The sequence below is a fragment of the Pelmatolapia mariae genome, linkage group LG10_11, assembly GCF_036321145.2.
Source record: "Pelmatolapia mariae isolate MD_Pm_ZW linkage group LG10_11, Pm_UMD_F_2, whole genome shotgun sequence".
NCBI classification, from domain to species: Eukaryota; Metazoa; Chordata; class Actinopteri; order Cichliformes; family Cichlidae; genus Pelmatolapia; species Pelmatolapia mariae.
In genome coordinates, this window is record NC_086236.1 from 69,006,058 (window position 1) to 69,077,966 (window position 71,909).

At 39.7% G+C, this 71,909-nt stretch overlaps 3 protein-coding genes across 3 annotated transcripts; 1 reads left to right on the plus strand and 2 right to left on the minus strand.

The window, feature by feature from the left end:
• Positions 1–1,378: 1,378 nt before the first annotated feature.
• Positions 1,379–29,266, plus strand: vwde (von Willebrand factor D and EGF domains). The gene is made up of 29 exons (XM_063487345.1): positions 1,379–1,454; positions 6,562–6,791; positions 7,394–7,483; positions 8,618–8,759; positions 9,613–9,827; positions 9,922–9,995; positions 10,139–10,412; positions 10,531–10,727; positions 11,214–11,449; positions 11,513–12,040; positions 12,310–12,446; positions 13,823–13,987; positions 15,286–15,390; positions 19,443–19,557; positions 20,949–21,205; positions 22,391–22,610; positions 23,421–23,558; positions 23,669–23,848; positions 24,114–24,506; positions 24,851–24,946; positions 25,056–25,151; positions 25,259–25,354; positions 25,489–25,584; positions 25,813–25,908; positions 26,581–26,676; positions 26,763–26,858; positions 27,514–27,609; positions 28,256–28,353; positions 29,049–29,266. Exons 1-29 carry the CDS (start codon positions 1,379–1,381, stop codon positions 29,061–29,063), a joined length of 4,653 nt encoding a protein of 1,550 aa, XP_063343415.1. The 3' UTR covers positions 29,064–29,266.
• A 756-nt stretch (positions 29,267–30,022) lies between these two features.
• seraf (Schwann cell-specific EGF-like repeat autocrine factor) lies at positions 30,023–33,276 on the minus strand. Its single transcript, XM_063484921.1, has 5 exons — positions 33,069–33,276; positions 32,736–32,831; positions 32,125–32,229; positions 30,912–31,007; positions 30,023–30,480 (listed from the first exon to the last, which is right to left on the minus strand). Exons 1-5 carry the CDS (start codon positions 33,274–33,276, stop codon positions 30,368–30,370), a joined length of 618 nt encoding a protein of 205 aa, XP_063340991.1. The 3' UTR covers positions 30,023–30,367.
• A 3,486-nt stretch (positions 33,277–36,762) lies between these two features.
• Positions 36,763–50,480, minus strand: tmem106ba (transmembrane protein 106Ba). Its single transcript, XM_063487048.1, has 8 exons — positions 50,352–50,480; positions 44,798–44,999; positions 43,980–44,043; positions 43,676–43,835; positions 43,276–43,416; positions 42,086–42,135; positions 41,947–42,000; positions 36,763–37,971 (listed from the first exon to the last, which is right to left on the minus strand). The coding sequence occupies exons 2-8, from the start codon at positions 44,985–44,987 to the stop codon at positions 37,851–37,853; spliced, it is 780 nt and encodes a 259-aa protein (XP_063343118.1). The 5' UTR covers positions 44,988–44,999; positions 50,352–50,480; the 3' UTR covers positions 36,763–37,850.
• Between the last annotated feature and the right edge of the window lie 21,429 nt (positions 50,481–71,909).

A 71,909-nucleotide genomic window follows, 5' to 3' on the forward strand; every position in this document is an offset into this window, starting at 1 on the left:
TAATGTGATATCTGGTTTATACAAAATCCCACTATTTGGCGAGGATCAGTTCCCTGAAAATTCGAGCACGGAGGCCATCTGTTTTAGCAGTTTGGAGTTGTGACTAATGAAATACCACTGACTGGCCAGTAATAAACCTCTCGTGATTAGTCCTTTGGCCCTTTTCTCCCCATTTAGAAAGACAAGAAAAAAATGTGGTGCAGACAGTTTTACAAGCTTGAGCTGACTGAGATTACTGATTTTTAACATGCATTTCCCTTCAAATAAAAATATGAAAGAAGCAAAAACAAGTTGCATTTCATTTGCTGTCTTTGTTAATTTTCCATCGTAAATTGTTGCAGAAAAAAATGCAAAAGTTTCTGACCCTCAAAACATCCTGGGGAAGGATTCCATCTCTGAATAACAGCAGTTAGACTGATGAAGGTTTGCCTTTAAAACTTACCCAAGGAAATATATATATTGTTGGATTTTCCTAACATTTGTTAGTTAAAATAAGTTAATATCTAGTTAGTTAGTTGAAATAATTCAGACTTGTGACATTTTAAATTTAAAGGTAGGTAAAATTAGTATAAAAATTACTTTTAGCTGAAATTCTCAGTGGATAGTCTGATGAATTCTTGATAACTTGTTATACTTTGATAGCTTTTCTCTTGGCCTTCATTAAGCTCAATGAGAAAACTGTATTGTTAGATTTTATTTGAACCGCCTTATTGTCTACAACCCTTTCTTATCTCTGAATCACTTAGAAACATTGATAGGTTTTGCTCCTCTGGATTTATCCACTTGAGGGTGCCCAGGGTTTTTCCAGAACCTGGTGGAACAGTGTCCTCCTGTTTTGTGCCTTGGTCATTGAATGATGTTCAAACCAGAGATAAATATTTTTGTGTTGTTTGTCTTCTGTACAGTATTCACTGCTGTTCCCGAGCTGCACTTCATCAGCTCAATTATTGGAAATAATCAATTGTTTTGGTTTTGAAGAAAACCATTATGTGACAATGCATCAGTTTTGAGTTGCAGCACGATTCCGATTAATTTGGATCTTTCAGCATCTGAAACAACTCTTTTCCCATTCGTGCGGATATGTGCAGAGGTTTGGGTTGTCAGTAGGTTTGCTCCTCCTAACACACTGTAGCAGTGCAGCGTGCAGCAGTTTGAGGTCAGCCGCTGCAGTCCAGCATCTCGATCAGCTTCTTCTTCTTTCAGCCTGAAGCACCTCCGGATTTCCTGCTGGTCCGTTCGTTTTTGGCCTGAAAGCCGAGAGAGAGAGAGAGAGAGAGGGGGGAAAGAGAGAGAGTTCTTTTGGCACAACAACGGGGCCAATCGCGCTGAGCGCTCGCGCTGTTTGGTGGCAGAGTCGCGTGCTGGACACTGAGGGACGATGAGACCTGAAACTCTTTCCAAACTTCTTCTCTGTGTTGCATTTTCACTGCCCAACGCAGTGCACATTCAAACAGGTAAGCTCACAGCTTACAAAGACAGGATTTAAAGTATTTAAATGTCATTTTGTCATTTCATATTTCCACATGCAAATAACTTTTAAGACTATTCTCGGTTTAGGGGGATGCAGGAGGGTTTCAGGAGGGTTAATATAAAGACAGCTAGCTTTAGTGTTGCTGCAGGACTTCTTTAGCAGTGTCAAAAATAAGCTGACGCCTTTCCATCTATCATGAAGGTATCCAAGGCCACATAACCTCCAAATGTCCCACATATTCTGCTCTCAGGCTTCCCCTCAAACAGACAAACAGGATGTGGATTCTCTAAGTTCCTGTTCAGCTGACGAGGAGTGTAGTGACCAGGTGTTGATTAGAAAGGATGCTTGCTTTGAAAGCTGCTGTCCTGGCTTTCAGCGGCTTGTCTGCCTGTCACTGCTGTGCAGGCTCTTTGAGGATATTACCTTTCACTTTGACCTCTCAGGTCAGGAAACTTTACGGTGCCAAAAACAAGCTAGCTCTTCTTGGTTACAGCCCCCCCCCCAAGCTTTGTCTGTTTGCTCTATTTTGCCTCCCAATAAAGACATGAAAGAAGTCAGAACACCAGTACATGCTGAATTTCACCTGGTGTCTCTGTTTGTGTCTCACAACAGCTGTTGGCTAAAGGTGCTTTAGATTGTAAGGTGATATGAATAATTACACAAATTGATTGAATTAAAATCCAGTGTGGTGAAGTCAAAATTACAAAAAATGTAATTGTCCAAAAACCTATAGACACAGCTATATATATTTAAAGGCAAATGTCTTTATTATCATTTGAAATGTTTTGCTTGGGAAAGAGTTAAATATTTACAATTGCCATTAGGTGTTTGCAGTAACATTCAAGTCTAATGGTAGCTGACATATACCCCAGTGACTTTTGAACAGGCCTATAGAAGTACCCATCTTTGAAAGTAGAGAGAGGCCAATCATCAGCTTAAAGTATGACCTCACTTGAATTAAAACAAAAAGAAAATTGGTTTTGGAGATTCTGCATTCACAGATGTTTACTGCAGCTGTCCTTGTGTGTGTTGAGGTCAGCAATCCACCAGTGCACCTTGGGAAAATATCTCTCCAAAACTGGACACTATGTCATTTAAACTAGCTACGTTTGCAAAGTGGACTTTGCACATACATAATTGTAACCATGCATAACAGTTTATGATTACCTCTGTTTTGTGGGCATCTGGTCTAAACTTCATGAGACAGCAATGCACTGGCTTCTCATCCTACTTTGGCTCAAGATGTCCATAGAGTTTAGTGAGTGTGTTATCACCTTTCAAATTCACTTTGAAATGTTTCTGTTGAACACAGGCCAGCTGGAGAGTTGATGTCCACAATGCAACATTTGGCCAGCAGAAAGCTTTCCGTATACAGTATTTGAACATTGCTACTGACAGTCTTGGTGAGAATCCAGTCCTTATGTTGTCTCTCTGGCTGTGCCTTCAGTGCTTCCTCCAGAGTGTGCGCCAGGAGGCCACTCGGTCCTCCAGAACCCCTACCGTAGCACCACCTTCAGCTCCAGCTGGCTGCAGCAGTCATCCCTGCAGGACTTCATCTGTGACCACTCCCTCACACCGGGCTGGTACCAGTTTCAGATTTTTGACAAGCCAGCGAGTATGCCCACCCAGTGTGTGGAGGTAAATGATGTTTTTGTGAAAGAGAGTGAGATCTGTTTACAAGTGCTGTGTGTCTTATAAATGAGCTTCCAAGGATGTTGATGCTGTGAGGAGCTATTCTATTCTTTTTATCTGACTATAAATCATATTTCCTTCATCTACTATCTTCCCATGGAACTCCATTAATTTGATTTTGTTATTCAAATCATTAAGCTGACTCCTAACATTGTTCAAGTTATACATAGTTCAGTAGTGTCAACATACTATAAGATATGTTAAATGTACATTAGAGGAGGCCTATATGCTCATTTCAAAATCCATATTTTTATTCTTGCATTCTAATAAAGTAGCTTTGTGTGAGTCAAAGTTCAAAATAATCTTTGTTTATGCTTCACTGGGCTTTGGTGCATGCATGTTTATTAACTGCCTTGAAATATCCACTCTTAGTGACATCATAGAGATCCAAGAGTAAGGAAAACTATATGAAACCAAGCATTTAGAGCAATCTGAAGGCTGAGCTTCAGGCTCCCAGGGATTACTTGCATGTTCACTGACCTAATTATTTGAAACTGTGGTCATCGTCATTGTGAGCAACAATCATTGTTTAAAAATATATAGATATCATGTAAGGTCAATCATTAAAACTGCATTTAACTCAAGTGCGCAATCTTTTTCCACATTGTATACAACTGAGGTAATCAGCTTTCTTCAAAGACAGCAGCTAAAACTCCAAAATGATTAACTGCATTTGAAAATTCCAAATAAAAACTTCAAATATACCAATGAGAAGCTGTAAAAACACTCCAACCATTCCCATATCCGTCTACTGCAAGTAATTAACTGAACTTAGTTTAGGTTTGCTGAATCGTAACCTTTCTATTTCGCTATCAATTTGTATAATTTGTTAACACATTGAATGTTCTAACTTTGAGGCTTGAATTCTAGATGAAAGTCATTTTTTTAACCAATGTAGGAATTTTTACACCAATTTTTAGAATAATTTCACAGATATACTGCACAAATTCAGTCACTCATTGTGACCTCTATTAAAGATCATAAAAAATAAAATAGAATTGTAATTACCTCAGCCATGGCAGCTTCCGTCTTATTTCTTTTTTTTAGATTCATGTGGTAAACTTAAATTTATATGTATATAAATTATATGCTTGTTTAATTACAAATATAACCTGATAAGTTTGTGAAAGCCCTTGAGACCCCATCCATGTCCTCATGAGGGGAAACTCTGAGGTAGCCTGCCTGTCATGCGAGTTGTGTGTTTGTGTGTATACACATATTTATGAAGGAGAATGAAAGGAGAGTTGGAATATGTCTCATGTCTTGTGGTTGGCCTGCTGTGAGCCTGCAGGATCCATCTAAAGTGTCAGCCTCTCAGCCTCCTGCTTTCCCGGGGCATCGCTGCTCTCCCTGGGTGATGGATAACTACGGGAGTGAGCGGAGGAAGAAAGAGAGTATTGCTGTGAACATGTGTTACATAACAAGGCAGTGTCTTTTTGATGATGTTAGCAAATAAGGAGTTAGATTTGTCAAAGCCAAGAACCTTTTGTCTTTAAGGAGAACCAGGGTATAATCTGTAATGATATCAGATATCTTCTTTTGGACATTTTCTAAATTATTCAGTTGCAAAGTTATTTAAACCATTTCACTCATTGATTGATTTCAATTTTGGTGTCTGTGGATGTTTCAAACTCAGGTTTACAGGGCATGTGTGGCAGTACTGTGCTTACTTTGTGGCATTTGTTGTTTTTAGTAGAACATTTCTATTTCTCTTTATTCCAAAATAGCTTTTACTGGTTTTTCCTCCATTCTGGAGGATTAGTTTTGTGAAAGAATGACCATAATACATCCATACATACTGATTCCCCTTGCCCCCTCTGTTTCCAAACATCTAGGTGAACCACTGTGGGACTCAGGCCCCGGTGTGGCTGTCTCTGGGTGAGGGTGAGTCCCTGCCGGGGCCGCTGGAAGTCAGGCAGTTGACGGCCTGCGCTGCCTGGCAGTTTTTCTCAAGCAGCAGCAAAGAGTGCTGCATGTTTCGCATCCCAGTGACTGTCCGAAACTGTGGAGACTTCTATGTTTACCTACTCCAGCCCACACAGGGTTGCATGGGTTACTGTGCACAGGGTAAGTAACAGTAATTATTGTGTGACTGCAATGTAAAGCATGATTTTTGTGCCAATACACTGCTCAAAAAAATCAAGGAAAGACTCAATCATAGCAGCATAAGATGAATTTAGTTTAGTATTAGTGGCCGTATGATTCTTAAAGAACAGGGATGCTGGATGCTGCATAGCTGGAGGCTTTTTGTGTGAAGTTTTGTTCTCCTTGTGCCTTCGTGGCTTCTCTCTTTCTCTTTCCACAGTCCACAGACATAATTTCTCAGTCTAAATTTGCTGTAACTGTGAATGTGACGGGCCAGAGTGTACTGTCTCTTTCCCAGTGTCAGCTGGAATAGGCATCACTGTCCTTTGATTTCTACATTACGTGCTAATTTATAATGAAAAATGAAAGGGGAAGAAATGAAATGTGGAAGCATGGATGTATATATAAAGCGCAAAAACATAATCATTTTGAAGCTGCTATGTTTAAAAAAAGACAATATTTATATACAAGTCATGCTATTTTATAATTATCTGTTATAAATCTCCTGTCTCCCTAACAGAGATGTCAGACGCTTTACCCACATCATCGCTGCTCTGCGGTCCTGGTGAGGTGAACGTCGGTGGATCATGTAAAAGTGAGGACCCCGCTGTTGTGTTTTTATGGCTCTCACTTGTCTCCTCATGTTAGATTAAATACCAAAACACTTTGGAGGTCAGGGAGGTGCATATGGTCAGGAATACAATAACACCACCCTCACCTCTCCCCTTATTGACCTGAGCCTGTGTCCCGCTGTGCTCTCTGCAATAGTGACCCAGACTGTGAATTATGCCAAGCCAGGCTTTAGGAAGCAGAGGTAGAAATTAGGGAGAGAAATAATTACAGACTACTGAAGATGTTCATTGGTGTGCTTCAAATAACAGTATAAAGCTCAGATTTCTGATAATTAAGAGAATTTAGAATTGCTAAATTAATTCATCTTCCTGTCTAATTCTTTTCTGTTGTGGGATGTCTGTAATTGTTCTTGCCTTGAAGAACTCGCACCCAACAGGCGTCCCATGTAAATAATGGAGCACATAAAATGCCAGTGCATACTTTTGTCTTAGTCTATTTAGCCTTGATTTCTTTAAATCAACCATTTTCTGATTGGCTGCCCTTCATGACAGCAGATTTAAAGAGTAAGTGGGTGTGTCTTCTATGTCTGAGAGGACACATGGCGTATGTTCAAAAATATTTAAAATTAGAGAATGATGATAAAAATGTGGATAGAAGTACCTCCACATTTTTCAGAGGACCTTAAAAGTGCCCATTAGGCCTCAACAACCTGCCTCGTCTTTCTGCTCCTCCCCCAACAGCTAATCAGCCCCCGACTCCGTCAGTGCCAGTGATTGTCTCAGAGGTGACAGGTAACACTGTCTACCTGAAGTGCAGCTTCGAGAGCAGGTCTAACAGCTCCCTGGGTTATGTGGTGGCCTGGTCTCGCCTCTCACCTGAGGGCAGGAAGGAGGAGCTCAAACAGGAGACCACAATCCAGACCTTCGCCTTTATCGAGCTCGACGGCTTCAACCTGCGATTAGGAGACAAGGTGTGCATGTGGGTGAACTAGTCCTTTAAAGAGCGTAGTGGGACTGCTGTTTAGCCACTCTGTGTTAGAGGGAGTTTTTTTAATAACCAAATTCAAATATGTAACGAAGTATGTCTTCAGAAGCTGTTCAGCAGGTTTTTGCTGGGTGGGCTTCTTTTATTTTTTAAGGATTTATGCAACCTTCCACTTGTCAGTCTTCTGCAAATAAGATCTGCTATATAAACAAAGACGAGGTTCCTGGATTTCTAAGGCAGCAGGGACTGAAGGAATTACCGATGCCTGTCAACATGTCATTTTATTTTACTGTGAGCTGCTCATGTGTTTAACTGGGCCAAAAGCCTTTGACACAGTCAGAAGTTTTTTCTCTGCTTTTATTTCCTATCTCTACTCTACTTTGTTCAATTCATTTTTTCTTTATTACCATAACATTTGCTTAGTGTGGTGCTGTCAAGGCCTGTTGTATGAGGACTATGACATAATACGCTTAAAATAAGGAAAGCGTGCCTGGAAATTGCAATATAGCACACTATATTAAATACTTCATCTTTAAAAATAAACTAAAATAGAAGTAATATATGTACATCTCCCTCCCTCTGGCTCAGATTTACTGCTCCAGCTCCAGTTTCTTCTTGGACTCGCCCAGTGTCCGGGGTATTTCAGTGGAAAGTCAGGAGTTCTTTGCTGGGATCAGGGTAAATAATATTTATCTGACATTTATATTTGCGATCTCTCTTTCTAGTAATTTTTTTGTTGGTCGTTAGTCTGCAGACATGTACAGGTTTAGACAGAAGGTACAGTGTTTTGAGCTTTCTGTCCTGTGAAGTAGTCTGACTCTAGTGTCAAGGAAGGTGGTAGGTAAGCAGACTCAGCACACATTTTGGGTTCCCATAGATGAGCGATTTATTTACAGTGACCTCCATCATATGTGAAACTTAACAAAACTCCCCCAAATTAACGTAAGTAACAAAAGTCAAACACAGCAACACAACTCAGCTCTCCTCGCTTCTCTGAATCAAGCAGAGACTGATTATATATAGGGCTATTAATTTCCTTTCAATTAGTCCAGCCAGTACCACTAGCTTGAGCTGAGGAATCTAAACCTCAACACAAATGACTGAGAATTAAATAAACCATTTACACAACTAAATGGTTCTATATAAGAAAAAATATTCAGCAAATCCTTTTGTATTTTGAAACAAACGAAAGGAAGCATTCCTATGGTAAAAGAAACCCCTCCTCTTTGTTTAACCTGTAGATGTCAGACATGACATCATCAGTACTTTAAAAATCGGGAAATGCTGGGCGGGCCTTTCCCCACACCTGACCGACATGAAGACTGAAAACAAAAAAACAATGTAATTATGCACAAATGACTTAATTCTGCAACACAATAAAATACAATGCAACATGTAACTGAGTATTTGCTTTAATTTCTGAATGTTTGGTTTGCTGGCAACGTAATGCTTACACAAACAAACCCGGGATAGTCAGTGAGCAATGTTACTTTGACAATAGCAAATCATAGCAAATAAATATATAGAGGGAATAATGTACATAATGTACAAAAAGTCAATACTTCTGGGACAAGTGGAGAGTATTACAACTGCTCATCCACTTTGTCACATGTCCATGTAAATAAAAATTAAGAGATAAAACATATTAAAAAAGAGAAGATTATGCTTTCATTTAGATTTTGGTTGTTATTTTGACTCAGATCACTTAAATAATAGCTTATCTTAACTGTCTTCTTCTAGATGAGCTGTGGATAAACACTCGGTATAAAAAAACCTGACCACCCTCTCTTTCTAAAATCATGTTTTGTGCAGTTAAGACCAGAGGCGAGCAGTGTATCTGAGGATGGCAGATTGTATGAGATGGTGGTCGAGAGCACGGTTCCTCTTCCATGTCCAGAAGGGTCTCCAGCTTCTGCAGAGCAGTGCACTCTGTCCCTGCAGCTCAGCACAACAAGTGAAGGTGACCTTGTTGATCTGTAAATAATGGCAGTGTTACTATTGCTTTCTAATAACACAGGCTGTACTGTAGGCAGTTTACAGTGAACATTAATGTAGTTTTTATGCTTAAAATGCATTTTTAAAAAGCAGGTTATCATCTTGCAGTAATCTCTTAAATGATCCAATATGTGGATTTGATTATTAAATATAGCATATGATGCCATGTTAATTCAGTGCTGTGCAGTGAGCCTAACATTAGGGTCAAATAAAAAAATATGATATATATAGTAATTTGATTACTTTTTGCAATACTTAAAAGGTATTGTACCTGTGTGATGCTGTATAACATTTAAATATAAATATTTTTTATAAAAATATCAAATTACCCACTGAAACATATTCACAAATGCATTTCAGGTTGATGTCACATAAAACTATTTTACAGCTGTGATCTAGTAAAGCTTTTGGTCTTTTGTTTAGACATGCTAAATATGTTGTGCCTCTTGTTTGTGAATAGTGAAGGGCTGCTCCCTCCCTCAATCTATGTGCATAAGAATAATTAAGTCAATGTTTGGAGAAGCTTTAATTATGGTTTAAGGCATATTTAATCAAATTTATTATGCTTCATTTATTTCAGCCCATAGGAAAGTCTCCACCACTTTTTTTTGCATAAATCTGTAGAAATAAATGAAAGGAGAAGGGGCTGATTACATGTTAATAAATCTTTGTAAATCTCTCTCACAGAGGGACTATTTAGATGCTGTGTTATTGCTGTTATTGCTATTTAGCTATAAAGAAATGTCTGTGCAGTACTTTTTTGGTGTTCTTTAATCCTTCAAACGAAGTGAGAATAACTCCTTGTATTGCAGAGGATGGTTTGCTGGGTGCGGATCTGTCCCTGTCTTCCTGTGTCGTGGATCTGTCTCAGGGTCCCTGTCGCGAGAGCATTTGTAGCCGGGCTGTGATCCACTTCAGTCCTGTAACCGACTTTGTTAAAGATGGCACCAGGACAACTGAGATCACTGTTAAACCCATCGCCACACAAAACTTTCTTTGGAACGGATACTCACCAAAACCTGTCCAGGTGAACACGTCAAACTATTAAACTCACGCTCCCCGACGGCCTCATCATGTGTAATTTCTTTTAAGAAAGAATGAAATTGATTTCTATATTTCAGATAACAGTTAAAGATGTTCCCTCAGCCTACTGCTACTCCTTCACTGATCCTCACATAATCACATTTGATGGCAGGTACTTTAATTCAGTTAATAAGGAATCTTACTTCTGTATTATGCTGTGAGCTGTACTCTAGTGAAATAAACTCTATTACTTATGGAAGTTTTAAATTGTCATAATAAAAGATGAGCTTTCTGTCTCATTTTTGCACCATACAGATACTATGACAACTACCAAATAGGCACCTTTGTCCTGTATAAGAGCACCTTTTGGCCTTTCGAGGTCCACGTCCGTCAGTGGGAGTGCGGCAGCGTTGTGCATGCCGCCTCGTGTGTGTGCGGCTTTGTGGCGAGGGATGGGGGAAATGTTATTGCTTTTGACATGTGCAATGGGGAAACGGGTGAAACCAAGCCTCAACTGTCTGTGAAGAACAGAGACTTGAGTGAGAGCCGCATTCGGATCACAGAGTCCTACCAAGGACGCAAAGTCACTGTGAGTGAAAATGAGTACACAAGCTAAATAATTTCACAATTTAAGCTACCAGGTAAACTTCTTGCCTTTCTTGGCTTTAAAGTTAGATTTTCTTCTCTGAATATTTGACTTTTTGCAGATGACCTTCTCTTCTGGAGCATTTGTTCGTGCTGATGTATCTGACTGGGGAATGAGTCTGACACTGAGAGCCCCCATTTCCGACTGGAGGCACACTGAGGGTCTGTGTGGGACCTATGATGGACAATCAGACAATGACTTCCACTTAGCAGGGGGCGCCAAACTGGAGAATCTACATGCTTTTATCTCTGAATGGAGGTCAGGCAATCATGTTCTAATTGCTGTAAGCAATAACAGCTTGTCAGCTACGTAGTGCTCTATCTATGCAGGAAGAAGAAATTCTCAATCTATATATACAGCTTCATATATCAAATGCTTTCCTAGAAGTTTTTTTTGTCTTAAAAAGGCCTGTCCACTCATTTTCAGCCCATTTTTCACACATTGAAAGGCAATGTTTGACCATGAATATTGCCAAAACTATTAAAGATACCCACTGTGGGATTGTATTTAGTAGCAGTGGTTTAGGTTAGAAAATGTATGTTTGAATTATTTCACTTGGACTTCACATCCCAAAGGCTTAAATTTTCGGTTTATGTGCTGTTAATCACAAACTTGAAAACGCTGCAGCCAGCAGGGACCACAATACTGAAATTGCCACTATGAACAATTTATTACAACCATGCAGAAAAACAGTTAGCAACATTTGTTACCTCTTTACTGACATCGTTTCCTTCTCTCTCTCAGGTTACCCCCAGGCAACAGCCTGTTTGACACTGTACCATCCCATATTAGTACACTGAACTCCCGCAGGCACTGTACCTGCCAGGAAGAGATGCCCCGCTTCTCATTTCCCAGAGCCCCGTCTCAGCCAATTAGCTCATCCGACCCCAGCTGCTCTAATCACGGCAACATACGTTTCCCCAGTGTCATCCCAACTCTGGACGTCACAGCCGAGTACATCACCTCTGTGGAACTGCTCAGTGAAAATGAAAGAGAGCCACTACCCTCAGATCACTCTGGCTTTCCCTCGAGAGCCTCAAGAGTTTCAGCCTCAGCTCACCAACAACCCAGAGGCAGACGCAGTGCCCAACGTTTCATTTCTAACTCCCCACATCAAAGTCTCAGCCAGTCTGATCTGGAAGGCGTTACCTACTTTTTCCCAGAAGACCACGAACCTGCAGTTCAGCCAGAATCTCCCCTAACGTGGCCCACACCCTCTGGCCTCACCGAGCAGCAGGCCCAGGCCCAGTGCCGGCAGACTGTGGCAAACTCAAGCATAGTGATGGGTTGCAGGCACCTGCTGAAAGAATTAATAGTTAACCATGCCGTGACCATGTGTGTTACTGACCTACAGCTAAAGGACGAGCAGTTGTGGTTGAATGCGACTATACCACTGCTGGAGAACGAGTGTGAGAGGAGGCTGCTGGAGGAGGGGGAGGGAGAAGAGAAGTACCAGGATGCTGTGGCCATCCTGAAGTGTCCAAATCTTTGCAACGGGAACGGCCAGTGCTCAAACTGGGGTTGTGTGTGCTTCCCAGGATTTGGCTCCTATGACTGCAGTGTGCTTTCTGGTAACATATATCCACATGAAGACACTTACTTACGTATAGTAGACAGATCTTAGTATTGTGATTATGGCCTACTTGCACAACGCAATATTGTAAGTTATGTCTATGTTTATAGTGTAGTTGTAATACAGTTATTAGTTACATACATTTATCTTCCATTAGATCTCCATGATGACAGACTTATGATCGTGAAACATGTGGTTTATGATTTGGACTGAACTCCCAAGGGTAACATTTCATGTTCATCTGCACTTTTTGTTAATGTTGTGAAGACCAGATCCCAGAGATCACTACGCTGCAGAAGGATGGTCTATGCGATGTCCGTCAGGGAAACTGCACCACCGTCAACATCCATGGTCAGGGCTTCAAGGACTCCTACGAGCTCAAGTGTGAGTTTGTTAAAGAAAAGGTAATTTTCCTGCTTCTCTTTTCCTTTTATTCCTTAGTTGATGTACATCTTTTTTTCTGTAGTACCACCTTACAAAACAGCACAATATACTTTTTCTCTGTCTCTTCTGCTCAGACTGCAGACTTCTGTTCAGTTTTCACTAGCAAAATGATGAAATAAGTTCAGTTCAATTCAATTCAATTTCATTTATCCAGCGCCAAATCACAACAACAGTCACCTCAAGGTGCTTTATATTGTAAGGTAGACCCTGCAATAATACATACAGAGAAAAACAATCATATGACCCCCTATGAGCAAGCACACTGGCAACAGGGGGAAGGAAAAACTCCCTTTTAACAGGAAGAAACCTCAGGCAGAACTCAGGCTCAGGGAGGGGCGGCCATCTGCTGTGACCGGTTGGGGTGAGAAAGGGAAGACAGGACAAAAGACATGCTGTGGAAGAGAGACAGAGATTACAAGAAGTCAAGCACAAATGCAAGCAGCAAGCACTCTTGTTGCTTCTGGTTCTTCTTTTAGAGAGAGTGCCTCATTCCAAACGGCCTCTTTAGATTGCTTAACATTAGCAGAAGGCCACTATCTTCCAAAGTCCACTGAAGCCATGAGATTGGTAGCTTTAGCATTGCTTTCTGACATTATTTTTCTTCTTCTTTCCTTTTGTTGATGGCTCTTACTGTTGGTTAGTTGTGTTTTTTCCACACTAGAAATGGTTCTATATTTCCCTCAGTGATTGAATTAATCCTCCTCACTGTTGTTCAGAACTTTTAGATTTGTCATGCTCTCATAAATCCCACCAACCAGTGACAGAGTGATTAGGTTTCCCTTTGACCAAAGACTAATCACAGAGATCTTTAACTGAATTAATGACAAGAAGTCCAGAGATCCAGTTTGTTCCCCAAGTCTAATCAGGAAATGAGACACATTCATGTCCTTTGTATTAAACTGACATTAACAAGCTAACCAAAGTGTGCATGAATGTAATCAATGTAATTTTAATTGGAGAAGATGTATCAAGCTGTAAACATAACAATGGCACTGGAACAGTTGCTTGTTAACGCATCCACATATGTCGTGCAAGTCCAATATTCCATCACCTTTTGGCATCTTACCATAAGTTTAAAAGATGTGATATTTGTCTTTAAATGTGCTGGTGAATATTGCTGGATCAATAATAAGTGGCAAAGCTGTACATTTTGATGACTATAAGAATGTGAGTTACAACCAGATGTCGTAGATTTTTTAAAATATATTTATACCAAGTTAATGTCGTTTTCATCTTTTTATCCGTACATCTGTTTTTTTTCTACATTACCATACTACCTTACACATCCTACCATGTTCTACCTTAGTTCTTCTTCCCCTATTTGTCTCATTTATAGTTTGTGGATGGGGAGTGGGTTCTGGATGAGCCTCAGTTTGTGTTGGCCACTTTTCTGAATGACACGGCTTTGGAGTGCCAGCTCCCCCTGGAGGACAGCTGGGTTTCTGCAGGCATGGACTTGGAAACGGTAGCAAACAGACCACTGGCCCGCTGGCAAATTAAAGTAAGTCATGTTTCCAGGCATTTTATGAAGAGCACACTGTGAAATTATACATTTCATTAGGTCCTGCCTACCCATTTCAAACTCATCTTCTGCCTCTCTTACAGCATTTGTTTGTCATTTCCTCTCATGCTCCTGCCCACTTCTCAAAACTAATAATAAATATGAAACTATATGCTTATTTTCTGACATATTTAACAATCTAACAATGCATCAGCAGCAAATTTGCAGTAGGATGTTGAAATTGCATGGATGCAGTAATAGAAAGTGTGCACTGAGTGCAGCTGGAGGTTTTTCTCTAATTTCCGTTTGGCTTAGAAAGGAAAATGAACTCAGTGGAATAAAAAAATAGTTGAGTTACACAACTGACAAATATGTTTCCACAGTTACGTTTAGTGAAAATGTTTTACAGAGTACTTTAGCATTTACACTACAGTGAGATCACAGAAGAAGTTATTCTTAGTCTACACTGGAAATATTTATTTTTCCATTCAGACTACCAAAAGCCTTTTTTTCCAGGGAGCTCATCGTATCATTCAGACCGCTGTTTGTCTGCATTTCCACTGCAGTGAAGATCTACTAAGATTAGACCAATTAGTCCACTGACTGTTTTTACACGCAGGACTCACTTTTCTGTTCTTTGTGTCAGGGTGACGGGTGCAAAGACAAATACACACCTACACACACATTCTCACAGTCTCTCACAGTACTCGTAAGAGAAACAATGAAAGCCAGCTCTTTTGGCTGCAAAAACCTGACAATGCAGTGCATACCTGCAGGAATGTACAGGTGCATTTGTTAGTGCTTTCAAATGTAATGGCTTTGATCAGAAAAAAACATTTTTTTCATGTCTTTATTTCTTAGATTCACCACTTTGGGATTTCACTGAGACATCTTCCTCTTTCTATACATTTTCTAGATTGACCTTCACCTCAGACTCACTCTGTTTCTGTCTTGCTTGCTCTGTTTATTTTTCTTAAATCTTCTTCATCTGGCTTCTGCTAGGTTTTTAAACTGGCACATGTTGGGATTGTCTTCTCTCAGTTTAAACAAACACTGTCAAGTCCAAACATGAGATTTTTAGGATCACTCAGAAGTACCAAACTCAGGAGAGGCCAGCTTTATCCCCTGAAAGAATTCCCAGAGCGGTGGTTTTCCCATGGTGAGAACTATGGGAAAATCCAGAGGAAAATGGCCTTTTGACTATATGACCCAGTGTTTGTGATGACCGCTCACCTTTTTCAGCCTGTTTAACGCCTTTTCCCAGTGATTCTCAGTAATCAAGCTTCTGTTGATGGCAGGTTTCCAATGATGGTTACAGCTACAGCAATGCAAAGATACTAACTCTTTACGATGGAGCCTGCCAGATGTGCAGCCTCAGGACTGAAGTCGTCTGTACCCTGAGGGTGAGATATCTCAAATTCTGTTTATAATTTACTTCATAGTTGGACAGGGAGTGAAATCTTTTGCTCTTAGACTACTTTATATTTTAACTGTGAAGCTTCTAATTGGACTAATTCTTTCTAGCAAAGGTCAAGAACAGATCCAGGTGTAGCATGGGCTACAGAGTGTGCCTGGTATGCAAGAAATTGTAGACTATAGATGATGTGCACATGCTTGCTGCTTATATGATGTGTACATAAAATAAACTATATTAAGCAGCAGCTATTAGAATAAACAATGAATTAAACCACTGCAAGTATTTAAAGGCATTAACATGAACAATTAAAACTGCTCTACTGAATTTTCAGCTTCCCCCCTGTTTTTCTTTCTTATTTTTAAACTGAACACTACTCTGTATTTTGCTTAAAAACACTTTATAGGCTCAATAATTCAGCAGTAAAACAAAAACATCTGGGAAACACATCAGCTAGTCTGCTGACGGAAACCTTTAGAGGCAACAGCCAACTATAAGGGGTTCTGTGTAGCCAGGATCAATATCAGCTTTAAGATAGCACATCACAGATTGAAGACTTCCTGCTCTGTGCAGCAGCCATTGTTTACAAATGCAAATACATTTTTAAATTTAAAAGGTAATATTTCATCACTTGATAGGCAATAGCTTTGCAGTTGTATTTCTTCAAATGCTTTGCTCTCCGCACAGGCTGTTTACCTGCATGGACACAAAGTTAGTGTACGTGTGATTGGCTAACAGAGCTCAGATTCTGCGCATGCATGTGAGGAAATCTGTTAATAGAGATGTAAGAAAACTTAATTATCAGGTGTTGTTAGAGGCAGATCTTTTGTACATATGGGTCTAGTATTGCTAAAACCAAAGCCTTTTTTCAATATTAGCTAATTGCTCACATAATTTTACAGTTATTTACATAACTTTCTGTTATTTTAAATGTCTTTGAAGCAATTTTTCTATCTACATGATAAACATCTCAAAAAGCTTCACTAGTGTAATTTCATATCTATTTTAAAATGTGCAGAAATCCAAAAAACATTTTTGCTATATATTAGAATCTGTGATCCCTCTCTCCAACAAGCCAACAAACAGGTGCTCTAAACAGGTGCAAAAAAGGGAAAACCCACCAGCTGGTAACATGTAGGGAGGATTTTCTTCTGCAATCTGCACCTATAACTGCAGATTTCTCATCTATTCTTGTATTTCCTGTGGCTGTTGTGCACTCTGTAGTACCCCGGAGCTCCCAAACATTTGCTTATGCCTGCAGCCGCTCCTGCCAACAACTATTACATTCAAACTTTCAGCCTTATGTGAATGTGGGTGTGAAGCACAGAGTTGCTGAAATCAAGCATGCAAGCCCCGGAGAGGAAATCTAACTGCTGCTGTGCTTTGATATTACTTATACAACTACAATACACTAATAAAACACTAATTTGAAGCTTCAGCCAATAAAACATCTCTAATTGGATATTTGGAAAAATACCATTTAGAAAAGCAGACTTCCAATCCAGACAATACCTTTGTTAACACAGTAACACAGACAGTGAAGGACAGAAAGTTTGCTCATCTTTAAATGAAACAACAAATGGATATAAAAGACGAGTCCTTCTCCTGCCATGGTTTAGTAAAGGTAAAAATAATTTTGAAGTGGGTACACAGTTATAGATCCTTTGGCAGCTTTCTCTATCCTCCTGTATCAGTTATTCCCAATCATTGCTGTGTATATATAGTCCCATCTACTGTTACCAGCCTATGTGTTCTCTTCTCATTTGACCTTGTTTTTCATTTTTAATTTCCCGTCCTTTTATTTCTTTTTTAATTTGGTGTTTGTAGTTTGTCTGATCCTGCATTTTGTTTTAGTCCCTAAAGCTTTCCTTTGTTGTTCAGGTTGTTTTGTCTGCAATCAGAACTGTGCAGAAATCTGCATTAATTATCTATTATTTCATTTTTAGAAATTCTAATAATAATGAAGAAGAGAATTAAGACTAGTCGGTGTTTTTGGAAATGTTGTAAAAGCTTAATTTTAACTGAAATGGAATAGATGTGTTTTCCAGTGGGTGCATCATCACATACAGTGGGGCAAAAAAGTATTTAGTCAGCCACCGATTGTGCAAGTGCCCCCACCTAAAATGATGACAGAGGCCAGTAATTTGCACCAGAGGTACACGTCAACTGTGAGAGACAGAATGTGAAAAAAAAATCCATGAATACACATGGTAGGATTTGTAAAGAATTTATCCGTAAATCAGGGTGGCAAATAAGTATTTGGTCACCTCAAACATGGAAAATCTCTGGCTCCCACAGACCTGTAACGTCTTCTGTAAGACGCTTTTCTGTCCCCCACTCGTTACCTGTATGAATGGCACCTGTTCGAACTCATCATCTGTATAAAAGACACCTGTCCACAGCCTCAAACAGTCAGACTCCAAACTCCGCCATGGCCAAGACCAAAGAGCTCTCGAAGGACACCAGGAAAAGTATTGTAGACCTGCACCAGGCTGGGAAGAGTGAATCTACAATAGGCAAGCAGCTTGGTGTGAAAAAATCAACTGTGGGAGCAATCATCAGAAAATGGAAGACATACAAGACCACTGATAATCTCCCACGATCTGGGGCTCCACGCAAGATCTCATCCCGTGGGGTCAAAATGATCATGAGAACGGTGAGCAAAGATCCCAGAACCACACGGGGGGACCTGGTGAATGACCTGCAGAGAGCTGGGACCAAAGTAACAAAGGTCACCATCAGTAACACACTAAAACGGCAGGGAATCAGATCCCGCAGTGCCAGACGTGTTCCGCTGCTGAAGCCAGTGCATGTCCAGGCCCGTCTGAAGTTTGCCAGAGAGCACATGGATGATACAGCAGAGGATTGGGAGAATGTCATGTGGTCAGATGAAACCAAAGTAGAACTTTTTGGTATAAACTCAACTCGTCGTGTTTGGAGGACGAAGAATACTGAGTTGCATCCCAAGAACACCATACCTACTGTGAAGCATGGGGGTGGAAACATCATGCTATGGGGCTGTTTTTCTGCCAAGGGGACAGGACGACTGATTCGTGTTAAGGACAGAATGAATGGGGCCATGTATCGTGAGATTTTGAGCCAAAGCCTCCTTCCATCAGTGAGAACTTTGAAGATGAAACGCGGCTGGGTCTTCCAATATGACAATGATCCAAAACACACCACCCGGGCAACAAAAGAGTGGCTCCGTAAGAAGCATTTGAAAGTCCTGGAGTGGCCTAGCCAGTCTCCAGACCTCAACCCCATAGAAAATCTGTGGCGGGAGTTGAAAGTCCGTGTTGCTCGGCGACAGCCCCAAAACATCACTGCTCTGGAGAAGATCTGCATGGAGGAATGGGCCAAAATACCAGCTACTGTGTGTGCAAACCTGGTAAAAACCTATAGTAAACGTTTGACCTCTGTTGTTGCCAACAAAGGTTATGTTACAAAGTATTGAGTTGTATTTTTGTTATTGACCAAATACTTATTTGCCACCCTGATTTACGAATAAATTCTTTACAAATCCTACCATGTGTATTCATGGATTTTTTTTTTTTTACTGGCCTCTGTCATCATTTTAGGTGGGGGCACTTGCACAATCGGTGGCTGACTAAATACTTTTTTGCCCCACTGTACATGCTGTTGATGATGTGATGGTGATATAAAACACCAGAAATGTTGATTAGAAGCTACTGTTTCATTTGCAAAAAGGCAACAGTTTGCACCATGCTGCTAAGCCTTTAATTAAGAAACCTTTTGTGCAACTATACGTAAAGTTACTCTTGTTACTTGTGGCTCGGGGCAGACACAATTAGGGCTTGACAAACAATTGCAAATGAGAGAGGAAGCAGAGATGGATAATGTCAGAAATACAGTACACTAAACAAAAACCAAAACTGTGAATCTAAATCTGACACCACAGGTGTTTTGGACATGCACACACATTCCCCACTACCGGTAGTTTTGGATAAGGGTCTTCTAAACAACATGTTTTGTGTTATGAAGGGCATTTTTAATGTAAATAATATGTTTCTTGCTTTCCAGGAGAAAACCTGTAACATTGATGGCCTGTGTTACGATGAGGGGGAGTCCCCTCCCAGCAGCCCCTGCCTCGCATGCCGTCCAGACTCATCCAGACACACCTGGTCCATTGCAGAGAGTATCTGCTTTTCTTTCTGACCTTGTTTTGCAGTTTGTTCATGTTCTAAAAATTATCAGTGTCTACTCTGATGGTGAGGTGCAGCAACACAGTGTTAGACTGAAACTCCTCATAAGAGCTGAGGTTGGATACTCATCACTGAGTTTTGTAGCTGGTAGTCACTCGAGGCAGTTTTGATCATTCGTCAGCAGATTGGATCCACTGAAGTTGCTTCTGTCCCCCAGCACTGATACAAGGACAGCTTACCTCACTGTTACGCTTTGAGACCAACTTCACTTCTTCAGCTTAAAGTAGGTCAGACGCAGCTGAGCAGCTCAGCTCCACTCAAACAAACTGACAAAATAACCAAACAGGAGTCAATGTGTTGATTATTCATTACACTGATTCCACCAATTCATCAATCATTTATCTGCTAACACAATGAAACAAGAACATAAAACTGATTTTTTAAAATCTTTTTTTAAAAGATTTTTTAAAATAGTTAATATGTTCTATCAACAGTGACTCATTTAGCATTATATATGAACTTTAACTTTGTGTTTGTCTTTGGGTGCAGAGAAATTTAGATTTAGATATAGAGAGACTTTGAGAAATTTGTCTGAATGAAAATTTTGTCTGACATAAGCTAAAACTGCCCACTCATGCACATAAATGGTGTATTTATTCACAAACTGGCACAAAAATGCCCTATTATAAAAGCTACTTCTGGCTACTTCCTTTTTCACAAGCATGTTTGATTTGCTGGGTTTTTACCCCAGATGCCCTTCCTGGACTTGTGTCTCCTCTTGTAATCAAACTGGAGATCTTATAATGGTTACAAAAAGGTTTGATCAAAAAGTTCTAATCTGCTTTGAATTTGGCCAATTTTCCATTCAAGGTAACCGTCGGGGTCATGTACAGAAAGCTTCCGTGTTCGCTGCGATTCCACCGCGGACCTCAAACTTGCACAAAAAATAAACATCAACTTCTATTTAAAAGTGTCCTCATGTTGGATGGAGGGTCATAGCTGCTGATTAGAGCTGTTATCAAAAATCCACAGTTTCCAAATCCAACAGCAGTGATGAGGTGGACCTGTTATCACAACGTAATATAAACATAAAACATTTTTATGTTTATATTATATGGAAAAATATATATTTCCCAAAATGTTTTCCCATAAAAACATCTAAACTCTGGCACGCAGAAATGCTGTAATATGACGTATCTATTGGTCTGGCATCACCAAACCAAACTGTCTTTCCAAATTAGTTATGAATTTTATCCGCACAGTTTTTTTATCCTTCCTGCCAACCACAACCTTTTCACACCCACCTTTCACCCACTCTGAACTAGTCACACGTAGGTTTATTTAGTACCTTATTTCGACTCCCTTCTTTTCTATTTTCCCTCAGACAATGAACCTCCTCTGCTCCAGTCGCTGACTTTGCCTCTGCAGTCCTTTCAGGGGGAGAATTTCATTTACCAGCTAAATGCTCGAGACCCCGAGGGCTCCACGGTTCGTTTCACCTTGCTATCAGGCCCTGAAGGGGCATCTCTGTCTCCAGCTGGTCTGCTGATGTGGAAGGCCACAGCTGAACCCACCAACAGACACACTTTCCAATTCACTGTGACTGACGACTGCAACGCTGAGACCAGAGCCTCTGTAGAGGTAAGACTCGGCTCATTAATGTCAATGTAGTGTTGCTGGTGAGTACAGATCTACATGCACGTCATGCAAAAGAATTATTCATTTAATAATTTAAATTAAATATTCAGTTAAATTTCATTTAAAGTTGGTTTAGCTCTATAACTGAGCGTAGATTTGATGCCAATGCTTAAATTCATCCTTTTTGAATTTCAAACAGAAACATTCTGATCTGTAGTCCAGTTTCAAATAACACAAAGTTGTGGTGTTGATCATATCATCTTGCATTTGGTTTTTCACTTGCTTTTTTACAGAAGACGTGCCATTAAGCCATGACAGTAAGCAAGTACAAGCAACATTTAGTCTTTATCGCCTGTGTTTTTTCTGCGATAAGATGTTAAAATTTTGGAAGTTATTGTGGCGTTATTGCTGCCTTCTCCCACTAGAGGGAGATACTGGTATACAGTATGTAGTTTGGGGCCTGAGGTTTCTCTGTAAGGTGTCACTGCAGTACACACTGAGCATGTGTACTGCAGTGTGTTTCCACCAAAAAACTGCACAAAGTTGTCAGACTAAATCATTTTTTTTCCTTTTTTAATATGATGTTGCACAATTCAGTGTACACAGAATAACTGCTCACAGATGCAGCTATATATCTCTGTGGTTTTGTTTGAAAAATGCTCTAAAGCTATAATCTTTGGATAGAGCATTTTCCATTCTCGGGACACGTTGTATCATTGCTCTTAGCAGCATACGAGTAAAATACCTCTCATGTGTCAAGCCATGTGTTCTGTACTACAGTCACAGCCAATAGCGTTTACTAAGTGGTTCAGGAATCATCAAAAAAAAAATTTGGGATCCATGGTCAGGAAGGCTAAGCCTCCTAATCCAATAAAGCATCTTTTCAAGCATCCTTGAAAAGCAGGTGGTCCACAAATAGGACAAGCCTTCAATAGTGTGCTGGAGTAGAAAAAATATACACACGGCTTTGTGCATATAACTGTTAATCATGCAAAGTTATTTGTTAGTTAACTTTTGCTACGCGTTTTGATTATACTGACTGGACCCTGAGTGTCCCTGTACACTCTGAGTTTTTGTTTTCTGATTTCTGTAACTACATTCATGTGTCTTGTTCAGTGTGTCTAAGATCATAAACCTGTGTGACTTAAGTTCAGATGTCTAAATGATAAGAAACCTTTTCCTCTCTAGGTGTTTGTGCGCTCCTGTGAATGCCTGAACGCTGCTTCATGTGTCGCCAGTGTCAACCTCCCTGCCGGCAGTGGGGAATATGTGTGTGTGTGTCCTGATGGATTTACAGGGAGGAGGTGTGAGGTGGACATAGACGACTGTAAACCAAATCCCTGCAGACTGGGTCTCTGTATAGATGGGCTCAACTCCTTCTCCTGTGTATGCCCACCTGGAATGACAGGTCAGCTGTTTCCTTTAACTACACAGAGGATTAATCTTTTGAATATTATTTTACCTGTGGTCCTTACTGAACTACCTTTACTGTAATTCCTGCATAATTATGACGCCTTTGTATTGCATTCCACTCATTCAGTCCAGTACTGAGAAATGTTGTAACATGACTGCGAGACACTCCTTTGGGTGTAACTGCATGAAATAGATGGTTTACAGTTCTGAGTGCTCACAATAAAACTTTATCTGTCCTCGGAAATACTATACTTGAGTTTTGTGCTGACTTTCGTTTGAGACCCTCCTTTAAAGACAGAGTCATATTTTGGTTACAGCTTTGACTCTGTGTTTATACTTGAGTGACTTAATACATTCAAATAAATGCTTTAAATTAGTCACTGGAGCTCAGTTTAGTCACATCCTGAGTTTACTGTGTTCGAGATGGAGGCCGACATGTAAGCTGTTTACACATATAAATAGTGGAAAATATAGAAGCTGAGGACTTTGTTGGAAGCTGGCAGGTTAAAGACTTTTAATGTGTGATTTGTGTTGTCAGATGCAGTTCAATCTGTGTAAAATTCTTAAATGCCTGCAAGAGAGAAACAACTTTTCATCAGAAAAAACTTGGAACAGCTTTATTTATTGATAAAAAATGATCCCAAATGAAGCACCAAACCAAACGATGCAAACAATTTACAAATTTGCCGTATAATTACTCTCCTGTTTTCCTCTTCTTAGCAAATTTATGATTTTAAATATTTGTTTATTTATTGAAATTGATTCCATGTTTCCTCATAAGGTCTGCTGTTTCATGTGTTGTCAGGGCGTACATGCAGAGAGGATATAGATGAGTGTGTCTCACAGCCTTGTTTCCCTGGGGTGGGCTGTAACAACACGGTAGGCTCTTTTTTTTGTGGATTGTGCCCACAAGGATACAGCGGTGATGGGAAAGACTGCATAAGTAAGTCTACATTTTATTTGTATAGTTATGGGTAGTTCTACCTTAGAGAACATTTATACATTCCATTTGTTTTGAAGGAGAGTCTGTGGTTGAAGCGGTGGTGACACCAGTGAGGGTACCACAGGTTTCGTTGAGGTCCAAACCGTCGGGTGTGTCGCCATGCTCCAGAGGGCCGTGTTACCCAGGGGTGCAGTGTTTCGAGAGCATCCATGTTTCAGCAGGCTTCGTCTGTGGACCCTGCCCTGCTGGTCTGCAAGGAAATGGCCAGAAATGTACATCAGCAGGTGAGAGTGGAGCAATTTATGCACCTTAGGCTTTGTGCACCTTGTAAACGAATGAAATAAGTTGGGTATATGTGTATATTTTGCCTCCATTTCTTCATCTGATTTTGTTTACAAAATTGTTTAAATGCTTGTCTGTGAAAGTAAGACAAGTCTAAAGTTTTTCTGGCTATTATCCAGCAATATGTAAGTGGAATGTTTTGAATAATGTTGACAATAAAGCCTGTATTTCTATGACTTTGTAAGTCATGTCCTCTAACAGCTCAGGGGACAGTCACCAGTGGAGCAGACAGTTATTTTCACGTCACCAGATCAAATTCCACTTCCACCTCTTCCTCCTCAAACAGACGACCTCCTGACAGGAGGACAAGACCAGAAGCAACAAATATCAGGAGACTTTCTCCTGCTGACAGAAAAAGCACAGCGACTTCACAGGATCAAACCACAGTCAGAACATTTGCTCCCACTGTCCACAGGGGTCAGCCCAGTGGGGTGGATTTGACCCCTGACCTCTCCACGGGGATCAGATGGGGGTCAGCAGCTCCCCATGCGACCTGTGCTGACTCTCCCTGCTTCCCGGGTGTCTCTTGTGAGCCCAATGTATCTGGGTCCTTCAGTTGTGGCCGCTGCCCTTACGGTTACACCGGAGATGGAGTCACATGTAAAGGTAAAGTGGTCTTATACTTAAACTGACAACAAAAGTGCTAAAGAAATGATTTTGATAACAGTTTTGATTGATTTTCCTTTGGCTCAGGTGAAAAACCTTTTGCAACTTTGGCTCTTGCAAAAAAAAACTTTTGCAGGGGGCATAAATTTTTCAGTGAAGGTGAAAAAGTGATATTTTGTACCACAAAGTGCTTCAGTATTTAATGTTATCTCACAATTGTACCTTATAGTCATGATGGATTTTGGTTAGCTCTGTGTGGTCTTGGTCTGAAATGATGAAATGAACCCTCAATTGGGCAACTTTTTGAGTACTGAAACATACTCATAAATGTACTTTGTTTTCAGTTGTTTGCAGGTATCCGTGTGGGCAGAACATGGAGTGCACTCTACCAAACACTTGTACCTGCAAAGACGGTTACACTGGATACAGCTGCCACATAGGTGAGAAACAGAGCATGAGCTAATGAAATCACACTCGCCTCTGGTTTTGGCTCATATATCTCAGGGTCTGGTTGTGTTTTTTAAAGCTGACAGTTTCCTTTCTTCCCAGCCATTTGCCGGCCTGACTGTAAAAACCGGGGGAAGTGTGTGAAACCAAATGTGTGCAAATGTCCTGCAGGCTACGGAGGGCCCACCTGTGAGGAAGGTAACCTGGAGTCATAGTCAAACCAGTCAAAACTGCCGACTGGTTTGCATTGCTTACATACTTGCATTGCTCGCAGAACACTGAGGAGTATCACTGTGTATTTTCAGCGAGCTGTGAGCCGCCCTGTCAGCATGGAGGTACCTGCCTGGCTAGAAACCTCTGTACCTGCTCCTACGGCTACGTGGGACCACGATGTGAAATCAGTGAGATGTGACTTAAGTGTTTTTGCAGTGTTTTTACATTTTACATAAACCTCCACAATGCATCGATCAGTCCCCCTTTTGTTTAAGTGGGTCGGTTTAATCTAGGATTGCACTACATGATTTATGTCTGTCAGTGGTGTGTAACAGGCACTGTGAAAATGGAGGTGTGTGTGTTTCTCCTGATGTCTGCAAATGCCAACCTGGCTGGTACGGACCGACGTGCAACTCAGGCAAGAAACACGACCTGTAGCTAAGCATGCATTCAGACTGCAGCTTCCTGCTGTTAGAGTGTTTAATTCTGACAGCATAATTAAGTGGCATAAAACTCAGTCTGACTTGCACATAAGCACTCAAAATATATCAGTACTGCAGGAACCTTTTCTCTTATTTATACTGTTAATCTAAAAGTACATATGTTGGCTCTTAATAAAGCCTTTTGTACTTTACATCACCTGCAGCGCTCTGTAAACCCGTCTGTCTGAATGGAGGAACCTGTGTTAAGCCTAACGTATGTGCCTGTCCCAGTGGTTTCTTTGGCTCCCAGTGTCAAATTGGTAAGCTTGTGATGAATACATACAATGATTAACACAATGAGGAATTATACTCAAATATTTCCAGCAATTCATACAGACTGACTTTCATTTTTATTAAAACTAGCAAAAGCCTGAGGCTGCTTTCTGTTTGAAACAGCAAAACTCACTGGCATACATTTATTAAACTGCAGAAATCTCTTTAGGTTTGTCTCTCTTCTCTGCACATTGCAAGTAATGTTAATGGCATCTACTAGTAACTTGCAGACAGGAGTGAGAACTGTGCAGAGTGTGAGGTCATTTAAATCAATGATTATCATATTGTTGCTAATATTTCAAACAGCGGCATACATATTTTACACATTTAGCACACCCACTGGCAAAATGCTGCCCCATGGTAGAAAGTAACCGGGGTTGCACTCTCTGTGAACAGGCTGTGCCCTAGTTACAAACATATTCAGCTTACTGAGGTTTCAAATAGTTTCTTGACTCTGTTTATCTTTCATAATAGCTAACATCTGTTGAGAATCCCTGAGAGAAGTGAAGTGATGCTTTTTCAAAAAAACACACCTAAATGTTGCATTTCCTCTCTTTTAAGTCATATCAATGTTGCTATAAAATGCAGTCTCTAAGCTTCAGTCTGATTGAAATGTGCATTTTCTGGGTTCCTCACAGTTTAATATTGCTGTCTTTCAGCTGTTTGCAATCCTCCTTGCAAGAATGGAGGTCAATGTATGAGAAACAACGTGTGCTCCTGCCCTGAAGGCTACACAGGAAAAAGGTGTCAAAAGAGTAAGTGATATCACAGCCTAAATATTTGAAGTACTGTTCAAAGTAACAGCTCACAATTTAAACATTTGGATTTTAATTTGTTACAGGTGTGTGTGAGCCAATGTGCATGAACAGAGGCAAGTGTGTGGGACCCAACACCTGCTCCTGTGCTTCTGGATGGAGAGGGAAGAGGTGTAACATACGTGAGTGATGCATGGATGTCTTCATACACATAAAATACACAACAAATAAAAAATTACCAGCTATAGCTCCAAAAAACATGTAATTCAATCAGCTTCATTTCTTATACTTTGGTTTAGGTTTAGGTGGGGTTGGGTAATAGCACTAACAAGAACTAACAAGAAGTCATACACTAAGTAGTTGTTGTAAGAAATTCTCTAGAAAACTTACAAATTGTCTCCTAATAACAGTGCACTATTTATATTTTAATATGAATATGCATATGCATGACTTTTATTCATGCGAATCTTTTAAATCGTCTTGCCCTCAAGATGGCATCCACTTTTAACAAGAACTACATAAAATGAAGGAAGGTGAGATACATTAAAAACCAAAAGGTGTTAGCTTTTTTGCCCTGAATTCAGGCTTCCAGGCAAACATTATTTCTTTATTTATTTATTGTTTGGTTCTTAAAAATTATTTTAGTGGCTAGAAAGTCCTATTTTCTTTTTAATGTAGCACAGCTAAAGATCTTTTCTGGCTGACCTGCAAATGCCTAATCTCAGCACTTTGGGTTTTAACCTTTTACCTATCTGTTCAGTCCAGTCAGGGCTTCTGAGATAAAACCTTTTAGAAGCTGCTTTGGTGTTCATGCCTCCCTCACTGTTCTTATTTTAGCTGTGTGTCTACAAAAGTGTAAAAATGATGGCGAGTGTGTAGGACCAAACACCTGCCACTGTCCCGCTGGCTGGGAAGGCCTTCAGTGTCAAACAGGTGAGTCTGTTCCTCAGATGTGATAATATCACTAACAGCTGCAGTAACAGCTCAGTTTTTTCCTAGGTAGAATCTGGCAAAGGCACATACGAAATACTTTAACTTGGACTACTTTATAACCAATTTTCCTGAACTATTGTGGAACCAAATTCAACTGTTCCTTGGCCAAAAGGAGAACTGCTGTCTTCTTAACTCTCAGGACAAATACACAAAAACTACTGTACCAAATTACAGGATACTTCTTGGAGAGATGAACTCTTGCAAAGGAAAAACACACATTTTGATGAAGATTGAGATTCATCCATCCATCAGTTTCCTTCCACTTGTCAAATTCAGGGTCATGGGGAGGTTAGAGCCTATTCCCAGCTGTCACAGGGCAAGAGGCAGTCTGGCCTGGAGAGTTTGCAGACTGAGATCACTTTGTTTAAAATAGCGAAGCAGAAGATATGATCGTTGGTTTTCCTTTAAGTTCTTTTTTGCAGATAATTGTTTTGATCATGTGTTTCAAGTGTTTCCAAATGACAATCAAACAGACACCCTGAAATATAATAAAAGACTCTTTTCTGATTGTAGATTTTAACAGGAATCAACCATGAAAAGAAAAACAATAAGAGATCAAATGTTTTAATTGTGACTTTCTCTGCAGCGGTGTGTAAACAGCGGTGTCTGAATGGAGGGAGGTGTGTGCTGCCTGACTACTGCCACTGTCGGAAAGGCTACAAGGGACTGACTTGTGCAATAAAGGTGAGAAATGGGGTCACGGTTAACATATCCCGGTGGGAAAAGTCATAAAGAGCACTGATAACTCCAGGGTTTATAGATTTATAAGATTTACAATAGAGTCATAGAACAAAGCTTCATTAGATGAATATCGTTGGTCTAGATGACTGAAAGGTTTTGTTCAGTTTTAATATTGCAGGGTATAAAAAATAAATCCAAAAAATATACTGTCTTTAAGAGAAATGTGATATTAATGACACACCCAAAAAATAATAGGCACCTTTTGTGCATCTCACAAAATGGACAACTCAGTATTTTTTTCACATTTTTTTTATCTTCTGTTCCTTTTTAAAAACATTTTCTCTGTTGAGTACTTTCTGACTGCTGATAACCACTATTCAATTCAATCTCTTTCTACTAATATAAAGATATATTTTTAAAAAGTCAGATCAAATATACGTCAGAAAAACCTCAAATTTAACACACTGCTTTTATTTTATAAACTCTTATTTACATTTTTTTAATCATATGTATTTTATGGTTATTTCAAATTTACTTTTTAACTGCAAATACCCCCATGGAGCACATGCAGTACTTTCATGGCCCACTAGGGGGCTGCAGGCCACATTTTGGGATTTTGCATCAAATAAAACAACACCAAACAAATTTAAAAAAAATTTTTTTTTAAGTGAAACCTGAATTTGTTTTGTGCTTCACAGGCATCACAAGCATGATGGCGAACAAATCTGGAATGTGACTAAAGAAGCCACAAAGAACAAAGAGAGCACCATAACCTGTGGTGTGTACGAGTGAGAGCGTGGATACTGGCATGTGCTGTAATGTGTGGCTGTGTGCACATTAGAACAGTAACAGAGCGATTTGATATATTGCACTTGTCTTTTCCTGTCTGTGTAGATCACTACCTCAAGGCTCAAAGTAACACCCATCTGTTAAATGTATTAACAGTGTTTTTTTTGCAGGCCTGTGTGCCGTACACAGTAATTTGTTAAGAAAAATAACGTAGTGGAGGTTATTGCCATCACACATTTTAGATATGCACTGTTTCTTTCTTTCTTATGAGAAAAAAAACAGCTTGAGCCTGCTTCTTCAGTAAGCATAATGAAGGCTTTGATATAAATATGTTGCAGATTAACAAAAGTTGCATTTGTTTAGTTTTCTTTATTTGCTGTCATTAATATATTGCCTGATCAGGCCTGTTTGAGTTTGTTATACATTTATTGGCAAATATGGATGAAAGTAACGATGGTGTTGAGGTTGTATATAGGGCTTGTTTTCTACGCTCTCTGTACTATATATTAAGCCCTATATTTTGCTCCACATTACACGGTGGTACTATAATAAAGACAATGTCTATTTTTTCTTCATTTAATGACAAATTACAGTATATTGTGTGTTTATACAACATAAAACACATTCCATATTTAAAAATAAAATAAAAACAAACTAAAACAGTACACTTTATATAAAAAGATGGATGAACGTTTTGTCTGAAATGTGAAACCACTGCTGAAGTACCTTAAACCAGCCTCATTTCTAATGAACAGCAGGGGCCAACTGCTTGCAAAAAAGTAAGTGAAAGTAAAATTGTTTTTATATATAGCACTTTCAAGATAAACATTACAAAGTGCTTCACAACAAAACACTAAAAATAAAGACATAAATGCTACCCAAAAGGAAGTTTGAAAAGATGACTTCTTAGCTGCTTTTTAAAAGAGATCACTGAGACCACAAATCCCACGGTCTGACTGTATATAAGTCTATAAAAAAACATTTATTGACTACAGCATGATGTTAAATTTGCAAGTTATGTTCACATTTACAGTAAAATAGGTGAGAAAGAGGGTACGTTTTATGGTGTTTCCAGCCTGTTCTTAAAACTCCCAAGACGGGTCTTCACTAACTTTAAGGGTGACATCATAGTGGCTACATGCATCTTTTCCACACAGTTGCTGTAAAACTAACTACGTCCCAGTATAAAAACATAATCACCCCCACAACCTTGTTTGATCCTTGTGCACTAGTGGGACTTTTTCCTCTCCTCGCAGCGAGGTCCAGAGAAAGGAGGTCGACAGCGACATTTGTTGGGAGAAATGCACTTCCCTCCGTGCAAGCAGGGCTGACTACATACAGCTACAGACAAAAGAAAACAAAAGCACAGGCACTACTTATAAAACCAGGAGAGTGGGAAATGATTGAAGAGCTTGTAAATTCTAGCATCATAAACTCCAGCAGCTGGTCTCAAAGGTGTGAAGTGTTGTGACATCTGGAAATACACTAAGCTGAAAAGCAAATCCAAGGTGCAAAGAGAAAAATCGGGTATGTAAAATGCACTAACGTGAGAATGGTGCAAATGTAGTCAAGAGAGCAGAAAGTACCGGAACTGGATGAAATAAATAAGACTGTTTATCATAAGGAATAAATGCTCCCAGTGGAAGGCCAGCCTCAGAATTGGGGTCATAACACGACTCCGAACATCTGAGACTCCTTGATTATTCTTTAACCCGGTCTCATCAAATGTGCACAGCAAAACGTTATCGGTCTTTGGGAACAGTTTTACTCACCCATATGGCAGGCACCACCCAACCATCCCTCCGCACAGCTGCAGATTCCTGGAGCCACACACAGCCCTCCATTCCTGCAGCCCTGGGGACACATTGCTGCATGGGAAACAAACCATAGAGGGGTTTGCTCAGCATGGAACAGAAATATGAAAAAGAAAAACTTACAATAAAAGTTTGTGTTTTGTGAAAACGTGAACATATTTTTATTTAATTCAGGCAAAAGTCAAATGTGAAAATTTGACTTTGGTCAGACCATACAGTGGCAGTAGCGACTGTAATGTACCATTGGTACATGCACATGTGATGTTTTTCAGGCACTTTCAGCCTCTATTGGACGGTGACAGTAAAGAGTGGACAGGGAGAGATCAGGCCTTCACTATTATTATCTACAAACCCCACCGAGCTTTGCAGGTCCTTGCAGCACTTCAGCATATGGCTCACTTGCTCAAGCATCATCCTGGCCTTTATGATTCCTGCTTAACTACATATGTAACTATCCTATGACATTATGTTTAGCATGTGATTGGTCTGTTGTGTTGGTTGCTAAGTTAATTGTGGTTTTATGTTGATGGTGTACTAGTAAAATTAGTGCCATGCATATAAGAGAAGGAGTTCATATTAGATTTAAGCCCTCCCAGTACCAATGACCCAATGTGTATAATGTGTATGCTAGCAAATAAGGAAAATGAGCTTAGGAAGTCATCGAGTCAGCTAATGAATGAAACAGCTTTAATCCTAGAAGAGCAGCAAGGCTGAATATTTAATCTAGACCACAGAAGATGGATTGCTAGAGTCCAACAGATCCTTAATTTCACATGGAGAATGCATTAGTGGAAGCAGTCTAACAACAGATTTTCAGGACTCATCACTAAAAAGTCAAGTCCGAGTTTCATTTGAAGAAAAATCTTGGTAGATATAAAAAATTGGCTTTTCAATCTTTCCCGTTTTTTTTCAGTTTAAACTGAACTGCAGTTTTCTGCCAATATTACAAACTTCACTACAGCTCTCCAGCTGTTACACCTGCATGTCTGCCTCATCCGCTAAGTCAGACTGACTGTTGCTTCCCTTGGTGACAGCTACTTGGAGCCATAAAAAGCCTTAAACATCCACTAATGTCTGCAGCTGATGAACAGCTCCAGCTGAGAAAGCAGCTCCATTTGGCACCTTTGACCTCCTGTGTTAATTGGGTAATTAGATACAGCCGTAAACGAACCCTCTTGGCATTTTGATCCGGCCCAGCTTGAAGGGCAGATACACTTGGCCACGCCATTGACAGCGGTGCATTCTCCTCCGTTCCAACATCCCCCATCGCACGTCACTGCAAAACACACACACACACACACTGTTCATGAGATAGTTTTACCATTCCGTCACAAAAGATTTAAGTTAATTTGGGTATAAACTCCCCAAAGCACCCAGGAAATTCTTCACTACACACCGAAGTGGTTAAAATACATTGCATTTCAGTCTAACTCTTAAGGGTCATATGTCCCATTAATAAATATTGGTTTATAAAATAACTTTGTAATTGTTTTATTCTTATATTTTCTGTTGGAATGCATAGACTTATGCATTCATAAACTTAATAAAACACATTTAAAAAATCGAATCCATAAAATGTTTTAAGAACTTAGACAAACAAATGAGGCAGTATGTGAGCAACAGCTGAATACTGTGTGTAGTATTCTAGCTGAATAATAGTAAACTGAATACAAATGAATAGAGCCGGAAAATACAACAAAAGCAGAGAATAACTGTCATCATGACACACACATGTGTTAATACACTTAATGTATTAGAACTGCCTCCCATGAACTCGTTTACCTTTGTGACAATATCTTCCTCCAAATCCAGGAGGACATCTGCATTTTCCAGGGCGAAGACACATTCCTCCATTTTTACATTTGGGATAACAGTTGGCTGCAAAAACATTCACCACAGTTTTTTTTTTTAATAGGCTTCAAAGTTTTGACCTTCTTTCTCAGAAGTCTTCGTCACTTTAAATTAATTTGCAACAAAATAAGTTAGTCATAAACTGGCTCAATAAATAAAGTGGCACATAAAGCCATTTATTCATAGCTGAGCTTGGCACGAGGTCTTCCCTGTGCCATCATCAGAATTTGAAAGTACGCGCAGATAAAAGGTTTGTCACGTCACCATACTGGCAGGTCTCTCCTTCGTAGCCCCGGGAGCAGAAGCATGTGTTGTTGCGGATGCAGACTCCGGCGTGTTCGCACGGCGGCTCGCACTTCGCTTTCAGGTCAAAGACGAAGCCGACCGCGACGCCCCGGGGCGCGTCCGAGCCTCCGGAGCACACACCGGCGAGCGACATCAAAGAGGCAAACAGGAGAGGCGCAAAGCCCATGGCCGGATGTGCTTTGTTGCTCAAATGAAGAATGAAAAGAAGCGAAGCGGTGGACGGAGATGGAGGAGGAGAAAGTCTCCTGAAGAAACAGGGAAAACTTCTCGGCCAGGATGGTGGTGGTGAGGCGGAGCAGGGAGAGCGCCTTGGGGTGGGGGCTGGGGCTGATTTTCAAGACTTTGGATCAAACCTATGCAGTCCATATTTGCATGAAACATATTGGTTAGACCACCGCGCAGATTACGCAGTGGGGTTACATGAAGTAAAAGTTTGACTCTGCCACAACAGATTCATAATGATGAGGTTTCCCAATAGTTTGTCTGGAGTTATGACAGAGATGCTCAAGATACTAATTAAATTAGGCCCTAAGACATGTGGATAGTACAGCTTCACCATGCTGCTCTATAGTAAAATACTCCAAAGAAGTATTTAAGAGTAATCTGATTGTATTTGCAGTCTGTTCATTGTGCAATAATTTATCCAAGGAATGCTACATGTGGTAACATAAAAAGTATTTTTATTGTTGCTTAGATTAAAGAGGTTGTGTTTCATATGTAGTTTATATGTAGCACCCACAAAGAGAGTAATATAACTGCTCCAGAATGCCTGGTCTAAGATTGTGGAATAAATACACTTAAAAAAATCTGTAGTGTAGTTTGTTTTGTTTTTTTGCTAACCATAAAATAAAAATGTTTCAACAACTGTAACAGCTCACCTGTATGAAGTGTAGAAAGGTACACACTGCTACCTGCTGTTTAATCCTCATTGATCCTGTGCTACATGTTTGGGGCAGGTGGCTGGATGAAATAAATGGACAAGTTTCTGGTACATATGCACATTTGTTGAGTAACTATACTCACTATACTTGGTATCTTTGCTCCACAAAATGAGACACAAAAGATGATGCACAACTGATTTTGGTCCTCAGTTGACCTAATATATCTACACACATACAGGAAGCTCACTTTACCCAAATATTTAACTTTATTAAAGGTACATAGCATCTATAACTAGTGGTATTTAAACAACATCTTACTCACTTTTGTTATAACAACAAGGACTGATTTCTAAGGCACACAATTCATAATTTGTGCAAAGTATTATTTTTCATGGCTACACATCTAAGGTTTTATTTTGGTTTAATCAAACTGCTGTGAAATATGCAACAAAAGAAAAGTGCAGTATTTTATACTGAGTACATATTTCACAGCAATGTTGACAAACTATATCTAAAAGACTGTAGAATCACTTTAACTGTCTATGATAATATTTGTCAGAAAGGCAGAGTTTGGGATGTTAGTCTATGTAGAGCACAAATGGAAAAACCATTTCCTCTTGTTTGGTGAAAAGAAACCCTGGGCCTATATGAAGGACGGGGTGAGGGGGAAGTTCTGTTGTAATGGCAATAACACAACCAATCAGTAGTGGATGTGGTTCTTCTCTCTGCTCCCTTAAAGCTGTTCAGAGACCGAACAGGAAAAGTAGCTTTCTGTTTGATTCTCTGTGTTTTGCATTTTTCAGTAAAAGTGAACAGTGCTTCTTTATTCTGAGTTCTGTGAGCTCAGAATAAACAAAGTTTGCATAATACTTGGACTACTCCAAGTACAAGATTTAAATTTCCATAAACAGTATGGAGTCGCTCTGCTGCTTATTTACGGAAAGCTTCTCTGGACAAGCAGTCAGAGTCCTTGGACTCACCACATCAGACTTGTCGTGCGTGACAGAGTCCAACTGGAAGAGAGACAACTGGACTTTATGAAGACCTTAGCATAGTTCTTCCCAAACAATCTGAACTGAAGTAGCTCATAACAAATGCAGTAATGTAGATTTAGTTGGCACAACACACAAATATTCCAAACATCTAAAAATCAAGAATCAGCATTATACTAAGCAGTGTCGGGACAGTGAGTCTGACCTTTTAACTTGATTCAAATGGGTTTCCTCTGTGGCCAGTTTAGAAGTGTGAGTTTCACTCATATCTGGGTGGATTTCTTTGGTAATAAGATTTTCATTGAAACTGGTGATAATGTGTTGAGTCACTTTAAATCAATATAGTCCTGTAGAGAGAAAAAAATAGGTTGTCGCTTATTTACAGAGTGATATCTTAATGTGGTTTATTTGATAATGCACTATATTCAACCTGCTAATCAGCAGTTAGCCTGCGTAACCACCAAAAAAGATAAAGAATAACAACAAAGATGAATGCCATCGTGTTAAAAATCCAAAGGGGAAATCACTCATTTAGTAATAAAGTACCTCCAGAAGCAAATATAAGAGTACAGTGCTGCCCCACTAACACTCTACTGGCAATAACTAAAGTACAATCAGTAAGCAAAATACATTAGAGATGGGGGCAAGAGGGTTTTTTCTCTGTTGTATGTATTCCAGTGCAGCTCTGGTCTAGACCTGTGACCTGGATCCCGGAGTGGAAGTGAGCCGGTGGTTTAATGACTGCAACAGATGTGAACATACCATGATACACAAGGGGCCTGTGCCTCTCGCTTTAGGAAACAAACAGAGATGGATAACACCAGAAAGAAGCTTTGAAAGCAGAGAACAAAATTAGGTTCTTTGAAAATAGTAATAAATATTACTATTATCATTAATAAATAGCTTAAACACACACAGCTTTACAACCACATCCTTAATTCTAATTTATTATGAGCATAAATGGATGTTAATAGATGTTGCTTTATTTGTGTGCTTCAGCTCTGTGGATAGTTGCTGGAGTGAATAGGTTCGTGACAGGATCCCAACAACATTAATGAGTGTGTTTGTGTGGGACACCGTACTAATGCTAAGAGGCAGACAAACAGATTTGGCATGAGGAATATGAAGGACAGTTATACTAAAGTTTGTCACTGCTCTTCTCCAATAGTACTGCAAATTTGCAATCTTATTTCCAAATTTCATCTCTGAGTTTCAGTAGGAATGCACAGATAACGACAAAGAGAAAAAGTTATTTGGAGACATATGTTCGTGAACTAGATTAGAATATGGGACACTATTTCATTTTGTGAGAAGAAAGAACAAGTACCAGATAAAAGTACAGTATCTGGTCACCCTACAATAGCTGCAGTCCCCTGGTGGGTTGTGAGGTTACTGCAGGTATAATTCTTTTGGTGTAATACAATGAAATCCTGTTATTCTCAATAAAAGGAAGATGTTTATGTCGGGTACATTTTCCAGACAAAATCATTTATGATGAAATTTGTTTTCGCACATTTGTAAGAAACCCGCAAATTTTCTCCTATTTAGTGCTCAAACATCTGCATCAAGTCCACTGAAATCTTTCACCACAATAGAAAACATGAAGACCTACTTTTTCTTGTCGTTTGAAGGTCCAGTTTCAAGTATTAATGTGCAGTAATAACAATGGAATAATGAAAAGGTAAGAATTTGGGGACCTTCATACTTCAGCTGAGTGAGACATTTGGCACCACTCTGTGTGTACACAGTGTATTACAAGCACACGAAGAAAACACAAGAAACGCTCAAAATGAATTGATTTTATTGTCACCGGCATGCATGAAAAACACAAAACCACTGTTTAGATGTTAGAAAATAGCTGGGAAACTTTCACATTTATGGAATATTACGAAGAGCTTGATTTCGGTTTACTTTCTTCAAAATGACGTGTAGAAATGTGGAGATTTTGCAGCGATTTAAACGGTGAAACTTTGCATGTTGATTTAAGAAATTATATTTATGTGATCAAAACAGCAAATTACACCATGGCCCACAAAAATAGGATTAATTTAAATTTTTTAAAAAAAGGTGACATTTGTATGAATAAGCCTATGACATAAAAATATTATTATAAGTTATTTTCTTATCAAGTGAAAAATGTATTTTATTTTTCAGTAAAATATGCTCATTAAGGTCTTCAGAGTAGTCACGCGTACCTTTTAACCTGATGATTAACAGAGTTACACACACCGCACAAAAACTAAAAGTTTAGAATAAATCAGTGATGACATGAGTCTGCTGTACTGCTCTACACACTAACAAAATTCATGAAACAAAAAGAGAGAGGGTGTTTGTAGAAAGGAGTCAAATAAGAGCAGAAAGGAATGATTAGGAACACCTCAGTAGTTTTACTTTCAAAAGTCATTTCTCTCTCACACGTTTTAGAAACTATTTCATAAAGTGGTGTAGAATGAGAGGGGCTGTGAGCAGCTTTCCCCTTCTATTTAAGCAATATTCACATTACCTTCTCTTCAAAAGGCCCAGCTAAAGTGCATCGTAAGTAAAGCTATTGCTTCCAGTATTTCAAATACAGAGGAGGAGTGATACTGAATATTGAATAATGTGCTCTGTTTTTACCAGCCTGGAAAAACTACAAACCTCTCGTCTATGGGCCATCAGAAGGATTTACAGGTCTGGTTCACGAGGGATAAACCATCGTTTGGTGGTTTTATTGCAAAACATCTATTCTAAACATTATGTTTGTCCTCTAAACAGAATAAACTATTCAGGACTTAAAAACTGATGAGCCACTACGACTAAATTAAAAGCAAAGATGTTTTGTATGGAGGTCAACAGCAGTATCTGATGCCTAAGCTCTTTTGCTTCCCTTATTGGTAGACCTGCACATGCCCGTGCAACGAGGTGGTGTTCCCCCCACAGTCCACATACTGGTACATCTCCTGGGAGACCTGCTCCGTGTGGCCAAAGTAAGACGTTGTCACCATCACCCTGAAAAGCAAACAAGAGTCAAACATGATCAAAGTGCAAGAGATAAGTGGAAATAGTTGTGCAGCAGTCTGATATCACTGCTATCATTATTTGCTGTTGAAAGTACTGTAGCTCAGAACTTACACCAGTGCATTTCCTCCATCTATAGATCTATCACACCTAGACTCAACATCTTGTTCTGGCCTGAGCTCTAAATAAATTCTGTTCAGCGTTCTTGTAAATTGAAGTGGAATAAACCACTATGTTATTCTATGTTACATATCAAGTCTTCTCTGCACAGAGCAGTTTTTCATAGTTATTCGAAAATTAAAGAAAGGGGAAACATTATCATATGAAGCGTCCATGAAGAGCTTACAATTTATGATTAAAAGTTAACTATCACAGCCATGTACTTATAAACAGCTAAAAAGATTAAATATCTTGAAAATAGTAACAAATCTGATCAATCTGGATTCAGCACAGTAAAAATCAATAAGAAACAACACATTTTATCTTCAAAACAAACAACTTCTGAAGTTGACTTTTCGACTGCTGGGTTTAGACAGCTTATTGTTCTGATCCTCACTTGAGGGGTAGACTACAAACAAAATTCAACACAGCCAGGCTTTCTTTATGCTAGCTGTCCTAACAAAACCCAAAACCTCAGCTGGAGATAACCGTTATCACAGTTAAGAACAGGGTTTATCAGCTTCCTCTATCAGGCAGGGGTATATGCATCAGGCTCTGTGCGTGCTCAAACAAAACTGGGCATTTTGCAAGTCATGTGACTCTTCTTCTGCATGAAAGAATCATAATAGGTGCTGTCTACTCCAATCAGAAACATTATCAACTGATGATGATGATAAAATTGTGATTAAGAAGATAAAAACATTACAGCAAAATGCATCACTGCAAATAAAACAAAAAAAATATAATGTTGCAGAAAATCATTAATCTGGTGATTTCGTGCACAGAGTAGTCCAAAACATCTGAATTCAAGGTATTTTATCTCTGAGCATGCTCTCTGTGCTGCTGTTTAGTTGCTCTGAAACTGTAAACTGGATCCATTTTAACATTAAAATTAAATTAAAATTGCTGCACTTCGTCCACAGATCAAAGTGAAAACAATTTTATGGATTGAACAGGTATTCCTGCTGTCTGTTCTTGTAGCGTCCAGCAGTGTAAAGGAGACTAAGCAGTAGATTAGAATCAAGCACAACAACATTTATACAATTTCTGCATAACAAAATAAATCAGTACACATTTCAGGTGCTTCAATCAGTGATTTAAGCGGTGGTACGGCTTAGCGACTTGCACATATAAAACATATTCCCCCAGTCGATAATCTACATAGCATTTAATACATGCTGTAAATAAAAGAATCAGTGAAAACATGAAACATAATCTGATTAGAAGCAGGTTCTGTTCAGTCTAAGTTACCACAGTGACTTAGTCAGATAAAAAGAAATCCACTTTTGTGACACAGAAACCTTTAGACTGGACCTGCTCACTAAGTCATTAATCTGGCTTCATAGTACAGGCCTCAGGTGTATGTTATTCTGCATTTACTACAACATGCATCAGCAGCAGGAGATCTGAGATAGCATGGAGCAAAGTGTCAGCAGTTAGCTACACCAACAGCCAACCACAGCTTTTCAGGTGAGTCATGCTGACACGGCTGAAAAGCTCAGATAACACCCCGGCCCTGTTGACTTCTCTTTCTTGCTCTTATTACAGTCAAAAACTTGTTGGGAGGCTTTCATTGTACATACAACATCACAAAATCGACTCCTAGGAATATGACTTCACAGCTATCAGTTCCACTCCTCACTTGACAAGTTTGCATGATAGGAAGAAAACTCTCATTGAGAGCAGGCAAAGGAGAAACTAGAATAAACAGTAGTTGTGAAGAGTCGCACAGTGAGCTGAAAAGAGATTGGTGCAAACAATGAGGACAGTGACCCCCCCTTCCCCTGTATTTGCTTTGGTCTCACTGGGATTTTTTAATTTTACTAAGAAATGCCAATCAACTAAATGTACATTCTTGGATTTATTACATTTTATTTAAACAAAGAAGTGAAGCAAAGCCTGACATTGTCTTATGTATAAAATTAACTTCCAGTCTGATCCTCAGAGCGACTGTGAAAACAGATTATTCATTTAACATTAGTATCAGATGAGTACTTGACATTGAAAAATGCATGAAGCCAAGAGATCTGTGTCGTATCAGAGCTGGGAAAAGTTGCATTGGTGCATCGTTAGAAAGCTGTAGTTGCTGCCAAGGTGTCGAAAATCTTGCAAATAAAGCTGATAAGAGCCCTGCTTCCTCTGCACATTTAGACTGTAGTCACATGGATTTTAAAATTTCCTAGAGGTAAAACTTAAATTTAAATTAGTCCATCTGAAAATCCGGTATTGCCAAAAGCTTTATAACACTTTTTATTGATATTACCTCATTGGCCTGACATTTAGAATAATGTGATCAATGAGGTTAGCAGCCTCATTGTAAGCTTAGTATGACAAGCTTGAGCTTTTTCAGTTCAGAGGGTTTGGATGTGATCCTGACACACCTTATTTTGCAGAAACTGCTTTTGAATACTGAAGTGTCCAGTACAAATATATTAAGCTTAAATGATTGATATACAAAAAAAGGTTTAACATGAAGAATGCAGCTTTTGAAAGTGACGGGACAAACTGATGTAGAGAGTGGACATCTGGCTCTGTTGGAGCTGTAGAAACACTTGCAGGTGTACGGGAGTGCTACAGAACGGTGCTGCTTTTAGCTTAAGACATTTCTGGCAGACTGCAGCAAGACGCAAGCTTTTTTTCCCCTGTATGTCACTGCATGGTATTAATATAATTACTTATTTGCATGGTATGCTTGTCTGTTTAAATAGCAGAAGTGATTATCAAACCAGTTTTAACATGCACTTGCTTCCTAATTTTTTGAAGAGAGTCAATTACTAGTGCAAGCAAATAATTTCTCACAAAGACACGCCATCATTTTCATACTGTCAGCTGTGAGAGACAGTGTCCTAACACTGAAGTGGGGGGGAAAAACCCCCACAAAACAAGACAGCCCAGATTGAATAATTTGCTCATCATTACTTCTGTCAGAACTGACTTTTTAAAGGAAATCTATTCTTGGACTCTTTTAGACTCATTCTGCATTCTTCACACTTGGGGGGTGGGGGTGTTATTTAGCTTATACTGAACTTCTGCCTTAGGCTGTTGTAGTACCCGACTCTTTAAGATCACCCTTTAAGCCAGCTTTCTTCTAACTGGCTGCAAACGCAGAAAAAAAATACAGTATTAGTGACATCTTCCCTCACTAACATAAGAAAATCTGTCTGAAACTGGCCCATCCCCCATTTTTACAAGTGTATACGACACAATATAATTTTCTCTTATGTATACTATAGTTATTCTTATAAATCAAACTGTTTGATTCATCTTCCTAAAATATTCAAGACAGACTGAAGGGATTTTAAAAATAAAAGTCTTTTTAGAGGCAAATTAATACACTCAATTGCAACAAGACACTCTATTAGACAGTCACAACTGACCTTTATTGTATCATGGTCTTGATATAAAACCACTGAAAGGCTACATTAGGTTTTAGGATATTGGCTGCTTTTCTCATCCTCATTTTTACTGGCATTCATCAGTGTAATGATACTTGGCTAGAGACCAGCGGTTTGCCTTCCCCGACATTCGATTCAGAGAATTAATTAGGAGAAATGTTAACTGCTAAATTTACAGTCTGCATCCATGTCAGATTTGACGTGTAAATGAGCAAAGCACCCAAAGGCGCAGGGCTTCTGCTGATCTGAACAGTGCCCCACAGCAGAAGGCTGTTTGCTCTGGGCAGATCTTCAGTGTGTGTGGGTGAAGTTATGCAAGTGTGGAGGAGGGAGCTGAGAGAAAAGACTGATGCTCAGCTGAGCACAGTATCAGACATAAAAAGAAAAATATTCAATATCTTGTCATACTTACTGCATCATGACCACTATGTTGTGAACTTTAATCGTTGGTAAGGTGCAGTAGTCACTGAAAGAGAGACAAGTAAGATTAAACATGACACTGATCTAAGTGTAAAATGCCTTATTAATAGGACTTCAAATAAGATACTCACAACATGTAACTCAATTCATCAGCGATGATGGTGGGGACCATGTAATCAATCTGTAAACACAATTCAGAGAGAAAAGATATTAGATTTGAAAATCCATTTTCTTCCACTTATCCAGCGGGGGGCTGGGGCCTATTCCAGCTGTTACAGAGGAAAACCAGGGTGCACCCCAGACAGGTCGCCAGTCTATCGCAGAGCTAACACAGAGATAACATTCACGCTCACACTCACAACTATGGCTAATTTAGACTTGCCTGTCAACCTAAACCTATGCATGTTTTTGGACTGTGAGAGGAAGCTACAGCATCTGGAGAGAAACCACACAAGCACAAAGAGAACATGCAAACTGCACACAGAAAAGCCCCAGCTGGACACGTTTCAAATCCACTAGCAAAATAAAGAAAGTCAAGAAAAAAAACAAAAAAAACAAACTGCGAGGGATACTTTGTACTCAGTTGTACATTTTTAGGGCTCACTGAGCAGAGCGATCAAGACAATCTCCAAACTACACTGCAACATTATAATACTGACACTGGGGTGCAGAAAAATGGTAACCTCCTACATGGCCTGCTATGGTATATCTATCAGAACACCAATGCTGTAGTGATTTTAATGATTTAGCCTTTTTTTTTTTTTAAATGTATTTCTTACCATAACTAACAAACCAGTAATGTGTGAAATGGTTTTGGTGAATTGTATATTTTTGAAGCATCTTCCAGAGCTGAACTTTGTAGATGGCCTCTGCACACTCATCTCACAGAAAGACCTTTACTTTATTTCCCCATGTTTTTAATGCCTCACTCTGTACTGTGTTTTCACAGTAAGAAGGTAGACGTAGACGTAGTGAACTGACGCCTTTAGCATCAACCTGGTCTTAGATGCACACATACACCTTGAATTAGCCTGTGGGTTGCCAAGTTGTGGTAAGTGGAAATTGTATGTAATATATTTATGAGTGTTTGTAGGCTGTTTCATAGAACCTGGAAAATTCAGAAAAACAAACAAAGCCAACTGATGCACAAATTCCATTTATGCATAATAAAGTTTGAGGTTAGTGCAAATCATGCGTTTCCTGAGAGAAAAACGCATCATATTTGATTCAAGAGGATTTCAACATTTAGGAGAACCCAGATTTTATCGGAGAAAATATGTGAGAAAAGTGGTCTACACACAGAAAAAGTATATCAACCTACCTGCTGTTCATCCAGTGGTATGATCACTGTGCTGTTGCTAAGCCTGGCCTTCCCTATCACCGTCTTGGAGAACTGCACTTGGGCTGTGATGTTGGTCACAGTTATGGCATAGTAGTTATTGTTGGTGATGTTCAGTGTGTTCTAGAGAAAAGAAGGTAGTTAATATGGCAAACTTGTTAGCAAACATTATTGATTTGGAGCTGTCCATGGTCATTGCCTGTCTAAGCATGCTAGCATCAATTTAAATATTTTTAAAAATGCGTAATTCAAAAATTAAGAATTAAACCATGCAGCATTCTACTGATGCAATACTATCAGTAAATTCTGTTAGATTATTAATAAAGTTTTATTTTAGTATATATTTTATGTATTATTATTATTATAAAGTGCTCACACTTACTGTAAGGTTGAGATAGACAATTCGTTTGTCATGGTCATAGGAGACATAGGCAGACTTCACTCCCACATAGGAGACATCAATGGAGCGAGGGAATAGGAAGAAAACTGCCAGGCCTGACAGCAGCAGGCACAGAGCGACTGATATTGTGACATACAGCTTTCTGCAGGAGATTGAAAGGAGAAGTCAAAAGCTGAAACCAGCTGTTGGCTTCAAAGTCTGTTGTGCTGCTGTGTGTTCATTTTGTTTCATCACACGCACAGCTAAGGCAGCTAATCTATAAAAAGAGCACACAATGCAGACTTACGTCCTGCTTGGTCTGAGCCTTTGGTCGCTGTATGGAATCAGAGCCACAAGCTGATTCTCTTGACCTGTTGAATGAGTTTAAAAAAAGTGTAACTGCTGGAATCGATTTCGCATCACTGCTTTAAAACTACATCCAAAGAAGAATCTTTGCCTAGTTTATTTTTCCTCATATAAAATTGCAATTTTCAGGTCTTGACTAGATTTCTAATGGTGGAACCTAAGTAATTAAACCACCTCTTTGAAGTAGGGCATATCAAATGGGAGACAACTTGATAATATCAATAAACTAATTTAGATCAGTATATTCCTCTTGATCCAGAAAACTTGGCCTTGGCAGAAATGTGCAGTCCTGAGTTCCAGATCTGGTTTTAAGTAAACTGGGATGACTGATAAGCAAGTGCAGGCCAAGCCAGTTTTAATAGTTGCCAAGAAAAGAACTGTGGTCTTAAGAACATAACTACGACTTTAAGTTATAACAATTTTTGTAAGCAATATTTCGGTTTTTGTCCTTGCTTTTCTTACTGGTCGGAAATTGAGGCCACATGTGGAAAAAGGTGATGCAAAGGCAAGCAACACTTGCATGAAAATGTGCAAGCAGTTGGATTGCATGTTTCCTTATAATGCAGAGTTGTCAGTCAAACTTGATAAAACCAAATGCATACAGCATTCATTAAGCCATTACTAAAGGTTTATAATAAATTAGGATGGTATTCTTGTAAATTTCAACTTGATTCATGGGTATTTTGTACAGATGGGTGCTTTGATATCTCTGCTTTTAAAAAACTCTTAACAATTAAATATTTAACAGCTAAGTTTTACCACGAGGAATTCTGCCAGTGCCCTGGCATGTGGGGCAGGTAACGCTGTCCCGTCCAGTGAACTCCACATAGGGGAACTGAGACACATCTCCATTCTTTCCATCCTCTTCTGTGTGACTCCCCCCATACTCAGTCAGAGCGTCTTGACTCTCGTCTTTTTGCTTAGCTAAGAGTGACTGGGTCTTGCCCATAGCTGCAGCTGTCTGTAATCAGCAGAAAAAAAAGAACATACAGAGAGAGGAACTTCTGCACAAGTTCAGCACGCCATGCTGACTAACCACATGCCAGAGAGCCATTTGGATGTAAAATTAGATCTGGATGTATCCCAGTAAACACTTCCCAGGGAAACAAACTTCATCACAAAAGTCTTTTGTAAATCTGTTGGAATTCAAACATAGACTCTTTTCTTCTCTATTTTTCAGTGTTGTATAAAATACATTTAACTAACACATTTGTAAGTTAAATATTTAGACCACTCTCATGGCAAAATGTGACAGGAATGAAAAAGTAATTGAATTGTTCGTGGTCACGCAGACAAACTGTCACATTCTTTTCTCCACCGTCAGTACGACTTTACTGTCACAGTGACAACCAAGGAAACAGAGTTTTAAAAGAAGTGGGAACTGCTGTATTTTAACTCAAACCAGTCTTTTCCCTAAATCTAATGAGTAGTTTTTAATACCCAACCCTAAATGAGTACTTTCTAATAGATACTAATACATAGATAATAATCCAATCAAATTGATACAACTGAAGAACAAGTCTCTCCTGTCGGGGGAGGAGGGAACGAGAGTTGGTGCAAACTATGGTGTCTACCACCTACAGTGGCTTGCAAAAGTATTCGGCCCCCTTGAACTTTTCCACATTTTGTCACATTACAGCCACAAACATGAATCAATTCTATTGGAATTCCACGTGAAAGACCAATACAAAGTGGTGTACACGTGAGAAGTGGAACGAAAATCATACATGATTCCAAACATTTTTTACAAATAAATAACTGCAAAGTGGGGTGTGCGTAGTTATTCAGCCCCCTGAGTCAATACTTTGTAGAACCACTTTTTGCTGCAATTACAGCTGCCAGTCTTTTAGGGTATGTCTCTACCAGCTTTGCACTTATACAGACTGAAATCCTTGCCCATTCTTCTTTGCAAAACAGCTCCAGCTCAGTCAGATTAGATGGACAGCGTTTGTGAACAGCAGTTTTCAGATCTTGCCACAGATTCTCGATTGGATTTAGATCTGGACTTTGACTGGGCCATTCTAACACATGGATATGTTTTGTTTTAACCCATTCCATTGTTGCCCTGGCTTTATGTTTAGGGTCGTTGTCGTGCTGGAAGGTGAACCTCCGCCCCAGTCTCAAGTCTTTTGCAGACTCCAAGAGGTTTTCTTCCAAGATTGCCCTGTATTTGGCTCCATCCATCTTCCCATCAACTCTGACCAGCTTCCCTGTCCCTGCTGAAGAGAAGCACCCCCAGAGCATGATGCTGCCACCACCATATTTGACAGTGGGGATGGTGTGTTCAGAGTGATGTGCAGTGTTAGTTTTCCGCCACACATAGCGTTTTGCATTTTGGCCAAAAAGTTCCATTTTGGTCTCATCTGACCAGAGCACCTTCTTCCACATGTTTGCTGTGTCCCCCACATGGCTTGTGGCAAACTGCAAATGGGACTTCTTACGGTTTTCTGTTAACAATGGCTTTCTTCTTGCCACTCTTCCATAAAGGCCAACTTTGTGCAGTGCACGACTAATAGTTGTCCTATGGACAGATTCCCCCACCTGAGCTGTAGATCTCTGCAGCTCGTCCAGAGTCACCATGGGCCTCTTGGCTGCATTTCTGATCAGCGCTCTCCTTGTTCGGCCTGTGGGTTTAGGTGGATGGCCTTGTCTTGGTAGGTTTACAGTTGTGCTATACTCCTCCCATTTCTGAATGATCGCTTGAACAATGCTCCATGGGATGTTCAAGGCTTGGGAAATGTTTTTGTAGCCTAAGCCTGCTTTAAATTTCTCAATAACTTTATCCCTGACCTGTCTGGTGTGTTCTTTGGACTTCATGGTGTTGTTGCTCCCAATATTCTCTTAGACAACCTCTGAAGCATTCACAGAGCAGCTGTATTTGTACTGACATTAGATTACACACAGGTGCACTCTATTTAGTCAATAGCACTCATTAGGCAATGTCTATGGGCAACTGACTGCACTCAGACCAAAGGGGGCTGAATAATTACGCACACCCCACTTTGCAGTTATTTATTTGTAAAAAATGTTTGGAATCATGTATGATTTTCGTTCCACTTCTCACGTGTACACCACTTTGTATTGGTCTTTCACGTGGAATTCCAATAAAATTGATTCATATTTGTGGCTGTAATGTGACAAAATGTGGAAAAGTTCAAGGGGGCCAAATACTTTTGCAAGCCACTGTACCTCTCCAACCTCTAAATACTGACCTATTTGCTCTTTTTAAAGTATAAAATATTAATTTGTATAGACTGAAACAAACTCAGTACATGAAACCGTTGAGATAGTAAATTGCCTCAAGTTATGCTTGATTTGGACTACAGTGGGAAATCTATGATGTAACTGGAAACTCCTATTAAGTGCAAGCGACCACGCCATTCAAGTTGTTGTGGGCTTTGTCGACATGACATGTAGTTACATTTCTCACTAGGTGCACGTCAGGTTACATAGAAGGTTATGACAAAGGTTTAAAATGAGTTGCTGGTTACTACGCAACATAGACGCAATATAGTTACAACATAGATTTCCCACTGAAGCATAATTCACACATTACCGTTCAGTTATTTATAAATTGCTTTTAAGGACACAGACTTTCTAGTCATTTTTTAAAGTGGTCCTGAGCAGTAATTCTCCAGGCGTTCAAAGTCTTTCTTTGGACATTGGCCAGTCATTGCAGCTGAATCCTTTAATGTGTTTTTTCCCTTCCTTTAAGTGACCTTTGAATCACTCAAGGTTTTTGAAAAAAAAGAAATGTAACTAAATCCAGGGATGACCTAGTGTTGTCTCTGTACATAACAGACAACTTTAAGAACCAATTTTGCACCAACAATGTGGTTTCCAAAGCGCTATTAGCCAAAAACTTCGGAGTATCTCGGCATGGTGTATAGTGTATCCTCTAATAACGTTTAAGGAAACCAGACAAGCGGAAAAGCCAAAAAAATTTCAATTTCAATTTCAAAATCTCACATTCCCTCAAGTGTGACTTCTGTATCCACACCACCCATCCACCAGGCAGCATGATGACAATACCCTTTTCATCCTTTTACAGCTATGGGGAAAAAACTGTCTGCAGCAGATGAACAGCATCTGAGTCGAGTCATGTCCATTAGAAATAGGAAAAAAAAAATCCAACAAAGACCTGGTACAGGACCTGCGATTGATCTAATGTTCACTGAAGCCTTATCGGAAATGGTCTCAGAAGAGGGGTGTATGTCAAGAACCCTTTGTTAAGGAATGGAAAAAAGAATGAGGTGTGTCAAATTATACAAGACCTGGACTGAAACTGAATGGTAACAGGTTATATGAAGTGTATTTAAAATGTAAAATCAGTATGTGAGGAGGAGGTCAAAAGAGAAGCAAAACAGTGAGTGTCTAGTGTAAAATGGTTGAGGCTCTGTCATGGTTTGGGGCTGCATTTCACCAGTTTGTTGAAACTGATGGAATAATAAATACAAAAACTACAATCAGACTTCAATCCACCAGAAAATACCATCTGGAAAACATCAGATTGTTAACAGCTCCAAGTGTTGACTTTAAAGCTTCTCAGAACTGCACAAATTCTGTTTTTATCTTACATACTGTATTTCCATGTATGTGTGTGCATGTTTCAATAAATCGCTGGACCTATTTCCTATTTTTCCAACAAAATATGAAGAAGTGATGGGCAAATTAACTTTTGCACAGTACTACAGCTTTACATTCATAGAATGCCATAACTAGGAATTAATAGTCATAATTCAGACATAACTTGAGGACTCATAAATATGCTTTGCTGTGTGATGTGCTTCTTCAAGCTTATAAATATGTGAACAATCTGTTTTTTAATGATATTATTGCTTTAAGACTGCTTTGTTAAATCAATCTGACTCTAATGACTAGCAGACGTGTTCACTGAACAGGAAAAATCTGCTCCATATCTTCCAAAGTACATTTACTGCAGTGTGAGGCATTTTTAGGGCTGTGCTCATTTAAAACAGATGCTGCTGGGCACTGGTACCGGTGCATTTTGTTTTTTTCCCACTACAACCAGTTTCAAATTGTCCAGCTCTCTTAGGTTATTTGCTCATTTTAGCAGTGCTGGCATGGCTTTCTGACTATGTATTGTCAAAACAATGTCATCCAGTGGGGGCTTTGGACATGCAAGTCACACACTTGCTATCTGCCTGCTCTGTGTCTCTGTATTGTGTTCGGTCTCACTGATGATAAAATAGTTGGAATTTAGGCCCATTTCTATATGAGAATTAAGCAACAGCAAAGACAGTGGTAAAAATATAATGAAATCTTGTTTTGAGGCAAAGTCAGTAAACTTTTTTAGCTGATTTATCAGATTTTTCTGTTACTTTTATACATTGTTTTGTCCAGATAGCCACTGAAATTAAGGTTAATTTAAATATCGCTTGAAAAGTCCCCTAATAAGTGTCTGGATGCATTTCAGGGTAGCTGCTTAGTTGCAAGTCATTCATTCCCTATAGATTTTCCTATAGCCATGATCAAGTAATGCCAATCAATATCCACCCTAACTTACATCATTTTCTGTGTTTATCTGGTATTTAAAACACTACTTACTCAGCAGTTACATTATTATTTACAAATGTAATGTAAATAAGCACAGTACCATATTCAAGTATAATAATATAAGAAAACGTGTTATATAAAGTGGTTAATATCGGTCTGTCATACACCAATATCAAAGAGCTGCTGAAGTATTAATAAGCCAGCTATAGTTTCAAATATACTAAGATTTCATGTGAGTACACTTAAGTAAATGAGCAGTAACTGGCAGTTCTGCTTGAACTAATATCCTCATCCACTCTAGTTATTTGTTTTAAACCGTAAAGTAGGCCAGTGTTTCTCAACACGTATAGCGCCGTCATGTTTGAGTTGCCTTTTTCCACACCGTTGGATATTCACGCTGTTTCATCTGAGGGTTGCTCAACATAAAACTATAAAGAAATGCTCCAGACTCACCCAGGCTGTTGTCTACATAGATGACACACAGCACAGGCCGCCATGCTGTTACTGCTACTGCTGCTGCTGAGCTGCTAAGGCTAGCCGAGGACACACAGTACCGGCCGGAGGAAAGCGGGTTTTACGCCTTTATTCTTACAAACAGGAGGCACATTTAGCTTATACATTTTTTAAAAAATGTAAACACACTCTGAAAACCAGTATTCCGCGTCGACTGTAGGCTGCCAAACGTAATTCAGACATTTAATTAAAACCCGCACGGATCGACGGTTGGCCAGTGGTACGTCGTCGAAGTCGTTAAATATCTAACAGACGTTCGTTTAACATTCCGCTAACCGCTTACCTGATGTGTGTTTTAGTCTGTTTTACTTGCCATCCGGTGTATCTCCGTTGTTTGTTGTGGTTCACTCGCCAGCGGAGAAGAACGCCAGGAACGCCCCCCGCTCTTCTCATTGGGCAGGCCGGTGATGGTGGATTTATCCGTCTGCACTGTGTTCAAACAAACGGGATGCTGGAGGTGAAGCCGCACTGGGGCACACCCAGTCATTACTCAAATAACACATGTTTGTTCTTTGTGTAATCCTATGAACTATGAACTGCCTTTGTTCAGGTCATTATAACTTCTTCTGGCATACTGCTGCAGCAACAGCAGTTACTTCCACAATTAGTGACAAAAATGTCAGTTGCAACGTGTAAACTGCGCCCCCTGGTAGGACGTGAAGATACTGCAGCTTACTGTGAAAAGTTACAAAAAACATTTTAGTTGAGATTTAATAGTCGTTACCATCGCTATACAATATTTAAATAAAATAAAACAATAACAATAAAACAAAATCCCTTAAATTAAAAAAAAAATTATATTTATTTTCTGACTTGTTTTCCATCATGTCGCTGGCCACTTCATTAGGTACACCTTGCTAGTACTGCGTTGGGACCTTTTTTGCCTTAATAACTGCCTTTATTATTTGTAGCATAGATTGACATGGTATAATCAATGCTTAGCTGGCACTAACAGGCCCAAAGCATGCCAAGAAAGTATCCCCCACACATTTACACCACCAGCAGCAGCCTGAATCGTGGAGAATGGATCTATTCTTTTATGCTGTTTACCCCAAATTTTGACCGTTCCATCTCATGAGTCATCAGACCCGACTAGTTTTTGGTTGTGCCGGTTTAGTGAGTCTGTGAATTGTAACCTCATTGTTCTGTTCTTGTCTGACAAGCTGCTGCTGTACTCTGTAATCTGCTTCAAGGTTTGACATATTTTACATGTTATGCATACATCAGTTGTAACGAGTGGTTATTTGAGTTGCTCTTGCCTGCCTATCAGGTCAAAGCAGCCTGGCCTTTCTTACCTGACCTTTCATATCAATAAAGCATTTCCAACCAGAGAACTGCTGCTCACTAGATATTTTTAATTTGTTTGAACCATCCTCTGTAAACCCTGTCATAGTCTGGGTAAGCTTCCGGTACCTTTCCATTGTTGTTGTTATGACTCTCCAGTATCCACCCTGGGGCGGAGCCCTCATCGTCTCACCTGTGCAACTCACCTGACCCTGTTTCCCAGTGATAAGCGAGACAGTATTTAAGACTAGCATCGCCAGCTCGTCAACTGGTAACTCTTTGTGCCTGCAGTGTGTAATAATGTGAATTATTGTTTGTAAGATGGTTGTTCCACAATAGATTGTGTTGCTGCACGGACGTTTTAGAGTGTCACACAAGTCAGGAGTTTTGGCCCAGACTGTATGTTGCTGTGGACCTATTAATAAACCTTACTACCCCGTTGGGTAGGAAATAGATATTCTGGAGTCTGTTGTGAATGAGACCAGAATATAACATGGTGGCAGCGGAGCAGGCAGCGGAGTGAGCAGCACGGCCGGAGTGGACCCCCGGGAGACGCCTGTCGGAGCGGTGAGCAACTAGCGGCTAATTGAGTTAGCACCGCCGCGAGGCATGGAGGGCCTTAAAGCGCCGCCGACGCTGCTATTGGACTCCAGTAACCTATCGCGGACATGGAAGACCTGGAGGGACGAGTTTATGCTCTATGTGGAGCTGACCATGGACTCAGACGGGGAACAGAAAAAAGTAAGCCTGTTCAGTTATCTCGTTGGTGAGAGCGGCAGGGAGCTGCTAGACACGCTAATGGGCGACACGGCGAGAGATCAGTGGACAGTTAAGGACATTATCGAGAAGTTTGATAATCATTGCAACCCTGTGGTTAATGAAACTGTGGAGCGTTATCGGTTCTTCACGAGAAACCAAGGCGCCAGTGAGACAATCGACATCTATGTGACGGAGTTAAGGCTGCTGGCAAAAACGTGCAATTTTGGAGTAATAAGAGACTCACTGATTCGTGACAGGATTGTATGTGGGCTTAACAACCCGAGTTTGAGGGTGAGACTGCTGCGTGAGAAAAACATGACACTGGATGCATGCATACAGCACTGCAGAGCCGCGGAGCTGTCGCAGGAAAACAGCAAAACCATTTCGGGAGCTGCGGTGGAGGAGGTGCATGCTGTGCGTGTAGCTGCGCGCCAGAAACAGATCGGCGACGCAGTGGACTGTAAGTTTTGTGGCAGAACACATGAAAGAAAGAAGGAAAAATGTCCAGCATACAGGAAGAAATGTAGAAGGTGTGGCAGAGAAAACCACTTTGCAGTTAAATGCACGGCACGTTCAGAGCAGAAAAGAAGGTCGAATGTACACAACGTGACAGCATGTGAGAGTGATGAGTATGAGGACGTTCTCTGTGTTACAGAGGCAGACACACATGATTCAACTACAAAGAACACTGACAAAGTGAGAGGCACTCAACTCTTTGCAGGCATGTTGATGGGCAAAGAGATTGTAAATTTCCAGATTGACTGTGGTGCCAGTTGTAATGTAATGCCAATCCACATGCTAAGCCCGAACACACAGTTGGAGGACTCACAGACAGTGTTGATGATGTACAACAAAAGTAAGATAAAGCCATTGGGAAAGTGCAAAGTTAAGCTACGTAACCCGAGAAATCAGAAACTGTATCGGTTGGAGTTTCAAGTGGTTGACAAAGACTGTAAAGTACCACTGCTGGGCAAGAGGGCCAGCGAAGCAATGAAACTCATAAAGGTGCACTATGAAAACATCATGAAACTGGACAGCATCGTTACTTCAGAGCACCCAACAGCCAATGAGTGGAACATGGATCAGATTAAAGCAGAATATGCTGATGTTTTCACAGGAGATGGCTGTTTGGAGGGAGAGTTAAGGCTCGAGGTGGATGAAACTGTGAAACCAGTGCAGTTACCAAAACGGCGTGTCCCTATTGCAATGATAAAGCCGTTAAAAAAGGAGCTTCAAGATCTTCAGCGCAGAGGGATCATTACACCAGTAGAATGCAGCACAGACTGGATAAGTGGGATGGTTGTGGTCCAAAAGCAGAGTGGGGACTTAAGGGTGTGCATAGATCCAAAACCCTTAAACAGAGCCCTACAACGGAGCCACTTCCCATTGCCCACCATTGAGGACATTTTGCCAGATCTGTCAAAGGCTAAAGTGTTCTCTGTCTGCGACGTGAAGAGTGGATTCTGGCACGTGAAACTGGAGGAGGAGTCGAGCTACCTGACAACATTTTCGACTCCGTTTGGACGCTACAGATGGCTGAGGATGCCAATGGGGATAAGTCCAGCTCCGGAAGTGTTCCAGAGAAAGCTCACACAAGCTTTGGATGGACTGGCAGGGATCTACATCATTGCAGATGATGTGCTGATCACGGGTCAGGGGGACACAGATGCTGAAGCAGTGCATGACCATGACGAGAAGCTGAGACAGTTTTTGACTCGTTGCAGGCGGAAAAACATTAAGTTAAACGCAGACAAGTTTAAACTTAAACAGAAGGAGACTACGTACATCGGACATCAGCTGACATGCAACGGTCTGAAAATAGATCCAGAGAAGGTTAGGGCTATAGAGCAGATGCCCAGACCTACAGACGTGAAGGCAGTACAGAGACTGTTAGGTATGGTGAACTACTTAGCAAAGTTTTGCCCACATCTGTCAGATCACTGTGACTTACTGAGACAACTGACACACAAAGACAGTGAGTGGAACTGGACGACGCGACATGAAGACGCATTCCAGAGACTGAAAGAGACTATAGCAGAGGCTCCGCTCCTGAAATACTACTGCCCAGAGGAAGAGCTGACAGTACAATGTGACGCCTCTGACAAAGGGTTAGGTGCAGCACTCATGCAGAAGGGTAAGCCTGTGGCTTTTGCGAGTAGAGCACTTACACGTACAGAGCAAGGTTATGCCCAGATTGAAAAGGAGCTTTTGGCTGTAGTTTTCAGTATGGAGAAGTTTCATCAGTACACGTATGGTCGTAAAGTGGTAGTACACAGTGATCACAAACCCTTAGAGACCATTGTAAGAAAACCGCTGTTGAGTGCACCCAAACGGCTGCAGCGGATGCTTATGCGCATTCAGAAATATGACTTAGATGTGGTGTATGTGCCAGGCAAAGACATGTTATTAGCAGACACGTTGAGTAGGGCATATCTTCCAGAGTGCTCACCACAGGGCTCCATAGAGGAGGAAATAGAGAGCATTAACATGGTCACGCATGCACCCATCTCACCTGATAGACTGAATAGCATAAGGACTGCTACACAGGAGGACAAAGCACTACAAATCCTCATAGATACAATTCACAGAGGTTGGCCAACTGACAAAAGAGACACTGACGGTGACATCAGACCATACTTCTCGTTCCAGGATGAACTGAGTAGTCAGGATGGACTTGTGTTTAGGGGTGAACGTGTAGTTGTCCCGACTGCCATGAGACAGCAGATCATAGCCAGACTACACTCGACACACCTAGGTGTAGAAGGGTGTCTAAGGAGAGCCAGAGAGTGTGTGTATTGGCCAGGCATGAATGAACAAATTAAGACTTATGTGACTAAGTGTGACATCTGCAGGTCAGTGGACTACAGACAGCAGAAAGAGACTTTGGTCCCACACGAGATCCCGACTAGACCATGGGCTAAGGTGGGCTCAGACCTGTTCATGTTTGACAACAAGGACTACCTTATCACAGTGGACTACTATTCAAACTTCTGGGAAATTGACTATCTCCCGGACACTAAGTCCACCACAGTGATTAGGAAGTTGAAGGCTCACTTTGCCAGACAGGGCATCCCAGACATTGTTGTTTCAGATAATGGACCACAATATACGTCCGGTGAGTTTCTGAGATTTAGTCGACTGTGGGATTTCCAGCACAAAACCTCTTCACCAGGTTACCCTCAGAGTAATGGGAAGGCTGAATCAGCAGTCAAGACAGCAAAGAGGCTGCTGCTGAAGGCAAAAATGGCGGGGCAGGACCCGTATCTTGCGATTCTGGACCATCGCAACACACCATCACAAGGCCTGGAGACCAGCCCAGCTCAGAGGCTGCTCAGCAGGAGGACACGGACGCTTTTGCCAACCAGGACGACCCTGCTAAGGCCAAAAGTCATTCCAGCCCTGCGGGAGTTGGAGGTGAAACAGAAGCGCCAAAAAGTGTGCTATGACCGATCAGCACGAGACATGGACTCTTTGAAGCTTGGGGACAGTGTCAGAGTTCAGCCTTTTGACCGCCATTCCACTTGGAGCAGGGGGGTGGTGATTGGGACTGTTGACCCGAGGTCCTATGAGGTTCAGTTGGACTCTGGAAGTGTCCTGAGGAGGAATCGGAGGCACCTGAGACATGCAGGCGTGATGGATCCAGAAAATGCCATGACAGACACTGGGGCACTGAGCAGCTCAGTGACGGCTCCGTCAGAAAGTCGTGAGCAGCAGATCAAGACTGACAAGGTATCAGGGGGTATCCGGACAAGGTCAGGCCGCAAAGTGGTTCCACCACTTCGGTACAAGGACTATGTTACATAATGAGGACTTGACAGTCTTTATTGTTGGAGGGGAAAAGTTATGTATTGTGTGGAAATTGATGTTCACTACAGTTTGCAGAAATGTACATGTTGGAATAGTGGAATGTTTTTGTATTCTTTGAGTGTTTCATATTGTTTTCTCCCTCAGTAAGAAGAAGGACAAATCAAAACAAAAATGGTTTTTTTCCAAAAAAAAAAAAAAGGAAAACAAAGAAGGGATGTAATAATGTGAATTATTGTTTGTAAGATGGTTGTTCCACAATAGATTGTGTTGCTGCACGGACGTTTTAGAGTGTCACACAAGTCAGGAGTTTTGGCCCAGACTGTATGTTGCTGTGGACCTATTAATAAACCTTACTACCCCGTTGGGTAGGAAATAGATATTCTGGAGTCTGTTGTGAATGAGACCAGAATATAACACAGTGTTCTCGGCACCATCCCACTCCTCAGCCACTCGCATTCTCTGGACGCTGGTATGGGCTCAAAATGTGGTCATAAATATTTTGTACTTGTAAATCAGTTTTGTACTTGTAAATCAGGATTTGTGTGTGCGTAAAAAAAAGATTTGTGTGTGCGTAAAAAAAGATTTGTGTGTGCGTAAAAAAGATTTGTGTGTGGACTTAGACAAAAAAACCCCTGCAAGTTACACGTACGAATTTTGACCCTATTTTTCTTCCTTTCATCTGATTGGTCAATGTCATGTCAATCACAAACGTAATAATCCAATCAGAGAACAGATGGGTTTGGCTGTCGGAGGGACGCTTTTTTTGAACTGCAGGTCTTTGAAGGGAATAAATGCCCTTTTACATGCCAACCCAGCGTTTTCCTTCATCACCACGAAGGAAAACAGTCTGTGGTCTGAGTTTGGTGATTTTTGTGTCACAGGTTTACGTGCTTAATACAGGGACTTCCACAGCCTTTTCAACAGCGCTGCGGCCGCGGGGGGGGGGGGGGGGGGGGGGGCGGGCAGTGTTTTGGAAATGACAGTCTTCATTACAAAGCTTTCTTCGTTACTAATTAGCATACATGTTTTTATTGAACATTTGAAGAACTAGCAAAAAAAACCCCGAAACTCTTGTAGAGGACATAAAGTCAGAGATAGAAACGACAAGGAGCAGGTGCATCTAGTACAGGTAGAGCTGCTGCAAAAACCCACAGAGCCCAGCAGCCAGCGCAACAAATTCTGGATCCTTTGCTTTTAGTTAGCAGTTAGCATTAGCAGCACATCCTGTGTCCGATGTGAAAGGACTTTTATGCTGCGCACTGTGACTCACAGCAATGGTCCCGGGTCAGCCCTGACTTTGTGTTAAACTAATCCTAAAGTAATGATGGTATTTCTAACCACTGACATACCACAACTTTATCCTTTCAACAGCTGCTGAAAGTTAGCGGACCTAGCTGCTATCGGATATTTATATAGAGATTCTCCAGCTTCAAACTGTATTACCCTTCAAGGGCCTGCAGTTCAAAAAAGTGCCCCTCCGACAGCCAAACCCATCTGTTCTCTGATTGGATTATTACATTTGTGATTGACATGACATTGACCAATCAGATGAAAGGAAGAAAAATAGGGTCAAAATTCGTACGTGTAACTTGCAGGGTTTTTTTTGTCTAAGTCCACACACAAATCTTTTTTACCCACACACAAATCTTTTTTACGCACACACAAATTCTTTTTACACATACAAATCCTGATTTACAAGTACAAAACTGATTTACAAGTGCAAAATATTTATGACCACATTTTGAGCCCATAACTCTGACCCAGTAATCTCCATTACCGTAGATTCCAGCTTCTTCTGTTTCCCTGCTAATTGTATTCTCATTTGTTCAGTTTCGCCACGCCATGCATACTTTCCTCGTGTTTCAAGTTTATCCCCGTGTTAATAATAAGGCTTGTGAGAATCCATTTGCTGTCTCCGTGTCTGTTCTGCACTTGGGTCCACATCCGTACTGACCTACAGGCCCCCGGCCAAACCCAAGAGAGCTGTTTAGGAAAATCCCAGTGGATCAGCAGTTTCCGAAACTCAGACCATCCCGTCTGGCACCAACAACAATGCCCCAATCAAAGTCATTTATATCACCTGTGATTGTGATGTTCGGTTAGAATTTTAGCAGGTCGTCTTGATTGTGTCTGGATGTGTTATGCATCAAGTGGCTAAGTGTTGTTGCATCTCATTAGATACTTGCATTAACAAGCACTTGAACAGATGTGTTCTACTAATGAAGAATTCACTTCAACAAATAAATAGTCAAACATTTTCCAGCAAGATAAAAATGTTATTTTAAATGAATCAACACCCCTGAGTCATTCTTACTGCCAGAAACCTTAAAGCACAGGGTGAGGAGGAGTGGTAGCAGTTTTTCACCAGCTTTTTTAATTTATTTTTATTTTATTTATTTTTATTTAAAGTAATAAACCAAGGATCTAGATAGTCATAGCCAAGCCTGCCTTGTTCTCTCTCTCTCTCTCAACAGAGTAGTTCAGTTTAATTCAGCACCAAATTAGCAATCACCTCAAGTCACTTTATATTATAAGGAAGAGACACTACAAGAATACATGTTGTTTTTATCTGTCATCCTTACTCAGAGTTTCTGTCTTACTTCTCTTTTTATCTGATTCATTACTCAGTTCTGATGAAATAATTACAGTGGGTGATTGTAACATTCATGTAGATGTTGAAAATAACAGCCTTAACACCATAATCAATTCATCATTGGATTCAATTTGCTTTTCTCAAGATGTAAATGAGCCCACCCACCACTTTTTCCCCCAAAAACCCTCTTTTGTCTGAACATTTCTTAATAACATTTAATTTTAAAATAATAGGTTACATAGCAGTGGGGGAAAAGATGCTTTTCTGAATAGAAGAATAGAATAGAATAATCCTTTAATTGTCCCACAAGGGGAAATTTGGGTGTAACAGCAGCAAGAAAGACACATATACAAACAAACAGTACACAATTTTTACATATTTATTTTATTTTTATTTATTTATTTATTTTTACATATGAAAGGGCTGTAACAGAATTTACAGAAGCGCTAACCACATAATATGAATACCTCTGTTAACACTGTTAGAAATCTTGGAGTCATTTTTGACCAGGATGTGTCCTTCAAAGTGCATATTAAACAAAAATGTCAGACTGCTTTCTTTCATCTGTTCAGTGGCTCTGAAATTATAAACATCCCGACTCAGAGTCAGTTATAGGCTGGACTGTTGTAATTCAAAGCCTCCAGTTGGTCAACCAGAGTACTAACAGGGATGATAAAGAGAGACCATATTATTCCCATAATAGCTTCTCTTCATTGTCTCACTGAATTGAATTTCAAATCCTTCTCCTCACATGTCTTACACGATTAAGCCCATCATATCTTAAAGACCTCATATTATCCCAACAGAGCACTTCATTCTCAGACTGTGGTAATCAGAGAGGCTGGGTTTTGTATAAACATTTATTATTGTGGATGTGCAAATGTTGAAATTGCATTTGATAGTATTAAGTGGCTGAAGTTAAGAGCATTTTACAAACTTGTTATTTCAGTAGCGCTACTGCCTCATTTGAAGTCTAGTAAGGTAACAGTATTTGTTAGGCAGAATGACATCTTTCCCGCCCATCCTAAAGTAATAGTATCTATTACTAGAAATCTAAAATTAAAAAAATAAAACATCCACTGCATATAATCAACCAAAATGTTGGAAGAGTAAAACTAAGGCAGAAAAATTATGCTTTTATATAATATAAAAACATCTTTTTTATATATATTTATATTTTTATATAATGTTATTATATTTTTATTACAGATGCATAAAAGTTGATTAGGCAAACTTTAAAAGGCAAAACAAATTTCACAGTAATATTACTGCAACACAATGTATGCTCTCCATAGGAACAAGTAGTACTATTAGATACTTTAAGTTTAAGTATAAAAAAAAAATAAGGGCATTTTTAAAAAAATATAATGTAATATTATCCTCTCAAAGAAAATTATGTTACGGAAAACGCATCTGAATCCTTTCACTTATGCTACTGCCAAGCTGTAAATATAGTATGCTGCAAGTAAAAGTCCTGTTCCTGCAATATTACATAATTAAACATATATGTATGAAATTGCTTTAATAGTATTCCATACAGAATAGTGAACTTTGGGTTTAAGTAACATTGTTGTCGGCTAGAGAAACTCTTGCTCCCCCCCCAATCACATTTTTGCACTCATGCAAGTGTATCACTGTGATCAAATGTCTGCTGTCGGCCACAGCTGATGTTTGATGTCTTTCATCTTAAGTGCAGATGTCACTTTAATCACTGTTCCTATTGAAACAGTGGCACGCTGAGCAGTCTTTGTGACTGAAGCTTTTGTGATAAAACATTGAGCCCTCTTTCAAAGCTCTTTAGATCTTTTCCTCTTGCCATCTTGACTCAAAATCAGAATCAACTGGGTCTGCTCAGCATTTTTATAGATGCATAGAGCATGATTGCAGAATTATAATGTAAGGCATCTCTGTGCCACTATTGATTGTGTTTCTAATCTTATTTATTTTAGTATTTTTTTCCTTTGATTGTTTTCATCTTTTTGAATGTTTTTTCTTACAGCATGAAAATGTTAATATTATGTATTGTTGACATAGAATGAAGAAAGTATGAATTTGAGATGCTTCTAAGTGCAGTACAACAGTAAATGTACTTAATCCTAGTAATCACTAATGTGTGTGTGTATATATGTATATAAATAAATATAAAAATCTATAATACGGTAGACTTTGCTTTGAATAATTTTAATTTTATAAACCAGGCAGAATTATTTTTTACATTAATGCATAACCTGTTTAAACACTATGCAGTCCAAATTTAGCACAAGTGGTCTGAGGAAAAGCCATCCCAGAACCCTTTTTCCAAACACAGTGACTCAGATGATATGGATGGAGTTCCTGGAAAATGTAAATGTAAAAGAAGTTCTGTGAGAAATTTTTCCCTCAAGAGTCAAGACTGTCACTCTTAATGAGCAAGAACTGACCATATAATTCCATGAAATCCATGAAAACAGATGCTTCTAAATGAAACCTTTATGTTAGATCATTAAAAAGCGGAAGGTTTTTTTTGTTTTGTTTTGGGCTTTTTTTTTGGGGGGGGGGGGGGGGGTGCTTTCATGAGTTTATTAACAGGACCATCTTATTTCCTCAAGGTTTTTTTTCTTTTTTGCTAATTATAATGTTTATTGTTGCACACCATGCAAAGATGTACCAAGTTCTTTGTGCTATGATATGTTAGCGGTTGAGCTAATATTTGTTGGTACAAATATAAGATTTTATGGCTGTTAGAATGTGTTATGTGTTTTATGTTTCAATAATTCATAGGTCAGTGTTAAATGGCTTAAAAAAGCAACATTCATCTGAAAATGGTCATATAGAAGAACTGGAATGAAAATGAGTGAAAAAGCAGCCAACATCTAAAGATAAACCGAAATGGTTTTGTACTCTGCTGTAGGTGAAAAGATTGTTTTTAACCCTCAGCCACTAAAGGCTAAAGGGGTATTGTCGTCACCCTGCTGGGCAGGCAGGCAGATGCCGTGCACACCTACGTTTGTGAATGCAATAACTCGAGAACATAAAAAACATCTTCTTTTAACCATGAAGGTTTTGATTGTAAGTAACGTGGAGTGCTGTTAACTACAGGAGAACATCTTTCGCTCCACCCGGGTTCACTGTTGTCTTTATTGTGGTGCCGCCTCTTTGCTGGCTGCTATGTACCAGAGAGGAGAGGCAGCAGCTCCACCATAAACAACACCCCTGATGACAGTGTCGTCTTCACTGCTGTGTTGTGAACATTTTTACTGAGCAAAAATAGAAGTGTCTTGAGCTGATTGTTAGACCCACATGTTCCTAAATTTTACATTTTACATTTTAGTATTTTTAGCTGAGCCCTCCACCCCCATGAACATCTTCCTGCAGTGTTACATTCTTAAATTACTGACTGCAAGAAAGAAAAAAAAAAAAACCCCACTTGTTAGCCAAGGTGTGCTTCACCCTGTTTTCTTCAATGGGGAGTTTGACTGATGGAGAAGGCTGTCAGTGGCCCAAATACTTAAAAAAAATTCCCTCTTGGTTATTCTGATCCCTGCAGCCTCATTCCAAATACATAAAAACCAATTACCTGAAATAATGGTCTCAGTGGAAACTTGAAATATAACTCTGCTGGACATCTAAGAACAAATAATGAAACGTTTCCTGTATCCAGATTATAAACTCGCCTCATGAACCACGTTCAAGGATTTTACAGCACTTCAGTCAACCAGATGATGGCACTGTGCTGCCATGTGTGAATGTATGATTCAGCAATAGTGAGGCTGGTGAATCCTCTTGTCAACAGCATGGTCATTAATGCCAGAGAGCAAACATCAAATTATAGTGATAATAGATTTTATTTAATCTGTTTAATCTCCATGAGTTCAGAGCATCCACTCTGAATAACACATAACCTGGTAAAGTGAGGGAGATTTCAGAAATGTGCAGTAAAAATGAATGCTTTTGCACCAGTTGTGCTGCAAGCTGACTTGGGTCAAGGTTTCAAATACCAGTCAGTCTTTGTTTTGAATACCAGCTGGATCTGGGTTACTGATTTTAGGACAATACAGATTTTCCACACGTTGTTTCCGTGCTTGTACTGCACACTTTTCTCTGATTGTTTAACTGAGTGACACTTATGAGTCATTGTACAGTGCCGTGTGCTGCAACCATCTGCTAGTCACATTCAAAATGTGCTAAAAATAAGCAGCAAATACTGTTTGACACAGGTTGGCTTTAACAACGACCTACTTGGCATCATCAACAAGTTTACCATAATGCCAGCGCTAAATGACAGAAATCAGCATCAACAGTGGCCCCGAATATCCGCCTAAATACGGATTTGCTGTTTTAGAGAAAATATGTTTTTAATGACGTGCATTCATGTCTATTTTCTAAATGTTCTATGAGCCATCTAGTCGGTGAATCCCCCTGATTTCCACAATAATTATGCAGCCAATGTACAGCAAGAGACAACGTTAACTTAATGCTGAGGACTGGAATAAATGTCCTCAAGAAATTGGAGTGCAGATCTGCTGCTGTTGCTGATACAAGAGTTTGGGATCAGAATACTTCCTCTTCTATTATTAACTGGGTTAGAAATTACCACCAGCTACTCTCTGTGCCAGTAGGTGGTGGTGGGTTTGTCAACTCACTCGGCACTTTGGCAGGAAATCAGCCATTGTTCCGAGCTACAGTTGCATCGAAATGAGGCCATCACTGCATTTTTATTTTGTCTCTGATCCGATCCACTGCGGAATAGTTTTCTAGGTTTGTTAATCTTTCATCTCACCAGGTTAGAGATGTTGAAATTTTGATTTTCACTGACTCATGTTGAAGCCTGGCATAATGAAAAGCACTCCTATCTCCTCTGGTGTTCATTCCACTTACAAACGATATTGGAACATGCCACAAATTGAGCATAACTGCACGCTGTGTTACTCTGTGGTTTAATTTTTATTATACTCTGCCTTCCAAGCGTGGGTAACTCCTGGTTATTAGATGTCAGTCTTCCTCAGCTTGTGTGGCATGATTGTTTCTTGCAGATAGCTTGCGTCACTTTCTGATTAACAAACCAAAACAGGCATGATTGTAACAAAATGTGATGCCATCACATACCCAACAATCTAAGCTAATAAGAAGATGTGCTGTCAACATTCTTATTATCAGTTTAATGCCTGCTAATGGGCAAACAGGCCAACATCCTGCCCTGTCTATTGATGCAGAAGTCTGTCTACCCTAATCTTAGAGTCCTCTCCTGTAGCTGCAACTCACAGTACCAATACAGTCGTGTAGTACACAGAGAGGACTAATTCATTCAGAATCACCGTGAGGAATATGAAAACACCGCTGTGCTAGTCTGAGGAAGCAGGTTAAAAGTGGCAGTGCTGGTCCAGGCTGCTGTGTGAGGAAGCTGCCTGTGTGTCCCCGATAAGGGGGAGCGAGTGGTGAGGACACGTCAGCCTACTTCAGGTGTCAGCACTTCAAGCTAGAAGCATGGCTTCACAGGGAATGTGTAAAACTCCATCTTGCAGAGGTGAAGTAGAGGATATTCTGAGTTTGTAGTATTTGATGTCCAGTGTCAACTTGTTCTTAACCTAAAAAAGGAAAAAAGAGAAAAAGAAAAATGAATCCTTGAGTTACTCTGTGGATTTCTGCTCTTGAAAGATTCCTGTGTCTTTTCATCCAGTGTGTCAAAACATACACACTTTATATTTGGCTGACAGCACCCTACAACAATATAAGGCCACTTTAGTTATTTGACATGACTGAACATATGATGCCAGTCTGTTCTACAGATAATGGGATAAATTCCCGAAATATTACAGCTTACATGATTACAGTTATGAGCTGCTGTAAGGGTGAAAAACTGAACAGTGACAATAGAAATAAACAACAAACACTGAACTGTTAAATCTCATTTAATTTCTGAGGAACACCAAGTGGCATCCCAGAGGACTCCAAGAATAAACTACTGGGAGAAACAACTATCACAATAAAATCTTATTTCCTAAAACATAAAACATTATCCATTATTAGTTATGCATTTAATATAATCTGACAAAAACAACAGAATTGTTAATTGTTATTTTAGGAAACTTGCTAGTAATTCATATAGTATAAAACAGAAAAATATGTATATACTTTTCTTTAATACAACTTAAAACTGAAATCCCCAGAACAATTCACATTTGCATTCATGTAGCATCCTTTGATTCTAGGATCATTTAACTTTCAATCATTTAAAATGTTATCTGTCGTATGTTTAAATGCTGATACTAACTGGGAGTTTATTATAAGGAGAAAGACAAACTGAAAGTGACTATAATTTTTAAATTTTATTTATCTTTCACTTCAAAAGTAAATAATTTGGTCTCAGTATGACCCCCTCCCCAAATAAAGCCTACATGAATACAGTAAATGCCACTTTTTGGTATGATTATATAGACTGTCATGACAAAAATACATGAATTAAGAGTATAACATTCATCGATATATCATGCCTGAATGCATGAACGTCCTTCTAAATGTCTGAGACACCCCTCCTGAAAGTGTGTAATACTAACCTTCTAGGACCTGGTGCCCACATATGTGGACATCACATTTTTGGTTGTCTAGACCAAAATAATACATTTTTCTCTACAAGGGCCTGATATCCACTTACGAGGATATTATGCTGCCACTGTTCTATCGAAATTTAAAACAAATGTCCTCTTATGTGGATCTCATTTTTCTCAGAAACAAAAATAAGGTAATTCTTTCTTTTTACATTCATTGGGTCTCAATCAGCCCAAATAGCAAAGAGAAATTAAAAATGCATGCCATGAAAGAGTTTGGGTCTTTGGAGGCTAAATTAGTTCCCATGTCCACTATGACCTCAGTAAATAGTTCAATCCATTAAAAACTGGATAAACAACATCTGCCCCTGAAAGTTTCTGTTCCCTCGGACTCCAATATATGTGTACCTTTAAAAAGTATAGATTTTTTTTTAAAGCAGATTCAATAAAAATTGTTTAGGGACAAACTGCAGAAGTCAGCAACATTGTAATGATGTGATGAAACATCTGTGGACAATGACAAAACGGATAAAAAGAAAATAAATACCTCCAAAGAGCTCCAAAATAAAATTAGCATGTTTTCCCACTTTACTTAAATTGTTACTTAACCATTTATATAGTTGTACTGTGAGTTGACAAATTTTGGAGATCAGCTATACAGATGTCTAACATCTCTAGAATATGATGGAACAACACTTTTATTGCAATGCTTGAAGCATCAAAAAGTAGCTTTTAAAAAATCAGCAGCAATGTATCTGTCCATAAAACATAACCTGCTTACTCAACAAAATCTAAAAACATTGTTATGAAAGGTTCGCGCATTAAGTATTTTCTTTTTACTGTCTGCATTCACCACCCAAAGGCAGCATGCAGCTAGCTAACATTACAGCTGAGCTGCGGGGGGTACCATTAATGTCTACATCCTGTCACACTGTCACAAGCATGAACCTCTTGTCATGGGTAAATGGAGGTTTTTTCCACATATACAGTTCCTGCATGAAACTACTCAAAACAAGGCTGTGGGGGATTTTTTATTTATTTATTTATGTATTCGAATAACCATGTCTTGATTGCTGAGTTAAAAAAAAACACTTCCTGGCTCAGAATGGGTATTTGTATTTAAGTACACACATACAGTAGTTAAGACAAGGAGTTGTGGTACCTTATTCAAAAGAATTCTGTGCATTACCATTTTTGCTGTCATTTTGTTAGCTATATCTGTTCAACTGCTGGTTAACAGCCAATCAGCCAATCACATAGCAGCATCTCAATTCCTTTAGGCATGCGGACATTGTCAAAGTAACCCATTGAAGTTCAAAAAGTGATTTAAATTACTTTTAAGATGGCTTGGTTGTTGGTGCCAGATAGGCTGATCTGAGTATTTAACAAACTGCTGATCTACTGGGGATCTCCCTGAACAAGAATCTCTGGGGTTTAAAAAGAACCGTCTAAAAAAGAAAAACTGTCCAGTGAGCAGATATTCTCTGGATGAAAATGCTTCGTTAATCTCAGAGATTAGAGGAGAATAGCCAGACTGCTTTGAGCTGATCGGAAAGCATCAGTTGGTATGCGGTATCCAAGGTATGCTGAAAAGCATATCTGAATGCAAAACACATTGAACCTTCAAGCCAATGGGCCACAGCAGAAGACCACACTGGGTACCTCTCCTGTGAGCTAAAAGCAGGAAATTGAGGTTACAGTCGACTGTGGCTCGCGAAAGTTGAACAACACAAGGTTGGAAAAATATTGACTGGTCTCTTGACTCTGGATTTCAGATATAGAAGGTAGGGTTAGAGTTTGGCATAAACAACATAAAAACATGGATTCATTTTGCCTTTTAACAGTTGAGGCTGCTGCATTATAAAGCTTGAATCATCTCAAACTGGTTTCTTTAACATGTCAGTGAGTTCACTGTAATCAAATGCCTTTCACAGTCACCAGATCTTAGTCCAATAGGGCACCTTCAGGATGTGGTGGAGCAGGAGATTCCCATCATTGATTTGCAGTCAACAAATCTGCAGCAACTGTGTGATGCTATCATGTCAATATGGACCCAAATCTCTAAGGAATGTTCCCTGCACCATGTTGAATGAATGCCATGAAGAAATAAGGCAGTTCTTAAGGCAAAAGGGGGTCCAACCTGGTACTAGCAAGTTGTAACTAATGAAGTGACTGGTGTTTACAGCCTGAGGTGACACATCTCAATAATTACCATAAAGTGAGATTACTCAACACAAAATCATGCTGTTTTGAAATGGATTCTTAGTAGGGATGCTAATTATGCAGTAACCACATAGAAATAAACTGAAGCATAGGCCCTGCATCTGTACACAATGTTTGATTCAGCTACACACTGTGTGTGTAATTTCATTCACCATGAATGGAATTAGTAGGAATTTTGGAATAAAAATGGTCCCTGTTTTTTCTTCTGACATGGGATGTAATACAGATGCTGTCCATCAGAAAACAGATGCATCCTATTTCCAAACTCTCCACTCCCACCTAAGCACAGAAATACAAGAGGTCAAATAAATTAATAACGCAAAGAAGAATCAAAGAAAAAGGTTCACACAAGAAATCAATATCAGCGTAGTGTCAGGTTATTGTTTTGGGAAGGTTCTTGTTCTTGAGGACAATCCATTTCCTGCTACATTGTAAAATGGGAAGTCTTTTACATGGCAAATTTGAAGCAAAATGTTTTTACGAGGCTACATTTAACAAACATTTGTTGCCTCTAGTTTCCAGCAGAGCTTTTTTGATATCTTTGCCATTGTTGTTTGAAAATTTAAGATATAAAAACATCCATTGTGCAAACAAACACACACACACACACACACACACACACGTTCATAACAGTTCAGTTAACAAAAACTTGGATACTTTTTTATGCAATTTATATTTTATATTTTTTTTCGTATTTGAGAGCAAGGGACTCCTGCCTTCTTTCTCAGAATAATTTCTTTATTATGAACCCAGGGGAAGAGCAGAGTGATTGAATAATAGGCTCCAACTGGGCTACTGCATGCTTCCAGGCGCTTAACCAACTCTCATCAGTGCCAGTGTTGTGACACTTTGGAGGCCAGCTACACCCCAGCAGGGAGTCTGTCAAATAATTCGAAGGAGATCTGGTCGGGCAATTTATACCATCATTTTGATGCTGTTGTCTTGTGCAGCTGACCTCTGATTCAACTCTGGCCAGCTCAGCCAGCAGTGGTCACATCTGTCCCACTCTGGCAAAAAAAACATCCTTCTTACACCCACTGAAGGGACCAGTCCTGCCGTGTTGCAGTTGGCACTAATATTTCATGAGCATGAAGTGCATAACTTCATCCTCCTACCACTAATGTATTATCAAGCTGACTGTCCAGATTTTTAGAATCAGAAATGCTATCATATAATGGTTGGGTGCCTGCCAAAGTGGCTGATTGATTTGTGTACCAGCTTCTGTCAGAATTTGCCGGAATTTTGTCTGGAGGCTGGAGACTGATGGTTATTTTCCATCTCACTTATAGAGCATGACATCTTTGAGCAGCATGCAGCATTTCCGATTAACTCGTGTTGGAGTCCAATCTGATGGTTTAGTTTTTAAAACAGAAAACATCTTGGCAAGAATACAGCTAAAAATATTTCCATATCAGAAAGATATTTTTATGAGGGTTAGGTGATAGATGGGGAAAGAAGAAATTGAGCACATACTCTCATCTCTGCTGGACAAGGCTTTAGTCAGAATGTAAATATGGGGCTAAATTGCAGTATGTTTGCAGGTTATTCCTGATCAGCCACAGAATTAACAACTGAAAGATGTAGTCACTAACACTGATAATCATTTTCATGCAATACTGGGGAATCTTGATTACTGGTATTCATGTCTACATCTACCAAAAACCTTTTTGTAGAACATGCACACTTAACACGTTTTTTTTTTCTCTTCAGACTTTACACAGGGTTTCTTTTGGGGAGAGAAGCAACACTGGGCACTTAGAGATAAAATCTTTATTTGATAGACTTACAAAGTTGATGTAAGGAGGTTGGAAGAGTGGCAGACTACTGTTTGTGTCCTGTTCAGGTCACTCTGTTTTACAGTTGTTTTGCTTTTTAGTCCCTCTTGCTGTTAGTTTTACTTCCACTTTCTTTTTACTTTCACTTTTATCCACTGCACAACAAACTAAAAGCTACTTGGTTAGATTTAGCAAAAGACAGCTGTCTTGGGAGCTCTCACTCCCAATGACGAGTTGGGAGTGAGAGCCATAACCACATATGTCAAGCACCATGGTCAAAGGAAAGCTTGTGTGTCTCGATAATTTTTACAATGCAGCCTTTCTTTCACACCCGGAAAACAGCTCGCTCCCCAATCTCTAGTCTCTAAAACTTGCCACAACCCAATCCAGTGGTTCATATCCCATTAGGCCCTTTTTTTTGCACTTGCATCACTTCTTTCTCTTTTTTGCCTCATTATTAGTTTAATTGTAATTTTCATTCAGGTTCATAGACTTAAAGCTGCTTAGTTAAATTTGAAGATAGATCATTTCCCCTTTCACACCAGTAGCCATTCTCATTTAAACCTGACAAACTTTAAGTACTGCCACCTTCGGCATCACAACCACTGTCAAATGATAATTGTTTGTTGGCCAGCTTCTAAACTTCCCAGAGCCCAGTCTGGTTCAACACATTTTTGTGACACAGTGCAGTAAACCCTGTCTACTGTGGCCATTACCTGACACCACCAGATACCTTGTGTCCAAGGCCCAGGGGGGTTAGAAGTGCCATTCTTTTGTTTGTTTTTGGTTTTTGGTGCCACACTAGAGATTTACCAACTCTAAACTGGGAGGTTTTGATGTTTGTCTGGATTGTGTGTACTGTATTAAGAACTAGAAATTACCTGATCAAAGGGGAAAATGGTCCAGTAATATAATTTCCTGTCTTAAGCTGTTTTTCAGTGCTCTAGGGAGCAATCACAAGTGCAGAGTAGTCTAATTAGGTTCCTACACAGGTTAAGGTCAATTACCCAGCCAATCATCCAGTCTGCACTGCATTACTCTTGCTGTGGAACATCAAAAGCTACACAACTGCTGCTAGAATAACACACAGAAAGCTCCAGACTTTTGACTGCACTGCAAATTGTGGTCAAGGAGAAATTCATAATAAGCACACAAAGTTTGCACCGACTTATAAAACTCTGAGCTGACTATATTACTTAAAATAAATTTCATTTTCAGTTGCCTGAAAAAGTACCCAGAGTGGAGCTAGACACTGACTTCATCATCCACTGCTGGTGTCCCAATCAGGGGAGGGAAAAAGAAAGTTATTATAAAATTAAGTACAGGTAATACAAAAAGTATTTCATTGATAAAGTTTTTTTTGTATTTATATGTATTTGAAAAAATAAATTGGGTACAAATTGAATCCTGTTGGTTTTGGTGGAGATCTGAAATCTTGAAGGTTTCTATATTAAGACTGTGGGGGGAAAAATACTGCTTTCATTTTACAAGTGTGCTCCTGCATGTCACACTGTAATAATTAAGTGTGACATATTTTCTTTATAGTATAGATTTACTGTAAAACATAAGAGAGAAGATAGCTTAAAGATCAAGAAGTGAAATGTTCTGAACCTAAAATACTGTTTCTACATCAGCTGGTTTAGTAACATTCAATAAAAGGCTCTTTATTCTGTCTGTGGGGCTATTTTGGTGTTAGTTTTGCAAATGGGATGTGACAGTCTGTAGTTACTCTAATCCCCTTGATCACCTTTTAATTTACCAAATTGCAGCTCGATCTGGGAACAGGAGAGGAGGAGGCGAAACAGAACACAGCACTGCTGCAAAGCAGGTTGGGTAACTGTCGGTCATGTTTGGGTTTTTGTGCACAGAGTTGTCTTGTTCTGTAACCTACAGCCAATTCAAATGCATTTATGTAATCTTGTTATTGTCATGTCTCTCCTGTAACCAGAATTTTTATTTTATTTTTTTTAAATATCCTGTAAAGTAGAGATCCACCGTCCTTAATAGGGATCAGGGATTACAGAGGCACAGAGAATGAAGCGAGAGTTTTGTGTTGATACCTGATTTCTTGGCAAATTTAAATGCTTAACAAGGTTTTCACAGCAGTTTTTAGAGGATCTCATGTAAAATTCAGATGGAAGAAGTATTGCTTTGGCAGCAGTTTGTTGGGAGAAAAAAATATAAGATCCCTATCTGTAGGAATGGGTAAAAAAAGTCTAAAACCAAAAGTGAAATGCACTATGCGTCCACTCTGCTTCATCCACTGATTCACACTTATTCGTGGGAGTAATCTTTTATTTGTTTCACAGCATTTGCTCTGTTAATGTAGCATGCCGTTTTACAAGAACAAGTAATATTGGATATATTAGAAAATGTGGAATTTACAGAATCGTTTAGAGGAGAAATTATAGCATTTCTTGTAATTGTGGACATTGTGAGTGTGTATCGCATCAACTTTAGATTTGCTCCATAAAGATTAGAGGAATGCAACTACAGGAAAACAGTGTTTACCCGGGTAAGCAGCCATGGCCTCTAAAATCTTTTTACTGAAATTATTTTGCTTGTCTCTCAGTCAGAAAGTAATTTAGTCCCCTGGATTAGCAAATATATACTGCTGTAGCTGCATGGGGATCTATGTCTGGGGGAAGGGATTGCTTCATGAGGGTGGTTCAAAAGAGGTGCGAGTGCAGGCTTAGTGTCATGCACTGTCAAAAGGGTCACTTTCATGAAGCAAACGCCCTGCTTGAGAAATACAGGAATCTCGCTTTTATTTGTTTGGCAGGCAGTAAATAAACTGGTTCTAAGTGGTTATTTATGGCAACTAAAGTAACGAAATGTAGATAAATATCTAACACAGGACCAAAGTATATTGTAAC

Excerpts from the sequence above, each read along its gene's own strand:
- vwde (XM_063487345.1), top strand. The coding sequence starts at position 1,379 with ATGAGACCTGAAACTCTTTCCAAACTTCTTCTCTGTGTTGCATTTTCA. Across the intron at positions 1,455-6,561 it reads CGCAGTGCACATTCAAACAG|CTAATCAGCCCCCGACTCCG; the intron begins GTAAGCTCACAG and ends CTCCCCCAACAG. Across the intron at positions 12,041-12,309 it reads TGACTGCAGTGTGCTTTCTG|ACCAGATCCCAGAGATCACT; the intron begins GTAACATATATC and ends AATGTTGTGAAG.
- seraf (XM_063484921.1), bottom strand. The coding sequence starts at position 33,276 with ATGGGCTTTGCGCCTCTCCTGTTTGCCTCTTTGATGTCGCTCGCCGGT. Across the intron at positions 32,832-33,068 it reads AGGAGAGACCTGCCAGTATG|CCAACTGTTATCCCAAATGT; the intron begins GTGACGTGACAA and ends ATGTTTTTGCAG. Across the intron at positions 30,481-30,911 it reads GGGTGGTGCCTGCCATATGG|CTGTATGTAGTCAGCCCTGC; the intron begins GTGAGTAAAACT and ends TTTTGTCTGTAG.
- tmem106ba (XM_063487048.1), bottom strand. The coding sequence starts at position 44,987 with ATGGGCAAGACCCAGTCACTCTTAGCTAAGCAAAAAGACGAGAGTCAA. Across the intron at positions 43,417-43,675 it reads TTGTCTATCTCAACCTTACA|AACACACTGAACATCACCAA; the intron begins GTAAGTGTGAGC and ends TCTTTTCTCTAG. Across the intron at positions 42,001-42,085 it reads GATGAATTGAGTTACATGTT|TGACTACTGCACCTTACCAA; the intron begins GTGAGTATCTTA and ends TCTCTCTTTCAG.